Raw genomic sequence first — 72,089 nt, forward strand, 5'->3', positions numbered from 1 at the left:
GTATATGAGCCTTTGTAAGTAAAAGTATGAACAAAAAAAAGGGGATATGGGAGGCGCATGTCGGAGCATGGTTTGGAAATACGTGCATAATGAGTAATTTTAAAAGCAACTTGCATACGAACATCAACAAAACTATGCGAGTACATTTACTACTGCTGCTTTATGCACACAAATTCAAACTTTCATGCTGTTTTGCCACTTGGTTTTTGGCAGACTGGCTTCGCTAAATGAATGGACATGGCCACAGGCTATGGGGTGTGCCTCTGGGAAAACTGGCCCATACTGGGGGAGGGAGTTATTGGGACATATTGGGTTATACTGGGATGTACAAGGGAGCGCACCTAGGGCTCTAGTGAGGGGTGGGATTTCATGGTGGTAAAACCATAATCAAAATTGCTCTCATGAGCTTATGGATACATATATCACAATGGATGAGGAGGGAAAGAGAAAAGAGGATAAAGAGGAGGAGGTACCTCTTACAAAGAGTATACAAGACTAGAGCATAGTCTTTGGATCTCTTAGAAGAGCAAGTCATGCATAGGTTCAGCATCAACAAGGAAACCATACTGTACCTATGCCAGCAGTTAGAGCGGACCTGAACCCTTCCTCCCACAGGGGGGCCTTGCCTATACATGTCAAGGTCATTACTGCCCTGGCATTTTTTACTACCGGCACTTTCCAGACACCTCTAAGGGACGGGGTCACAGCTGGAAAAAGTGAAACTGCCACCTCCATGTGTATAAATTAGTTCATGACTGCCATTCTCAGAAAACCACACCAATATATATGTTTCCCTCACTGCAGAGAGCAACAAGAATAAACAATAACTGGGTTCTACCAATTTGCAAGAACAAATCATAACTAATTTCTATGAAATAGCATTTGTTATATTTTTTTGTATTTTGCTTCTGAGTTCCACTTTTCAGTGTCTGATTTTTCGGGCTTTCTCTTTCTGTTTTGTCTACATGCTTCTGTTTTTAATTTGTAGTCCTTTATTTCTGTATTAGGTAAGGTTCAGTTTGTATTCTGCCTGAATGTGACTGAGGTGCAGTTTTTCTGCTAGCGTGTAGTTTCTCTATCAGGATTTGTAGCAGTGCAGTTTGTTCTGTTACCTGAGTAGGTGGTGTATTAGTGTTCTAGGGCCTGGTGTAAGATTTGCAATGCTGCCTTTTCATAAATAAGGTTTTTGTAGTTTGAGTCCTAAGAATTAGTGCTGTGATTATATGCTATGGCAAGATTCTAGGTGTCTGTTTTTTTTGTTTTGTTTTTCACAGGATTTGTATTACTTCACGGAGATGGTAACTTTTAAATTGTTGCGCAGGTGCACATGTATGCATATATGTGGACATGCACCAATGGATCACATTTATTTTATTGATGTATTCTTAATTCTATTTTTTATCCTTAGTAGATACAACCCTTAACCATAGAGTTGCTTGGCTATGTATCCACGATTTACTCATAATCAAGGTAATTATTTAGAAGACTGGTTTTTATAATAGGATTCTTTCTCTGTTCTTGATCATTGCATGTACTTTGTCGCCTCCTTTGTCGCCTCCCCTTTACACATAACTCCAACTGTATCCCACTGTGTTTTATTTATTTTTTTTTTTTTGTTAAACCTGAAAATTATTTAATATTGCGTGTTTTTAACCATTATTTAAATTTAAAATTAAATTTTATGTTTTTCCAGAGCCCCTGACACAGCCATAAAAGGCAAAACTTTGGCCAGAGTCGGGCTGATCATATCCAATTGAATAAAATCTTTTCCAAGGCTATGGTCTTGTTTTGCCATTTTATAAAATACATGCATATATGCGCACATGGGATAAAAAAGGATGTGTGCACAATTTTGTATAGACGTGCGCATGTGCGCACAAATGCCACTTCTACTGCGTAAGTGGGAGAATTTGAGTAGATATGCATGTCAGCGCAATTACCAGTTTACCAAGTTCCTTCTCAGTTCACCCAGGAAAAGGATAGGACTTTCTAATTCCCCTATTTAAAGTCTTCCTTTTACCCTGTTAGCCCCAATCCTTAAAACCCCGCTGACTATTGCTTCATGACTTACACACCATCCAGATCAAAAGTAAAGTTACGTGGCTAGGGACCCATAAATACACAGCTCTGGTTTCATTAAAAAATCCAGGAACACCCATGGCCTGCCCAGACCACACCCACAACCCGCCCCTTTTTTGAAAAAATGCTTTGTGCACATACCGAGAGATAGCGCGTACTCTTGCCTTTTAAAATCCATGCAGAGTGTGCCAGCCCAACTTCTGCGCATACCTCTTGGCTTTGACACACGTAGGGCTTTTAAAATTCACCTTAAAGGGATTAACAGTGGAGTGATTTTGTTTTGGTGAGGTCACACCAGAGTTTCAATATTTTTTTTTGCATGTTGGATTACATTGTGAACTGTCCAAGTTCTGCTCTCCACCTCTTCTTATGATTATTGCTATTTTATAGTAGTTATGATAATCTCTGTCTTTCTGCAAAGAAGATTCATGAAAGAATACATTAATATTTGTTTTATTTCATGATTGATTGTTTGTGTTCTTTGTTTGCTTTTATAAATAATATTCTTCTTGTCTATAAATTGCAAAAAATATCAATAAATACAGAATAATAAGGAATTGTTAATGTTGGTAAGTGCTTGAAATAATTGAGTTAAAATATTATACTCATTATGCATAATGGCTGTTGCAGACTATTTATAAATCCATTTTAGGGTGCATGTTAAGGCATTATTTATCAATACAAGAAAAACTAGTAGGATTCAGACATGTGTACCTAAGGCCCTTCCATGTTCACCTTGATCCCAGCCAAAAAATCAATTCTGGTTATGCTACTGCTGCACCCCCTGCATCTCTTCTTTTACCACATTCCGCAGAACCTTCAAGTCATGCCTCAGGCCACTGATCTTCTCCACCCTTCGAGAATTCAGGTCCATTACACACCTCTCTGCTGGAGTGACCTGCATCTCCTCTTCCCTTTGAGAGACAAGGTCCTCCTCCAGGCCTGCTGCATGTTGCCAGAGCTTTAGCATGCAGGACAGAGTCTGGGTCTCTGCTTCCTCCTCCTCCTCCAGGCGTCCACACTCTGTCACTGGGTTCTCCTCTGCTGCTCCCTCCTCCTTCTCAGTGTCCTCAGTGGGCTAACAAGCAGCACCTGAGAGTACCCTCTTGCCCGTTGAAGGTCATTAGGTCCCAAGTTATCGGAGTAATCACCTGACTGCTCCCCTGAATAAAGGAAGGGTGTACTGGCTTATAATATACATGCTATGTGGCTTACTCTTCATACTCACTGCATCATTCTCTTTCTGCCTAATCCCACAGCTCCAAGGACCCATCACTACCACCTCCAACTACACCATTAATTTAATAGAAATCTTGTCCATGGATCCTAAATCTATCCTTGATACACTTGTAAAGCACCAGCAGACAACACAGAGATGACTCACTAATTGATGTTGCTGTTGATTAAGGTTGCCAACCGAATACATATTTTCATTACAGGTATATGTAGTCCTTCATATATTCTATAGCATTCTAGAAGTTGTAGTTTGGTCTTCCCTATTGCATTCCCATCAAAAAACAGGATTAATAGTCCTAGCATGTTATTTGGTAAAACCAAGAATGCATCCACCTGTCCAGAAACTATAGAGCCCCTTGGCTACTCTACTTTTCAGTGCTCACCTTATTTGGGTACCATTTCCTATTTGCTACCAGTAACATATTTCTATGTAAGCAGGAGAGGCATTTAGTACCCCTAGAAATATGTCCCATCTGACATATGGTCCCCCTAGAAATATGTCCCATCTGACATATGGTCAGAGTGCCCTCATACTGAGGGCACTCTGACCATGGTCAGAGTGCCCTCAGTATGATAAATGTATTATTAGACCATGCCCACATCTCCTCTTCCGTTTGAGAGTTAGTGTCCTCCTATGGGCCTGCTGCATGCTACAGAGCTATGAACACAGAGTCTATGTATACTGGGTCTCTGTCGCCTTGCCTTCTTCCTCCTCCTGGTGTCCACTCTCTGTCACTGAGTGCTTTCCTGTCAGATGTCAGCTTTGTGTAAGTATGCCATGGGGGTGAATCTTTCCCCCATTGGATGCTATATCTTTACAGAAAATGGCTGCCACCCGGACCCAGAGCCTAAGGGACACTCTAGACCCCATGGGCCTAAGGCGATTGCTGAAATTGGTGGTGCACCAGAAAATTTGCTGCTGCCAGGTGCCCTAGAACACAATCCATCTTCCTACATTACCTTGTAAGCACTACTTTTTTTGATTCAAAAAGCCTGTCCGTTTTTATGCTTAAAGCAACCTAAATCCATCCCTTAAGATAATTACCTAATCTACTAACAGCAATTACAATAAAATATGTAAATGAAAAATATATTTCCATAGGAACTTTCAAAACATTTTCTGCATGCAAGTAAATTAATAAAGAGCAAACTTCTGTTTAAAATAGAAAAGAGGGCCATAATGCCATACAAGCCAGAGATGATAAGTACCAAAATTTTCACTGCAAGAATTCAAGTTACACAGGAACTGGCCTTTAAATATTGACAAACTCTCACCAAATACAAAATAGAAACGTGCCAACAAAAACTACTGGAAACCAGAAGCCCAACTCACAAAACATCAAGCAATAAAATGAAGAGATATAAAACATCATTCATAATATTAAAACCATGCTAATAAAAAATAAATGTCAACACAGCCATGAACATCCAATAATTTTTTAAAAAGTGGCATAAATTTGTTCTAATATTTCACAAATATCAATAAAATATTTCAACACATCTGATGAATAAAACATCCAATAATTAAAAATGTTCCTTATATTTTCCTCCCAAAAAACCAATAAAATGTTTCAGAACAATAGAAACATCAAATTACACCCAATAATTCAAACTAATAAGGATTAAAAAAAATCTCCTGCTCTCCATACCTGGATTGGAGGAGGTACAAGATCTCTCTTATTCACACACACATACTAACACATTGATTCTTTCATACTTTTCTCTTATATCATGCCAATGCTCTCACACACACTCCCTCTCTCACACACACACACAGGGCCTAGAACACTAATACACCAACTACTGGGTGAACAAAACAAGTCAGACTGCTACAAATCCCTACAGAGAAATTTCATGCTAGTCAAAATACTGCACCTTTGTCACATATGCGCATCACAGACAGACCTTTACCTAATACAGAATAATGGACTGCAAAAATTAGAAACAGAAACATGCAGGCAAACTGATAGGGAAAGCCAGAGAAACCAGACTCTGTGAACTCTGGAATAGTGAAGAAAAAGCAAAATACAAATATATAAGAAATGCACATTCCCAAAGATGTCATATTCCAATTGCTGAAAAATATTTTTTTTTTTTTTACTTTTGTTGTCTGATCTTATTTTTCTAATTGGTTAGTCCCAGTATCTTTCTTCCCCTTGTTTGTCTTTTCCTTATTCCTTTTCAGGGTCTCTTTCATTCTTTCTGTTTCTTCTCTCTCATCCATTCACACATTCAAGCTCTATCTCACATGCGCGTTCTCACACACAAGCTTTCTCTCACACATGATCCCACTTTTGCATGATTTTTCTCACATACACACAGGCTCCCACTCTCATATGCTCTCACATGCAGGCTCTTACTCTGACATGCTATCTCTCACACACAAAGTCCCATTCCCACACACACGCAAGCTCTCACTTTTACATGCTCTCATTCACACACAGGAATAAAACAAGGAATAGCCGAAAGTCCTCAAAAAATATATTTATTGAAAATCAATGAGTGCCCGACTCTAGGCCTGAGTTTTGCCCATTGGAGGGCTGCTTCAGGGGCTGTAAACAACAGAATGTCACTTATAGGATGAACTTTTCAATCTCTCAAGCCTCATTCAGAATGGTATCCAAAACATAATAGCAGGTTTTGTTGGTGTGCTCATTCATAGGAGTTCATAAGCAGGCTCTTAGGCACACAGCGATTGAGCACTAAAGTTCTTACAATCAGAGTGGCTCCAAAAGCCGACAGGAGGTAATGTGCATTCAAACAGCAGTGGGAGTTCAATATCAGCTGAACTGTAGTAATGTTTTAATTATAATCTCAATTCATTCGAAGTACACAATGTGTTCCAAGCTATTTGTTGCACGCACAGGCTCCTACTCCCACACACATACATACACATGCTTTCACTCTCTTATACTGTGTCACACATAGCTCCCACTCCCCTTCAGATACACACAGGCTCTCACTCTTACATGGTCTTTCACACACAGACACACATACTCTCTCATGCAGGCTCCCACTCCCATACATATGTGCACACATGGGCTCTGATTCTCACATACAGGCTGCCAGCTTCTCTCACACACACACACAGGCTCTCACTCTCACATGCTATTTCTCACAGGCAGACTCCCAGACGCCCAGATATATACTTTCTCTCTCACACAGCTTCTTATTGCCACACAAACACACAGGCTCTCACATGCTCTCTCTCACATGCAGTCTCCCACTTCTACACACCCACACACAGGATCTCACTCTCACATGTTCTCTCTCTCTCTCACACATACACATATACACACACACACACACACTTAGGCAGGCTCCCATTCACACCTCCCCCAAGCAGGTCCCCATTCTCACACACATACACCCAACCAAGTAGAATACCATTCACACTGCACACTGTACACACATCAACACCCAGGCAGCTTACCATTCTCTCTCACACACACACAGGCAGGCTACCATTCACTCACATACCCAAAGCGAAAACAAAGGAAGTCTTCCCATTGGGTCCTGAAGGCCACTGGCACACCAATCCCACCTGCAGCCAAGAAGAGGAAGGAACCCTTTTTCCCACTTCTCCTAGTGTGCCTGCCCCTTGCTATTCAAAACTCTCAGGGCTAGCATTTCCTCTATGCTAATCTTGCAATGCACGAGATCAGCATACAGCACATACTGGCCACATATGGTTTGAAGGCCGACACACAGAGAAGCAAGAAAATGGGCTTCTTCCTCTTCTCAGCTGCCAGTGGCCTCCCGGGCCTCTTCTTTCTTCAGCCACCAACAAGATGGAATCTGCCAGGGATCTGCCAGGCCTCTTTTTCTTCTAAGCCACCGGCAAGATAGGGTTTGCCAGCCACCTCATGGGCCTTTTTGTCTTCTCAGACCTCTTTCTCTTCTCAGCCACTGGTGAGATAGGGTCTGCCAGCAGCCTCCCAGGCCTTTTCCTCTTCTTGGACACCAACAAGATAGAGTTCGCCGGTGGCCTCGCAGGCCTCTTCCTCTCGCAGTTAGTGGTGTATGGCATACCCCATTTTAAAACTGGTGATGCCTGTACACCACTGTGCCCTATGGATGCTATACCCATGCTGGGCCCTCAGTGCACCATCAATGACCTTTTTCCAGGTAAGAGGGGTATGGCGGTCTGGAACCACTAAACTACCAGGGAGGCTTTTATTCTGTAAGGGGGGGAGGGGGTCCTGGAGTGAGGGGTTAGGTAGTCCACTGGACCAGGGTGCTCAAACATGGAATAGACTTAGTTTTTGGGTACTTGCCAGGTTCTTATGGTCTGGATTGGCCACTGTTGGAAACCGGATGCTGGGCTTGATGGACCATTGGTCTGACCCAGTATGGCATGTTCTTATGTAAACTGGTTCTTGGACTCTCCCAGCCAGTCATGTTTTCAGGATATCCATAATAAAGATACATAAGAAATATTTGTATACATAGAAGGTAGTGCATGCAAATAATGTTCATGCATATTCATTATATCCTGAAAACTGAACTATCTGGGTTGGCCCTCAAGGACCGGTTTAAGCACCCCTGCACTAGACCATCAGGACCTTGCGTTTTCTACAAAGTGGGGTCCAGGATTGGGAGAGGGGGTCCTGGATCCCAGCCTCCAGGGACCAGATTTTTCTGTGAAGGGTGGGGATTCCACCTCCCATTAGAAATGTTTTATTTAACCTGTCCTTACCTATGCTCTGCCTGCAAGGGTGGTGGATGAGGGACAAGGGGACTAGATCCCTAAGCAGACCCCCCCAGGAGCTTTTCCAACTCACAGGAAGGTGTTCTTGGAGCCAAGCAGCCACATAAAGCAGTTCCACTGCCACCATTGCACAGTGTTTGGGGGGCTTTTGCTGCTGTGGTATTTTTTCCTGTGGAGAATAATATCCCTGGATTCACAAAGTGGCAGGGTGATTCAATACTATGCCTTATTGAATGAGGCTATAAGTGTCATAATTACCAGACCCACCATAAAATTGCTAAGTTCTCACATGAGCAAGAAATGATAATAGCCAAGCAAAATGTACTACAGCTTCAATGGGCTGCATCATTACATGTGAAAGCCAAAAAGAGGAACATAACAATTTAGACCTGCAGTAAAGCAGTACCATTATGAAATCTCAATAAATGATATGGATTTTACATCAATGGAAAGTGTTGCAAAAGCACATTTAATAGTTTTGAAAATATATTTATTCTTATAGTCTGATTTTCTAAAATTGTATTATTTATCAAAATCCATCAATTACAAATTAAAATGGTTTTCAGAATTTTTGCAGCACATTTAAATAATTATTGTGCTAAATATCAATTTACTATTTTAATCAGACCTACAGCACGATCATCACAGTTAGTCATATGGAAAACTTAATCCCTTGGACAACAAAGACTAACACAATGTTTCCAAACCTGTTGCAACAGCCGGCCATGGGCTGTCCTCCTGGGCCTGTCTTACGGCCGACGCGCCGCCGTCGAGTTCCCTGCTCTTCTGGCTTTCCCCTAGCGCGTGCATGCACGCGCGTGCACCCCTCCACGGGATTTAAAGGGGCCGCGGCACACTAGGGCTGCCGGGCCCGCCCAGATGATGTCACTCGATCAGCCCTACTTAAGGCAAGCTCTGACAGACAGAGCTTGCTTTTGCAATGGGAATATTCCTAGTTGCCTCAGGTCCTCTTCAAGTTCCGGTTCTGTTTCGTTTGCGCCTTTTGGAGCCTGACCTCTGCCTGACTACAGACCAGTCTTTGAATGCTGCCTGCCCTGATCTCTGCCTGGAACGCTGACTACTCTTGACTGCCACTTGGAACCTGACCATTTGTTTGACCTGACTACGCCCAGATTGACCTCTGGACTCCCCTGTCTGGACACCGACCGCGCACCCTTGTTCGTGGTGGGCACTTTCTTGAACTTTCTTTCTAGGATACCCTGCGAGGCCCACCTAAGACCAATGTGGCTCAGATAACCAAGGGCTCAACCTGAGGGAACCCCAGGTTGCTATTGGCGAAGCTCCTGCAAACCTCTGTTTCCTCCTGTGCTCCGCCTCCTGGTGGCAGGTGCTCTCCAGGTCCGACCGGAGGGCCGTACCAATCCTGCACCAAGCCAAGGGTCCACTCCCAGCACAACAGGTTGCAAAGGCCATGGACTTGGCGGAGTCCTTTGCTCTGCAGGCCATTCCTGGTCTGGTCTCCAAGGTACAGGAGCAGCAATGATGCTCAAGATTCTGTCCTTCTTCCCTGGAGCATCTGTACGCCCGACTGGATTCCTATCCTGGGATCATCCAGAAGCTCCAGTCAACGCTGGACCAAGTGGTAGCAGACGTGAACTGCCTTGCGGTCTGACAAGATTTCCTAAGCCGGTTAAACTTCCCATTACCTTCTTCGGCACCCCCCCTACACCAGTTCCCCGCACGAACCCCGATGTTGGACGGGTGGTCATTTCTATGCCAGCTCCACCACACTACTCAGGGATCCCAAATGATGTTGGGGTTTCCTGAAACAATGAAACATGCATTTTACTCTTCAAGCGGTACAGTTCCCGACCGATCTGGTGAAGATGACCTTTATTTTGTCTCTTTTGGATGGCAAGGCACTGGCATGGGCCTCCCCATTGTGGGAACTCTCTGATCCCATGCTGAACAATCTTCCACAATTCGAAGCTGCCTTCAAGCAAGGCTTTGAGGAACAGAGCAGACTTCCGTCTATGGGATCGGATCTTCTACAGCTGCGTCAGGGCTCCCGTTCCCTCTCCAACTTTGAGATAGAATTCTGTACCCTGGCTACAGAACTAAACTGGCAAGGGCACAGTCTGCACGCAATCTTCTTGGAGGGCCTAGCCCCCAGAAAAAAAGATGAACTGGTGGCATGAGAGCTTCCCACTTCCCTCGAAGGCCTTATTGACCTAACAGGGATAATCGATAGGCGCCTCCAGGAACGTTCTCGGGAGAACCGCGCTAACCTGAGGAACCATCTCATGGACTCACTCCCTTCCAACGATCACCCCCTGCCTTCCGGAGCTTTCTGTGAAGAACATATGCATCTGGGCTATACCTATCTCCCAGCTGAGGAAAGAGCTCGTCGCCATCAGCTCGGCCTCTATCTTTATTGTGGGAAATCAGGCCATCTGTTACCACAGTGTCTCACCACGACTTCACTATCACCATTGTTCCTGTTGCCTGCTTCAGTGGAGATGCCATCCATCAGTTTCTCTACTCAGTTCCTAGTGGTCTCCAGCGCAGGAGCAAACTTCAACCAGCAGGACCTCATGGATCAATACCAGATTCCCACATGGCCGTTAACCCTGCCTCTGGCTCTCTCTTCAGTCCACGGGGACGTCCTTCCTGGGGTAATATCTCGGTCCACCCAACCCCTTACTCTGAAGATCGGCCAAGATCACTCGGAGCTTATTTCCTTTTGTATTCTGCCTTCAGCGGTGAAACCGGTCATATTGGGTCTACCATGGTTGCGAAAGCATCAGCCTCAATTCGACTGGGCTATGACCAACCTGATCCAGTGGGGACCACAGAGTTCAGAGTCCTGTCTGGATCCGACAGAATCTTCCCACTCTCTTATCATGGCCTCCACCCTGCCTAACCTTTCGATCCAAGTAGGAAATCCCAAGAGTCTCAGACCAATTCCAAGTTCCTCCACAAAAATCTGTTAAAGACTATCTTTACACAGCAGAAGGCGCAACTGTCAAACAGGACAGCCAAATTCGGGATCCTAGAAAGGGATCCTAGAAAGGGAACACAAGCGAATTGTGAAAGGGTTTGTGTCTCTCCTGGCTTACAAAGAAGAGGAAGTCCAGAGGTTACAGACCCGGCTACACTTTAAGGAACAGAAGGGGGGCTTCTCCATAGCCTCTTTGATACCATTAAGGCCTTCAGCCGTTTCCTTTCAATTCCATCTGTTGCATCAGCTAAACTTACCTCAGTCAGAGAAGCTGTTTCATTAGCTGGGCCGAAATTATGGAATGTTTTACCTGTCGATTTAAGACTACAGAAAGACTTGAAATTATTCAAAAAGGCACTAAAAATGTGGCTTTTTGAACAAGCATATGGAACTGATGATAGCCAGTAATCTTTTTGCTTAGCTCGGATAATTTTATTTGAATCTTGTTTTTCTTTTGTTTCTATATTCTTAAGATATTAATTAACTTGTTTTAACTTTGATTCTTATTAAGAAATGTATGTATTGCTAGTTTTAATTTATTGCTGTATGTTTATTGTTAAATACGGTTTTTGATTTATTTTTTGATTTTGAAATGAATTTGTAAACCGTTGTGAAGGTAAACACCAAACATTGGTATATAAAACTGTTTAAATAAAAATAAATAAATAAAATAAATTCCTAGTTGCCTCAGGTCCTCTTCAAGTTCTGGTTCTGTTTCATTTGTGCCTTTTGGAGCCTGACCTCTGCCTGACCACAGATTACTCTTTGAACGCTGCCTGCTCTGATCTCTGCCTGGAAATCCAACTACTCTTGAATGTTGCCTGACCTGAACTCTGCCTGGAACTCTGACTACTCTTGACTGCCACTTGGAACTTGACCAAATGCTTGACCTGACTATGCCCGAATTGACTACTGGACTCCCCTGTCTGGACACCGACCACGCACCCTTGTTCATGGTGGGCACTCTCTTGAACTTTCTCTCTAGGAGACCCTGCGAGGCCCACCTAAGACCAGGTGGCTTAGGTAACCAAGGGCTCAACCTGAGGGAACCCCAGGTTGCTATTGGCGAAGCTCCTGCTAACCTCGGTCTCCTCCTGTGCTCCGCCTCCTGGTGGCAGGTGCTCTCCAGATCCAACCGGAGAACAGTACCAATCCTGCACCAGGCCAAGGGTCCACTCCCAGCGCAACAAAACAATCTCCTAGCTAATCAAGTTTTCAGGATTTCCAGAATGAATATGCATGAGAGAGATTTGAATATCCTGGGTCTCCAATGTTTAGGAAACCTTTGGTTTCCCAATTGAAAAGAGTGTACCAATTGATTGGGGAAGTTCCATGTAGAAATTAATGAGAGAGGTTTGTGGTTTGCTCCTTCGTGTCAGAACGGCAGATAGTGTGTCCTAGCTGTTCATCATCCCAAAGCACCATCTATCCTCATGGATTTTTAGTTGCATTTTCAAGCAGACAGGACCCTGAAGTCTCCTAAGTTATGGGAAAGGAGTAAGTAAGTCTTTCAGTTTAGGGATCAGCCTCTCTATCCAGCTTTTAAACTTGCTATGGACTCTTTTAAGCCAATTTTTGAAACTTCTCACTAAGAGCCAGTCCCCCTTGTTGCAGTGGATTGGGGCTTCCCTGTATTCGAGGCTGGATTTGGGGTAAGAAAGATCTGCAGTGTGCTATCTCTCCTTCAGAGTATGGACCTGACAGTGACCTGATGCAGAGGAGTTATATATTTTGAAGTAACAGTCTTTTTGCCCTCTCTCCTCTATTTGGAGGAAAGGAAAATGTATTCCACCTTTCTTACTTCTTTTTTCCCTTTTATGGATTCAAAAACTATTTTTGTTCCACTTGGAGTTGATGGCCCTTGGTAACTGGGTCTCAGTAACCAAATTATTGGGAGTGTGGAGTTTTTCATTCTGAAAGAAATAGAAAAGTGGAGAAGTTCATCTGAGGTAAGGAAACTAAAGGATACAGAAGTAAAGGTAACAAGAACTTTGTTGCTGCTATATGGAGTATTGACTAAAGGGAGATTAAGGAATCCACCAGGAGCTACCTAAGGAGTAACTAATTGAAGAGGACTTAGGAAGAGTATCAAATCTGGGACTAAAGTTTTCATAAACTATTGGGACTGTATTCTGATCATCTTCAGCGGGAAGAGCTGGGACAATAAATTGGGAGTTAAAGGAAGGTTCAACTAACTTCAATCTGATTAATCTGAGATCATTGGAGTAATTGGGAAGAAGGAATTACCGTATTTTTCGCTCCATAAAACGTACTTTTTTTCCCCAAAAGTGGGGGGAAAATGTCTGTGTGTGTTATGGAGTGAATAGAAAAAAAAAGAAACTAACTACAACCCCCCACCCTCCTGACCCCCCAAAGACCTGCCTAAAGTCCCTGGTGGTCCAGCGGGGGTCCGGGAGTGATCTCCTGCACGTGGGCCATCGGCTGCCAGTAATCAAAATGGCGCCGACGGCCCTTGCCTTAGTATGTCACAGGGGCCGACCACTGACAATGGTAGCCCCTGTGACATAGTAAGGGCAAAGGGCCGTCGGCGCCATTTTGATTACTGGCAGCCATTTTGCGCGCCATTTTGTGCAAAATGGTGCTGGCCGTAGACAACACGATTCGACTGCAGGAGGTCATTCCGGACCCCTGCTGGACTTTTGGCAAGTCTTGTGGGGGTCAGGAGGCCCCCCCAAGCTGGCCAAAAGTCCCTGGGGGTCCAGCGGGGGTCCGGGAGCGATCTCCTGCCGCGAATCGTTTTTCCGTACGGAAAAAAACCAAAGGTAGCGCCGGCGCCATTTCTACAAGCACCGGAGGTCCGAGAGTAAAAGGTCACACCGGGACCCTTCCTCTGGACCCCAGGTAATTTAAGGCATTTTGGGGGGGTTCGGGAGGGTGGGGGATTTATTTTAAAGGGTCGGGGGGGGTTTTAGGGTTGTTTTAGTGTGCCGGTTTTCCCGCCCTCCCCCTTCCCCTCCCCCTTCCCCGATTTACGATTTTTTTGACGATAAATCGGGGGAATTGTTATTGTATCGCGGCTCTAACGATTTTTGACGATTTAAAATATATCGGACGATATTTTAAATCGTCAAAAAACGATTCACATCCCTATTAAAAAGCACCAGTCCCAGGAGATTAGGTACTGTAATTCTTTTCTTCCTTTCCTAACATCCAAGATCTTGTCTACTTCATACTGTGTGTCATCTTCAATTATTGTAGGTGAAGGTTGACTCAGTTTTCTAGTAGGCCAAGACAGTATTGCAGGCTTAAGGAGGAATACATGAAATACAATGTGAATTTGAAGGGTGGAAGGTAGGCTGAGTTTATATGCAACATTTTCTATTTGTCTCTCAACTGGAAAAGGTCCCACAAACTGAGGAATGAACATTAATGATGGCATTCGTAATCAGAGATTGCGGGTACTTAACCATACCAATTTTCCAGGATAGAACTGTGGTACTGGTCATCACTGCTGAACCACTTGTTTTTTTAGCTTGAACCGTGGCCCATTCCAGAAGCTGATGGGTATTTTGCCCAGATTGTGTAGTTCTTGGGTAGCGAGGCTGATGGCTGGACATGTTGATGTTGTAGCAACAGGCCGTGGTACTCAAGGATATCGTCTGAAGAGCAGATAAAATGGTGAAATCCCTGTAGCTTGGTTAACATGATTATTATGACACATCTCAGCCCATAAAAGTAAGAAAGACCAATCATCCTGACTTTGGTTTATATAACATCGTAAAAAGGTGTTAAGTGATTGATTAGTTCACTCCGCTAATCCATTAGATTGAGAATGATAAGCTAAGGGGAAATCAGATTGAATTCTGAATTTTTTACAAAGACTCTTCCAATAATATGCAGTAAACTGAATTCCTCTATCAGATAGGATGTGATGAGGAAGTCCATGCAGTTGAAAAACATGCTGAGCAAACAATCACGCCAACTCTGGTGCTGACGGTAGTCCAGGGAGAGCAACAAATTTAGAGGGCCAGATTGACAAATTGAAGAGTAGCAAATCACCTGGACAAGATGGTATACACCCCAGGGCTCTAAAAGAGCTAAAAATGAAATTTCTTGACCTATTATAAGTAATTTGAAATCTAGCATTAAAATCATCCATTGTACCTGAAGACCGGAGGGTGGCCAATGTAACCCCATATTTTAAAAAGGCTTCAGGGGTGATGTGGGAAACTATAGACTAGTAAGCTTAATTTCAGTGCCAGGAAAAATCATGGAATCCATTCTAAAGAACAAAATCACAAAACATATAGATAGACATGGTATAATAGGACACAACCAATATGGATTTACCCAAGGGAAGTCATGCCTCACAAATCTGCTACAATTTTGGAAGAGGTTAATAAACATGTAGATTAAAGAGAAAATGTAGATGTAGTGTATTTGGACTTTCAGAAGCCGTTTGACAAAATTCCTCATGGAGGTTTCTAAGAAAACTAAAAACTCATAGTACATAGTAATGATGGCCAAAAAAGACCAAAATGGTCCATCTAGTCTGCCCAGCAAGCTTCCCAAGATAGTTACTGCTGCTCCATGCAGGTTACCCCCAAGTTTCTGTTAAGGGTTAGGAGGCGATGTCCTTTTGTGAATTGCAAACTGGTTAACAGTAAACAGAAATTAGGATTAAATGGTCTGTTATTTCAGTGGAAAGCTTCAGGGGTCTGTACTTGGGCTGGTGCTTTTTCATATATTTATAAATGATCTGGAAAGGAGTACGACAAGTGAGGTGATCAAATTTGCAGATGACACAAAATTATTCAGAGCAGTTAAATCACAAGTGGATTGTGATAAATTGCAGAAGAACCCTGTGAAATTGGAAAATTAGGCATCCAAATAGCAGGTGAAATTTAATGTGGACAAATGCAAGTTGATGCATATATGAAAAAATAACCCAAATTTAGTTACACAATATTAAGTTACACAATGTTAGGTTCTATATTAGGAGTTACCACCCAGTAAAAAGATATAGGCATCATAATGGATAATATATTGAAATCATTGGCTCAGTATGCAACAGCTGTCAAAAAAGCAAACAGAATGTTAGGAAATATTAGGAGCGGAATGGTGAATAAAGCCAAGAATGTCAAAGGGGTAGATTTTAATAGGTACACGCGTGTCCGTGTACGTGCGCTACCTGGCACGCGCACATGGACGTGCCGATTTTATAACATGCGCAAGCCAGCAGGCCATGCACACATGCGCACCAGATTTTGTAATCTGCGTGTCTACCTTTTTTGGTTTTTTTTTCTTTTTTTTCCCAACTTACTTCAAGGACCAACCTGAGGTAAGTTGTGCGCGCTGGCAGCTGGCCAGTGTGCAAGGTTCTGGGACAGCAATCAAATCTGGTTCATAATGTCTCTGTATCACTCCATGGTGAGACTGCACCTTGAATACAGTGTGCAAGTCTGCTTGCCACATCCTAAAAAAGATTTATCTGTACTAGAGAAGGTACAGAGAAGGGTGACCAAAATAACAAAAGGGATGGACGAGCTCCCCTATGAGGGAAGGTGAAATAGGTTGGGACTGATCAGCTTAGAGAAGAGACGGCTGATGGGGGATATGATAGAAGTCTATAAAATCATGAAAGGACTTGAATGGGTAAATGTGATTTGGTTACTCTTTCAGCTAATACAAGGATTATGGGGCGTTCCATGAAGTTAGCAAATAGTACAATTAAAACAAATCAGAAAAAAATCTTTTTCACTCAATGCAAAATGAAGTTTTGGAATTAATTGCCAGAGGATGTGGTTAAGGCAGTTAGTGTATCTGACTTTAAAAAAGGTTTGGATAGGTTTCTGGAACTCCATAAACTGCTATTAATCAAGTTGACTTAGGGAATAGCCATTGCTTATTATCAGCACTAGTAGCATGGGACCTATTCAATGTTTGGGTACTTGCCAGGTACTTGTGACTTAGATTGGCCACTGTTGGAAACAGGATGCTGGACTTGATGGAACCTTGGTCTGACCCAGTATGGCATATCTTATGTTCTAATGATGCATACTTGAGATAATGTAATTTAGTTCAAAAGCTGGGTTCTTAATGACTTTGTCCTTAAGGGTGTATGCTCTGTGTCCAGGTGATTTTAATTTAGGTTATAGGCATTTTGAAAGAATCATGTTTTCATAACACATTTTAAGAACATAAGAGCATAAGAAATTGCCATGCTGGGTCAGACCAAGGGTCCATCAAGCCCAGCATCCTGTTTCCAACAGAGGCCAAACCAGGCCACAAGAACCTGGCAATTATCCAAACACTAAGAAGATCCCATGCTACTGTTGCAATTAATAGCAGTGGCTATTCCTTAGTAAACTTGATTAATAGCCGTTAATGGACTTCTCCTCCAAGAACTTATCCAAACCTTTTTTGAACCCAGCTACACTAACTGCACTAACCACATCCTCTGGCAACAAATTCCAGAGCTTTATTGTGCATTGAGTGAAAAAGAATTTTCTCCGATTAGTCTTAAATGTGCTACTTGCTAACTTCATGGAATGCCCCCTAGTCCTTCTATTATTCGAAAGTGTAAATAACCGAGTCACATCTACTCGTTCAAGATCTCTCATGATTTTAAAGACCTCTATCATATCCCCCCTCAGGCGTCTCTTCTCCAAGCTGAACAGCCCTAACCTCTTCAGACTTTCCTCATAGGGGAGCTGTTCTATCCCCTTATCATTTTGGTTGCCCTTCTCTGTACCTTCTCCATTGCAACTATATCTTTTTTGAGATGCGGCGACCAGAATTGTACACAGTATTCAAGGTGTGGTCTCACCATGGAGTGATACAGAGGCATTATGACATTTTCCATTTTATTAACCATTCCCTTCCTAATAATTCCTAAAATTATGTTTGCTTTTTTGACTGCTGCAGCACACTGAGCTGACAATTTTAAAGTATTATCCACTATGATGCCTAGATCTTTTTCCTGGGTGGTAGCTCCTCTCACCAACTGGTAGATAATCATATTTGTAAGCACTCCATGCAAAAGGCTGGAAGGTCCCCATCTCACTGTTGGACTGCTGTCTGCATTTTAATATTGTTTAATATTGTTGATTTCTTAGTTAATTTAGGGGATTAAAGCTTTATTGCGTGCGTTAGGGCCCTAACGCACGAGATAAGGCCATATCGCATGCGAAAAAGGCCTTTTCGCATGCGATATAATGCAAATTAGGGTAAGGGAAGGAGTCGGGGTGGGGAGGGGGTGGAGTTGGCAGTGGCTTCGCTGCCGGTGATAATGTTACTAATATTATCGTCGGCAGTAGCGCACCGAATAGCACCACCTTTCACGGTGGTGCTATTCGGTGCGAAATCCGGCAGACCCCCCCGTTTTTGTAGGATAATCATTCTGCATAGAATGATGAATCCAGGCCTTAGGTTGCTAAGGGATGTATAAATTAAATTTAAATTATGTGGTGCATTTAATGCTGATTTGGCAGTGACTTGCAAGGGAACAAAAATTAATCTATTGATAAGGGCTGGGTCACTCTCTTGTTTTAGATAAATCCCTGATTGATTTTTGGTGTGAAAATGTCTATTTATGCAATTTTATTTATTTCAGGATTTATATTCAAAAAGATCTTCCAAAAGTACATATATAATATTATAAAAATGAAGTCAAATAATTAAAACTTGAATAAACAAAATAAAGTATTCGATAAAAATACATAAAACCATAAAATAACAATAAGAAACAAAATATAAACAAAAAAAGCCACTAAATATGCCATCACATTACTCAATCTGGATGCCACACAACAGAGAGCCATGTTAAAATAACCTATACCATCAAAGGCTGCTTTAAAAAGAACATTGTTCAGACTTTTCATGCCCTTTCATATGGGATAAGAGTCTATAAATCAAAGAATGTGCTTAGGGGTGGGTGGGAGGGAAAGAAAGACACAATCAAAATGATTTACCTTTCCTTTCTTTTTATCAGACACACACACTAATAAATTATCTATCTTTCCTTTGTTTTAATCAGGAACACATATTAAACATTTACTTAGCTTTCCTTTTTAATTAAGCACACAAACTAAAAATTAATGTACCCACAATCTCACCTCTCTCTTAAACTTTAAGTCCCAAAATTACTCCACAAAGCTATACTCACCAATCATTTTCAACCACCAGCAAAATCTTCTTCTGTTCTCAATACTCCCTGTAATATATGCTAAGGCTTTAAAAAATAATAATAATTTGCAAATAAACCCTCTCCTAAAATATTGTTTCATTTAGTTATAATAATAATCTAACCTTTTTCTATATTGCAAGTTGACGCTGGAAAGTTTTAATTCTTTTTTTCATTATTGCTATCCATCCATCCAGCATTGCAAAAGACTAGCAGGGTTACATAAAGTAATATGTGGGCAAAGTACTGCATATTTGCATATGTGCTTTTCTTTGAAAACTGGATTAAACATCATTTCCCATTATCTAGATGAAATGCAGATGATCAGATTAACCAGTATAAAAGACAATTAAAACTGTCCTTATGCAGCCAAGACATTTTTTTTTTTACTCTTAATACCAAAATAATTGCACCTTTTGCAAATACAATATCTATCCACCCTGTGGAAATTGCAAAGTTCTCACAGAGAGGCCCGATGTACTAAATTGCAAATTTGTGTGAAAGATTTTATAAACAACCACATGTGCAAAAACACAAAAGTGTGGGTGTTTGTAAAACATTTTTGCAAGAATCCTGTTTTGCAATGCAAAATGTCACCTTTTGGTTCACGGTAGTAAACTTTCACACATTGTCCACTATTTGGGAACGTTTACTCAAATTGCCAGGCAATGAACTGTTGTGATCAAAATCATGCAAAATAGCCCATTCCTGAGCAATTTTGCAAAAACAGACATGTGAAAAAAGCTTTACAAGAGGCATGAATGGGGTCTAGGTGAGAGGGACATTCACTGATGTTTGGGAGATAGCTGGGGACGAGGAGGGGGTACCTCACATGGGCTATGAGGCCTCTTTAAAACCCACAGTGGTTTATGCAAACTCCTGCTTCTCAGGCCAGGTTCACATTTTGCCATTGCCAGGAATGCACAAAGTTCCTGGCCACAGCAATGCACAAAAAAGGTCTTCCAAAATTTTGCTAGAAGCTAATGTGAGCAAAACAGCCACTAACCAGGAGTAAATACCCATGCCAGGAGTAAAGCCAGGCCCAGAGATATTGACCAATTTACTTTAGAGATATGGACCAATTTACTTTCTGACAACATTTGAATTTGAGCATACCAAAAACAAGGAAGATGCCGGAAGATTACATTCAGGTTACAAAGAGACTACTGTAGAAGATAAATGAACACAACTGACCAATGGGCATAGCATTGATGTATAATGAGAATACTTTCAGTTCCTCACAGGAAAAGGGAGTTATCTCAAATCTGCAAAGACAGCACACGAATGATGCTTAGTTCCTAAGCAACACATTTAATAATCTCAACAAGGCCTCCTTTTATTAAAGTTCACTTTAGGTAAATATTAAAATCTAAATCAACAATAAGTGTCCAAGTCACTTGGAAGTAAGCTAAATGTAGCCCCTGCCCCACCAGCTAGTCTGATGCAGTGGTTCACTTGGAAATGCTGGGGCCAGTTTGTGAAGCCATGCTCCTGGGTTCTTTACTAACATGAGGGAAAGATTAAGCTTTTCAAGGCCGTTTAGGACTTTTAGGAAGTCTTCTGACACCTTCCAATAAAAATAACACTGCCACAAAGTTTGGTGTTGTTCAAAAATAAATCCTTTGCAGACAAATAAAATCAGAAGAGGAGCACTATGGAAAATAGAGCAATCCATACAGAAAACAAAAGAGCACACAGTTCAAAGAGTTACAGTCAATGAAAATCTCTACACATTAGAGGTTTTCTTCACCAAATCATTTTCCTAGCACATAGGCACGCTTTGAAGAATGGGACTATCTCTGGCCTTTCTCCTTTATTGGTACCTGCTGTTTGGTGGGCAGGTCACTGTAGTCCAGTAATTGAACTGGAAAACTTTCTTCAATAGTTGAGCTCCTACTGATTTTTTTTCTAAGCAGAAACCCAGAAACAAGTTTCTAAACTTGGCAGTCCTTCCTCTGATTCAAGACTGAAATTCCACTCTTCACTTAAGGCAAATCTTTAGAGAAATGCAAAGAAAATGGGACTAACTTACCTTTCACTATTCATCTTCTTTGGTTGATCTCAGGATCCTCCTTAAAACCCAAGAAATCTCCCTTCTCCTGAAAGGCCTGGCAACTCCAGCCATAAGCATCAGTGATTTTACCAGGATGAATAACTGGACAAAGAAATATTAGCCAAAGTGGGCTCATGAGCTATGTTAAACACACTCCTGTACCAGACACCTCCCCACTGGAGCGAATCAGGGAACAGCATTCACTCCTCCTCACTCTGATATCACACATTTAGAATCTGTGAAGAATCTGATGTCTCTAGTAAGAGACATTTTGGTAACACACTTATATAAATAAGAACATAAGAACAATGCCATACTGGGTCAGACCAAGAGCCATCAAGCCCAGCATCCTGTTTCCAACAGTGGCCAATCCAGGCCATAAGAACCTGGCAAGTACAAAAACTAAGTCTATTCCATCCTACTGTTGCTAGTAATAGCAGTGGCTGATTTCTAAGTCAACTTAATTAATAGCAGGGTAATGGACTTCTCTTCCAAGAAACTTATCCAATCCTTTTTTAAAACACAGCTATAGTAACTGCACTAACCACATCATCTGCAACAAATTCCAGAGTTTAATTGTGCATTGAGTGAAAAAGATTTAAGATAGGAAAATGTATTTATTCCTACCACTAATTATGGAATAAATTTACTCTATACTTTTTGGGCTCCAGAGAATACATTTTGATAAAAAACCAAGGGTTTTGCTAATTACCAACTGCTATAAAAGGATGTATTTGGAAGATATGAAGGTATGAAAAAACTGTTCAGCATGACTCTAAAAAGAAAACCTAGGGATCTCAGGAGGCAGAACCAACAAAGATGTTCCATTAGTGGCTCTCCACTCTTCCCATATACTATACAGAGTCCCAGGGTATTATTCAACCAACTCTTATACAATTTTTATTCATATCTTGGGGCCCTCAACCCTAAATATATGTACTTTCTACCCATGGGGCCAAATCTGGCCTATCCTTACATTCTTCTGGCCTGTCAAGCCTTTTAAAAATAGCATTAGGTATGGCCTGCTGAGTCTTTCCATCCTGCCTCGAGTGCCTGACATGATCATCAATGGCCAAAATATTGCCTTTGATGCAATGGCATAGACCAACACCAGAAGAGGTTGAAGACTGGTGACCATGGATCCCATCCCTGCAGCATCCAAACATGAGGGCCTGCTGCAGCAAGGCTGCTGTGCATCCTATATTGTGGCAGCAATGGAGAGGGCCTGATGCAGCAAGGCTGCTGCAGATCCCCTCCCGCAGTGGTGAAAGAGAAAACCTACTCCAATGAGGCCGCATCGGATCCCATCTCATGGATTTGTAGAGATTTTAGACTTATTGATTAACTTTAACTTTTGACGTTAGAGAAGATTCTTTATTTTGGATCTCAAGTTGAAATTATATTCTTCCATCCTTCCTTTCGCTTTTTTGTTGGGAATTTATTTATTTCCATCTGATTCATCAGCCCAAGAGAGCAAGTTCTCACATGGCAAAAATCTTGAAGAAGGTGAGGATACTCATCCAGTATCTAGTGAAAGCAGAAGAAACAGAAAACAGCGCCATCCACAACCTATAACCATCCAGTGTATACTATTGAGTCAAGGAGGTACCTAACTGGAATAAAAGAGAAACTTAGGAGAGGAAGTAAAGAAAAAGTATCCAACCAAAGCTTCATTATTATTCCGGTACCATATATAGGTAACTCTAAATTGAAGGGAGTATCTTTTGTACAGAGTCCTGCTAGTCCCTAAATTCCAATCAGAATAGCTAGCAGAGTCCCTAAAATTTAGAATGGAACTCAGTGACAAAAGGAATGATCACACAATTGCTGATTCAATATTTATTTCTGGATTATGGATTTACCAAAAGAAAAGAGTATTTTGTGTCAGATCAATTGGGATGGTAACTTTTAAACAGCCGTGCGAGTGTACATATACGCACGTATGGCAGCTCATACGAATGCACGCAGCCATTTTATAGTATATGCGGGTATAATATAAAATCAGCTATATGCGCGTGCATGTGCATACTATTTTGTATAGATGCATACTTATGCACTCAAACGCCGGCTCTCCCACGTAAGGGGGGGGGGGGATTTTATTAGATACTCATGCTAAAGCAATTACCAGTTTCCTCAGTCCATTCCCAGTTCACCCAGGTAAGGCTCCCAAATTCCTAACCCCCCTAATTAACCTTCCTCCCCTTTTACCCTATTAGCCCCACTGACTAGCCCTGATGTTTTTTATTTTAAAATTTACACGACATCCGTAGCAGAAGTAAAGTTACATGGTAGGGGATCCTGGCACACACATTTACAGTGACCTTCCCGGAACACCCATGACCATGTCCAGACCACGCCCATGCCCTGCCCCTTTTTAAATTTTTTGATTCCTGCGCTTACCAGGAGATACCCGGGCGTTTCTTAAAATCCACACAGCGCGCCCTGGCCTGAGATGCACATATCTCCCGGCTTTGGTACGTGTAGGTCTTTTAAAATTAACATTTTATTGCATAAGTGCTTCAGTAAAGACTATATAGCAATACTAATCAAATGCCCCCCCCCCCCCTCTCCACACACACACACACACATGATTCTTTTAAATGCTTTTGGTGATTAGAACACTTAATGCCTTGAGCCCTGAAAGAAATCCTTCCCCGATGAATAATCTACTGACTGAGGCTTTAAGAGAGTGGATTGTGATTGTGTATGTGACCTAGCCCCTATGGGGTCCATATTCAAAAGCATTTCTGGATAACTTGTGAGTTATCTGGCTAAATGCTGACATTTGAATATTTGGGGCACATAGCTGGCTACATTTTTGCGGGATAATTTATCTGGCTAAAATTTAGCCAGCTAAAAAAAGAGGAGGCCAATCTTGAAACACCACTTAGCCAGATAAGTAGGACTTATCCGAGTAAGTGGCAGCAGCTGAATATCTGGCTATGTTCAGCAGCCCCCATTTAACTGGATATATCACTTATAAGACTAAGTAAGTAGATAACTGGATAGAAATGGGCAGGGAAGGGGCAGGGAAGGGGCAGATTAGGATGGTGCTGCTTATCCTATTAACCAAACTAGATAATTACCAATATTCGATCTTAAAGTTAATTGGATATGTTAAACCTGCCATAGAGTTGGTCTACCTAAGCCATATTTAACTTATCTGTGTAAGTAGAGACTTATACAAGGATGTTAAATTACAAAACAGATTGTTTTCTATGACAATCCCTAAGATATAAAACAATCCTCTTTTATTAATCAGGGAGGAGAAACTCTTATTTGGTTCTATCACCAAAGACTTGGTTGATGGTGTCTGAGGTATGACTCTTTTGCATTTGCGTCAGCAGTAGCAGACAAGCTAATCTTCTTTGGAAGGGTATCCATGGTTTATGCAAATTTCAGAGATGGTTCCTTAAGCAAATGTCAAGCTCTTTTCATTGTTTGGGAAGGGTATTTAAGTTTGGATTTTAAATGATTTTATGGTAATTTTTTTTAAGTTTTGTGTTATTACATCAATTTAGAAGATTTTATTATAAAAACTGAAAAGCGATTCATACATTTTATAAATAAATACATAAATATTCAGCAATATAGATGTGCTGCTAAATATCCCATTTAAGTTAAGTGGATGAGTCTTATCCGGTTATCTTGAATAAACATTTATTTTTAATATTTGGCCCTTTTGTATTTAAGGGGGCATTCTAGGGCAGAGAAAGTTATCCAGCTAACAGCTGATCTTCAGCTACATCCAGGTAAGCTAGCCAGATAACTTTAGGATTGCCTCAGAGCAGACCTAAAGTTATCCTGCCATGTGTGGCCCCATTACTTGAAGCTTAACCAGCTATATTCAAATTAAGTGGAGTATGGGCTCAATTTCCTGACCTCCTTCCAATATATGAGAAAGGGGCCCTGCCGGGTTAAACCCCCCCAACTCCTCAATCCCTCCTAGTAAATGTAAACAATTGCAAATCTCAAGGTCTTGTCATGGCTTTATCTCCTGCCACCTCCCCGGTCAGCAAAAATGACATTTCAAAGCCCCTTCCTTTCTCCTTCTCACCCCCCCCCCCCCCCCATGCTCCTACATTCCCTATACCCTAATCCTAACCTTCCCACCCACACAGTACCTTTAAAAATCCCTTGCTGCTACCTTGATTCATGGTGCGCCTCGACCACTCCCGATGGCATCCAGCATTATTCTGACAGCAACACTGAAAGCATAAGATACCATTCTTGCAGTCTAGCTTTCTCATTAAAATGTACTCTCTGTGACTGAATATTGTTAGCTGAAAATTTGAAGAAATTCTTGTACTACGAGGTTCACAGATACCCCTTTTAAGTCAACAGGATTTTATCTGTTCTGCATTTATATAGGGTCAATTTTCATTATTGAGCTATTTTGCTCTTTGATCGGAGTCGAAGTATTCCTACCCGGAATCGCAGGAACACTTCGACTCCGATCAAAGAGCAAAATAGCTCAATACAAAGCCCAATACCGACCTTTTACCTATTATTTATTCATGTTGTTTGACAATATTATTGTCATATATTGTATATATCTATCACATCTAAGTTTTAATATTTATTGATTTTCGTTCTTTTGTTCAATATGTGGATTGTTTAATGTAAAGCCGCACATTACCTGTTCAATACTATATCTATTGTTTAATGTAACGCCTTACGGCGAAAGTTTTGTTCTTTGGAAACCGTCTTGATTTGATTTGTAAATCGAGAAAGTCGGTATATAAAAACCCTAAATAAATTAAAAATGTACTCTCTGTGACTGAATATTGTTAGCTGAAAATTTGAAGAAATTCTTGTACTACGAGGTTCACAGATACCCCTTTTAAGTCAACAGGATTTTATCTGTTCTGCATTTATATAGGGTCAATTTTCAAAGCCATTTCCATGAGTAAAACAGTGCTGTGGAAATGGCTTGTTATTCAATCGCCTGCCTGATATGTGGGTAAACTAACGTGCATATGTCCTGTATGTGAGTAAGTGTACCCAGACTGAATGAAGACACTCTCGGGGACAGAGTTGGGGAGGGCTTTGCGCTAATATGCAGGTTGTTCCAATTTCAAAAGTAGGCATGTAAATTGTCCCGAAATGTTTCTACAAACAAATTAGCAGATGTAATTGGTAGGATAATTGTCTAAGCGAACATAGGCGAACAAGTTCACTTTGAAAATTGGTGCAACTTACAAAGTCAGTATTCAAAAGGATTTGTCTGGGTAACTTAAATGAGCTGGACAAATCCTGAGATTTCAAATTCGTGTTTCTCTCACCATCGAAATTTTAACCAAGTCAATCATTATCTGGCAAAAATTTACCTGAATGAAAAAGGCAGGGAGAGTATTGTTCTGGGCTGTTATCCAGGCAGCACGGATATTCAGCACTACCCAGGTCAGGCTAGCTGGGAAAATCTGGCTGGAGGTTATACGGGTAACTTTAGCCAGGAATATTCAGCGGAACACTTACCTGGGTTTTTTCCACTGAGTATTCAGGTAACATTATCTGGGTAACTTTCCCACTCAGCAGCCCATTGAACAGAGACCTCTATGTGTGTATTTGCCAACTTTCTTGTTTATTTATTTATTTAGGCATTTTCTATACCATCATTCCAAGCAAAGATCCCAGCGGTTATGCAAATGATTACATAGTTACTCCCATAATAATGTTTAATTGTACAGCTAATATTTTGCGTTTTTAGGGTAAATGCTTGCTTCACAAGGCGAGTCTGTCAAAAGATAAAACCGTGTAGAAGAAAAGGTATTATGGTACTCAAACCAGATTTGATTGCTAAACCTAAAAGAATGATGGCCAGGACCTTCATGGCATTAAAGATAGCTTGGTGCCATTGTTTGTCACCTCAAGTGCCTTATTTTGACACCTTATTATATTCAGGCCATCTGCTTCAAGGAAATTTTTCCCTTTCTGCTTTATACTATAAATGGCATTTGTTTGAAAGCCTGCAGTATTGATGAATTTCAAGCAATGTCATACCTGAATTTTATATTATGTTTACCCTTGATATTTTCTGTGTTCTTTACACCTATTGACTCATGCATTTCTTTTCTTTTTTTTTATCACTCCCTTTTAGCATAGGAACATATTTGTATATTTTCAATAAAGAGCTTAGAATAGAAGCTTGTGTATCAACAAAAAAAAAAGGAACTTGTTTTTGTTGGATTATCATATTTATTCCAATCTGGTTTATAAGCAGAGACTATGAAGAAACATAATGTTTAGTCACCTCTGGGATGGAAACAATAATACACTTAAACTGTGTGTGCCAACAAACTGCCATAGTGAAGTATTTAGAAAATTATGTAACCCCTCGTTGGGTAGGCAGGTTCAAATCCCTGCCTGGACTATTGGATTCTTAATTGGTCAAGGACAAGCAGATTGCTGTAGAGGACTTAAGGTGAATTTTTACTCAGGATAGGGTTCACCAGCCCTTCTGTGAATGAACAGTTCTTCATTCGCTATATAGATGTTGCGACGGCCGGTCACAGGACTCGCGACCGGCCAGTCGCAGGACTCGCGACCGGCCAGTCGCAGGACTTGCAACCGACCTCTCTCACCTGCCTTGCCGCACTGTTCCGGAGCTAGCCCTGCTCCGAGGCAGGGCGGGGGAGGCGTTCCGGAGATCTTCTGCCTTCTACCGGCCTGCCTCCCCACTGCAGGCCCTTTCCTCGCAGCAAAGACGCAGCCGATGACGTCCCTCATGCAAGCCCTAGCTGCGCACGCGCGTCCCTCCCCCTTTCTTAAAGGGCCCGCGGTGCGCCAAGACTGCCAGCTCCTCCAGATGACTTCAATCCCGGGGAACTATATAAGGTGGCTCCTGACACTCAGGGCTCACCTTAGCAACTCTTCCTTTCCTTCTTTGGGTTAGTTGCTCCTCGGCTCTCCTGACCGCTTCTCGTCCGCTGACCGGAATTGACCATTGTCTGCCTGACCAAGTTGACCTCTCCAAGACCGATCTTCGCCTGCCTGACTATGCTGATCTCTCCAAGCCTGACCTCCGCCTGCCTGACCACGCTGACCTCTCCAAGCCTGACCTCTGCCTGCCTGACTATGCTGACCTCTCCAAGCCCGACCTTCAACTGCCTGACTACCCGTCATCTCTCCGGGAGATCCTACGAGGTCCGCCTAAGTCCAGGTGGCCAGGTACCCAAGGGCTCAACCTGCAGAAACCCCGGACTGTTATTGGTGAAGCTCCAATTAGCCTCTGTCTCCTTGTGTGCTCCGCCTCTTGGTGGCAGGTGCTCTCTGGGTCCGACCAGAGGGCCGTATCAATCCTGCACCAGGCCAAAAGTCCACCTCCAGCGCAACAATAGAAACCCCAAACAGGAACATTAAGGAGATCAAAGTTTTTTTAAAATCTGCCTCTCAACTATTGTAAATCACTTTGAAGTGGTCGTTCAGCCACGAAGTGTGGAGTAGAAATTCAATCTAAATAAAAGAACATCCTTGTTTCAATAACAATCTCCCAGGCAATCAAGAGAAGTTGAGTTGAAAGGATTAGTGACTCCAATCCAAATGCCTTATTTCTCAGAGAAAGAAAGCAGATAATCCCAACCACAGGTTTCACAGGTAGTTATTGAACCAAAGGCAAAAATCAAACAGCAGCAACAGTCTAGTCCTATGATATTCTAAGTCTTTATTGAAAATATACAGGCTTGTTCTTGTAATATAAGGAAGTGATACAGACATAAAGACCCCAGATTCAAAACTCAAATCCATATCACAGTTCATTGGATTCATTAAATCCAAAGACTGAATTTTCCCACTCCTTGTATTTCCACTTCACCTGAAGCTTCAGAACACATACCCCAGAAAAACTCTGACTTACTCAGATATTAAAGTTGGAATGGTGGTTGGCATATTATTCCTAAGGACTTCCTCTGTAGACCCAAACCCTAGGAGCCTGGTCAGAAGCTGAACATACCATAATTAAGTCAGAGCTCAGCACCAGCATACACTTTATTCTCAGTGACCAGCTGCAGGCTGCACAGAGAGCAAGATCAAAGACCTTTAGGCCTCCTACCACTCACATATCCCACAGGGTTGTCACAGCCAGATTTGCACAGGTTAAAGCCACAGCCACACTTTTACAATGAGGTTCTAATTAGGCTAGAAGCACCTAGCAACATTGCCATCTGGCTACACTTACATTATGGTAAAAACAGTAAAAAGCATTCAATTAATTGCTCAAGGTCAGAGTGATATGCTGCAATAATATTGAAACTTGATTATTTGCTGAATGCAGTAAGCACAAACCAGTGTTTTTAAAATCTGATCCTCAAGGTGCCTCAACAGATCTTATCCTCAGAATATTCACAATAAATGTTCAAAAGGATATATATGTAGAATCTGTTTAATATATTTATTGGGTTAACCTAAAAGCTAGACTTGTTAGGGCTTCTCAAAAAACAGATTTGAAGATCACTGCACTAGACAATACTAAGGCCTATGAACTAAAGTTTAGTATGCACAAAAAATAGCATGCAATATACTAACAGCTTATCATGCATGATATATTAGTGTGTACCCCTATTTAAATGAGGCACATCATATACAAATTATGTTCTTATGTTCTTAAGCATTAGCTGGCACATGCAAAATAGCATGCTCCATGGAATATTTCATATGTGCCTACTAAGGGCTAAATTTTAACACCTTCCTTGGACAAGGATAACCTTTGCAGGATCAATGATATGTCAGGGAGCCTCTGGTACATCTTCAGTTAAGAAGGAACAGGATAAAAAAGGTTTGGACAAGTTCCTGGAGGAAAAGTCCATTAACTATTATTAAGGTAGAGTTGTAGAAATCAGCTGCTTATTCTTGGGATAAGTAGCTTGGAATGAATCTACCCCTTGGAATTCTGACAAGTACTTGTGACCTGGCTTGGCCAATGTTGAAAGCAGGATACTGGGCTTGATGGACCCTCGGTCTGACTCAGTATGGCAAGCCTTATGTTCTTATGATTGTGTGTTTGCTCTTAGACTTTTTGCAGTCAGTCGATAGCAGACTTTGAAATCAAATCGAGATAAGAAAAGGGACCAGCAAGCTGTCAGGGATTTAGCTGTTGGGATTGCTGAAAGTACTCTTTATTTTTATGATCTGTGTAGACCATACAAAGGAATTTAAAAGGTCCTGAAAGAGATCATTCACCATTTTTTGGAAGACTGCTGGAGCATTTCAAAATTCAAAGGGCATTACCAAGTATTCATAGTGCCCATCGCTGGTATTAAAGGCAGTCTTCCACTCGTCTTCTTGTTCAAACCAGATGAGATTGTAAGCCCCTCTGAGGTCGAGATTTGTGAAGACCTTGGCACCTTGGAGAAGGTTGAACAGTTTGGATATAAGAGGTAGAGGGTAGTGATCCCTTTAGGTAATGATGCTAAGGCCCATGTAGTCAATACAGGGTTGAAGCGTTCTGTCCTTTTTTGCCACAAAGATCCAGTAGGGGAAGAGGAAGGGCAGATTAAGTCTCTTTCTATATTTTCCTGAATATAGTCACTCATGGCCTTAGTCTCTGGCTCTGAGAGGAGGTATACCCTTCCTCAAGGAGGTTCATTTCCAAGAAGGAGCTTGATACCACAATCATAGGAATGATGTGGAGGTAGCATCTCTGCCCTCTGTTTGGAGAAGACACCCTGTTATTCAGCATATTGAGGAGGAAGTCCTGTATGGTTGGCTGCAAGAGTCAGATGGGCCAAAGGAGTGATTGAGGCAAGACAAGTAGAACAGGATGGGCTCCACTGGGTCAACTCTAGCGAAGACCAGTTGATACTTGATGTTCCTGAATCCAAGGAGGTCCCAGAATTATAGAGTTGACTGCTTGTGGAATGACGTGGAAGGTAATGGTCTCAGAATGCAGAAACCCATGTGGAAATTCAGTGGAATTGTCCTTTCTGTGAGCTTCCCCAGGAGAGGATCTCCATAGACCGAGGAGATTGTGAGGGAACAGTGGGTATATTATAACATAGAACCAGAGCCTAGTCACTGAAATTTCCCACTGCGCTGGAGTCCAAAAAGTCTTCTGAGGATAAATGGGTTTTACCTATGGTGATGGAGATAGGAATGATGATTTGGGGAGCAGAGGATGGGCAATTGCCTAAAGGTGCTCACAACAAGGCGCAATAGATGCACAAGCCCATCTGCCTTCTGTGAATTTTATCCTTAGGGCGTAAACAGCTGCAGTCTAGTTGCATGGATTCCTCTGGTGCTTAACCTCAGGAACCTGAGATGCAGGTGATGAAGGTGGATGCTGAAATTGGGGTGCAAGTACTACAGGCCTCCAAGCTTTATTCTCTCAAGACCTCTTCTGGAACCTACAGTAAATATGCCCGTTTAAGGTGATAAGATTATCCAAGGACGTAGGAATCTCCCATGCTGCAAACTCATCTAAAATTCGGCCTGCACATCCCTGAAGGAAGATGGCTGAGAGGCTGATAGCTGAGAGGCCAGTTTAACTCAGAGCCAAGTGTTTGGAACTCTATAGCATATTCAGTGAGAGTTTGAGAGCTCTGGAGTATTTGTAGCATCTTCGCTACTAGTGAAGTGTCTTGTCTGGGTTCATCAAATCAAAGACAAATTTCTCTTATAAAGCTGGTGAGATTCTAGAGTATGGGGTTGTCTCATTCCCAAAGGGGAGAGGCCCATGAGAATGCAGTACCACTCTATGGCAAATTGAGCCAATGATCTGTTGCCTTGCTTCAAATCCACTAAAGCAGAACCGGCTACAGAAGTTCGAGCAGGGTCATCAAAAACGGATTTAAACAAGTCCATAAATCCTTCTATGTCCTGCAAAATAGAGTCCTTGCGTTCCTACAAGGTGGATGCCCAAGACAGGCCCTACCATCCAGGTATGAAAGGATGTAGGTAGTCTTGGAGAGAGCTGTAGGAAATAGAGATGGCTGTAAGGCAAAGTGCATGCAGCACTGGTTCAAAAAGCCCCGGGTCTTCTGGATTTCTCCAGAAAAGCAGATTGGAGCCGCCAGTGGTACAGCAGTCTTCAAAGTTACCTCCGGTATCTGACCTTCTTGGTAGGAGGCTGTGCCTTGAACCTTCTGAGGGTGTAGCTGATGAAATGCTGCAGTAAGTTTCTCCAAGGCGCTTGCTGCTCAACAATGCGCTGGGCCAGGCCCGGTATGGCCTGCAAGACATTGAGTTGTGCCGGATCCATGGAGTTAGCAATCTGTTATTATTCATGAGAGTTGTGGATGGATCCTTGGGCCAGTGGCAGATGACCACGCCCCTGGGGAAAGATCCTGAGAGGGACCACCGGTCAGGCTCAAAGTTAGGAGACAGACACACACTAGTTCTTTTATTAGACAGCATACTGAACCACCAGAGGTGGCAGTAGTGAGCTGGAATGCCCGGCTGGGCTGTAGTCCCTCAGATACTGGAGCAGCAATCCCTGGAGGCTGAGCTGTAGAGAAACTGAAATATAGTGAATAGGCAGGGTATGCAGAGTTCATGGACAGAACCTGATGGTAACACTCACAAAATGTCTCATAGAAGCCAAGGAGCTGGAATGAAGTAGGCCCTCGAGGAGCGAGTACCTGGTTCCAGGGAAAGCTCTGAGAGTGCGATGGTAACTCACAGATGTAGTAGGCAGCAATGACTTCCAGGCAGAAGTGAATTCCAAAGAAGTCCGGGAACGAGGGCCCTCGAGGAGCGAGTACCGGTTCCAGACTACAACCTACAAAGGAAGAGAGAATGAGGCCCCCGAGGAGCAGGTACCCCTGGTTAGTCCGAGGAGGCAGAGTAGCATAGATAGAATGAATCCTTATCCTTGCTAACTCAAGTTGTTAGCAATTCAGAGACCTTTAAATATCTGAAGTGGATGACGTCATCTCAGGGGAACACCCCTGAGGTTCGCGCCACTTCTGGTACTTGAGGCGGGGCCGCACCATGTGTGCGCCCCTAAGCATCAGGTCAACATGGCGGATTGCAGCGTCGGGCCGGTCCGGGGATGCCAGACGAGGACGGCCGAAAGACGCCGCGGCAGCCAGTCTTCCATCAACCCCGGAGGCAGCCGCCAATGTGGTAAGATGGGCGGAGTGGAGACGTCAGGCAGCGATGGTCACAACAGGGACTTAGAGTAATCATCTGGGAACAGGCTGGCTGGCAATTGTAAGTACATTCGGCATAGGTTAATGAAACCCTGAAACAGCTTGGGGGTCGCCCATGTAACACAGGGATGCCGGGAGCTGTGGCACAGGTCTGGCAGGTGTATGCAGCACCGGTGGAGAGGAGACAACTGGTAGTGGGCTGAGACAGGGCTTCACAGAGTCCATCCTGATGGCCAATCTTTTCAGGGCATACATAACCTGGTTTAACACCTCCTGTTGTTTCTGCAGTCTTTGAGCCAGGCCACGTATCGCTTGCAGTGAAGATAGAGCTGTTGAGTCCATGAGCTCAGCAACCTGTTAGAATTGTGGACTCTTGTGTTGGGGTAAGGTTGGTGCTACCTATGGGTGGGGCCCTCTAGATCCTCACCACCAACTGGCGGAGTATATGGTGCAGAGAGTGAACTGGAGCTTCACCTGTATCAACCCCTTTCCCTTTTGTGTCCAGGGGCCAGCAGATCCTAGGCGGCAGTCTCTGGGGCGTAGGCAGATGAGTATATCAGGGGTCAGGCTGAGATCAGAGGTGAGTGGCAAGGCTGGTATCAGTGGTAGGCGGAAGATAAAGGTAACAAGAGTCCAGGATGGGAGTCAATGGCAAGAGTTAAACAAGGGAAACAAGAGTACAGGCTGACCTCGATACAAGTAATCCATCCCAGGGTAGGAATGTTGGAGAGATGAAGGCAGGCTGGCCAAGGCTGAAGAGGCAAAGGTAGGCTGAAGAGACAAAGGCAGGTTGGGCAAGGCTGAAAAGATTAAGGCAGGCTGGGCAAGGCTGGAGAGACGCAGCAACTCACAATACCAAGCTAGATAGTTGACCCATTGCTGAAGCGATGCAGTGTTGCATGGCTGGGGTTTAAATACCCAGTCATGTGATGTCATCAAAGTGTGCTTGGGAGAGCTGTTCCTGCCATGGGTCCTTCATAGGCTGGCACGTGCCTAGAGGAAGTCCTCGACAGCAATGGAAGTGGCATCCTGAGCAGGTGGGAGCACTGATATTGGTGGGGTGGCAGCACCGGGTGAGTGAGCTGGCTCACAAGGCAGCCCACGAGCCAGCAAACATAACATCCTCTCTATCTACTATGATTGTTGAATAAAATTTTTAAGAGGAAGTATCAGTGGTATAGTCTAGCTTTCAAATCTATATGTGGTGCTGGATTTGTCTGGATAAGTGGATGTACAGAGATTTATCCTAGTATTTTATGAACTGCATTTTAGAAACTCTTCAGATTCCATTGCACAGTGTAGTTGTGCTCTGAATGTATGCACAAATATTTGCAATACCATGAAAGCGCTTATTTTCTCTACCTATTTTATAAAAATATGACATATTTAGGTGTGAAAAAATATAGCATATACGCATAATAACCATGTATGAATCGTGGAAGTAGGTATTTTATAAAGCATGATTGTATAAAATTTTGAAAATACTGACTTGCACACATAATTGAAATCACTGGTTCACCGATACCTCTGCCAGTTCACCCAGTCCATCTAGTCCATCTAACACTTCACCCTGAATCTCTACCAATTCACCCAAAAATTGCAGACAACAAAGTCCAATTTCATTTGCACTAGTCAATGAGAATGAGTAAAATTGTATGAATAAATTTGATAATTATATGCATATATCTTTTATAAAATAGCAACTTTGACCCCCACCCCAGAATGCACCAAGATCATCCCCTTTTGTGCTGGTAAAATATATGCATGAAATAAAAAATATATACCGTATATACTTTTGATATTTATAAAATAGCATATATACGAATACATACTATTTATGCACATATATCCAGTTTTTCCACATGAAACCCCTTTGAAAATTTGCTCAATTGTATTTCTTATAGTATTGGTAATGTCCCAGTTTTGATCATCTGGAAGATCCTCCCATATTGTTTACTAGTTTTCTGCCTAGTTCAATTAGCTCTGTTGAATAAAAGGATTACAATGATCAGTGCCATTTCAATCCTTTCATACAAGGATGCATTTGAATTTTGGCTGGCACTATATCTTGCTGTCAGATAAAACTGGAATTATGCAACATTGCAGACTGAACTATAGCCATTTCCTCCATTGGAAAAGCTTAGTACATCAATACCCATGAGGGCAATTGTTTTTAGTAACTATTTGTAAGTTCTAATTCCAGATCTTAAGACTGATAAAACTCAAATTTATTTGAAGACAAACATGTCAGGATTACTTTTTGTACTTTTTCATAGCCATAGAACTTTGGAAATTCAAATGTAAAGTGACAAGAGTCTGACTTGTTTAGCAAAGCTTTATATGTTCCTTATGTATATCCATATAACATATGGAGCACTAATCATACTGTTACCTACTGGTGTTCCATTAGGTTTTGTTTCTTTAATGACCTATATTTTGTTGGCGTTTATATGTGTAGGATGGTCTTATTCTAAATATTAATTTGGGTGTGGATATTTTAAACCTTAGCCTATTATTGATAGAACCCCTGCCATTTCATTTAGAATGCCCCTACTATTGGCCTAGGAAATCTAAATAGGTCTGATATCATAACCTATAAGTCAGATCCTGCCAGCACCTGCCAGATCCAGCAAGAACTGACCCTCTGAGATAATCTATTAGCAGCATGGAGATAGCAGTTGCTTACCTGTAACAGGTGTTCTCCGAGGACAGTATACCAGTCCTCACACATGGTGACATCATCCAATGGAGCACGGCATGGAAAACAAGAAAACGTTTCTAGAACTTTGACTGAGCCTCACTGAGCATGCTTAGTATGCCATTGTATCTCACATCCATGTGGGGGCCATTCAGTCTCATATAGAATTCAGGAATAATCCATAAAGTAGAAACTGAGCTCCATGGGGAACTGGGTGGGTTTCATTTATTTATTTATTTTTAGATTTTTATATACCGGTGTTCCTGTATGAAATACAAATCACATCGGTTTACATTGAAACTAAACATAAATTTTGCCAATAGGCATTACATAGAACAAGGTTATGGAACTTGGAAAAGGGTAAACTAGATCAAAATAAACATTGTAATGTAAACAAATTAGCTAACAAAACTCATAGAGCAGTATAAATAAAAATAAAACAGTAGATGTCATGTAAGACCTGCAGCAAGAGAATGGATATAGAGTCAGGTAGATCCTGGAGAATGATATGATGAGGAACTCTTGCTGGTTGTAGGGAAAAAAAGTGCTTATGGCCCTGTAAAGGCTTGTTTAAAGAGCCAGGTTTTCAGTTTCTTTTTGAATGTGGAGTGGCAAATCTCTAGACGGATATCTGGCGGGAGCGCGTTCCATTGAATGGGGCCAGCAGTAGATATGGTACGTTTCTGGAGCGAGGATTTTGATGAGGGAACATGTAGAGTGCCTTTGTAAGCTCCTCTGATGGGTCTAGCTGAAGAGTGATGACGTAGTTGGGTGCTTAACTGAAGTGGGGATATATTATGAATTGTTTCATGAGGACTGGCATCCTGCTACCCTCAGAGATCACCTGTTACAGGTAAACAAATCTGCTTTCTCTGAGGACAAGCAAGATGGCAGTCCTCACACATGGGTAAATCCCTAGCTACATGTTGCCCCCCAACATAAAAAGGGATCAACAAAACACCAAAACTAGTGCCAATGGGCACAATAATAACCAGTTTTGTTGGTAACAAAGGGGGGTGGGGGTGTAGCCTGACAAAACAATGGGCTCTAGACAGAAACAGAGTTGGGTTCTAAACCTCAAACATGTTCCGAAAGACAAACTGGCCAATCCTGCTGTCATGTTGGTCATCCCTATCCAGGCAATGTGACGTGAATGTGTGGAGAGAACTTCACGTCACATCCCTGCAGATCTCCTCTATAGGAACTGCTTGCAAATGGATCACCAACATTGCCATGGTTCAAAAGTAGTGAGCCTTGGCATGATCCCCAAGATGCAATCCCAACTTTGGCACAACAGAAGGAGATGCAGACTGCTAGCCAATTGGAAAGCAATTTCTTGGCAACAGCAATACCCAGACCTTAAGGGAATGGACAACTGAAGTAGACCTCACATGAACTGTACAACTATAGGCTGTACAGAGAAGGACTTACCTTCTACACTGTGATGATACGCACCAATCGCATTCAGGTGAACCCTCACAGAATTGATTTTAAGACCCACTTCTGAGAGATGTAGAAGGCAATCAAGCAGTTTGTGTGTCAGGCAGGAGAAAGGATCTAAATCATTTTGCTCACACCACATGGAGAACCTCCTCCACTTCAGTTCAATGGAGTTTCTGTTGGAAGGCTTTCTGGAAGCCACAAGGACATGAGACATTTCCTCTGTGAGATCGAGGGATTAGAAAGTCATCCTCTCAACATCCAGGCTGTAAGCAACAGGGCCTGAAGGTTGAGATGATGCAACCTGTCCTGATCCTGTATGATGAGATCTAAGGAAGCTCTCAGTCTGATCAGCTTCTGGATGGACATCTCCTGTAGGAGTGGAAACCAGACCTGTTTTGGCCAGTGTAGCACTATGAGACTCATAGTCCCCTGTTCTTGCAAAATAAAAGGGATGCAACATCAAAATCGATGGCAGCGACCATCAATGGCCAGTGGGCACAGACCGAACCGCCGCCTGGGGAGAATGACCATGAAAAGAAACTTACCCAAATCACAGAAAAACCTGTCTAAGATGATAAGGGGAAGACACCAAAGGGACTGTTGATGAACAAACCTTAGAAAAAGAAGAGAGGCTACTTCAACTGCAAAAATTTGCAGTGAGATGCAAGGGTCCACATAAAAGAAGAGACTGAACAGACCCCGTGTGGATGCATGGTATAATGGCATGCCGAGCATGTTCAGAGAGTCCCAGTCAAAGTTCTAGAAATTTTGACATATGTTTTCCATGCCGGGTTCTATCGGATGTTGTCACCCATTTGTAAGGACTGCCATCCTGCTTGTCCTTGGAGAATTGCTGAAATTCATCTGCCCCTAATTTGGGTCCCTAGGGAAGAGCATACAGCACAATTCACCTTAAATATCTTTCTACCCAGTAGTAGCCTTTAAGTCCAACATTAAATCTGTCTGTGGATCTTGGAGCTAGGAAGTGGATACTCCTCAACAACAAGAGCTGTTCTGGGTCCTGAGCACCTAAATTCTAACCTGAATGATTCTAAGCTTATGGGGGCAGAACTCAACCTAATATTTATATTGAGGATCCAGGGTTCAACTCAGATCCCACATCTGTTTTTAAAAAGGTGAATGTCTGCTGCTACTCCATGTCTTCTAGTAGGTGAGGAAGCATGTAATGCCTGTGGTACCTTTGAATATAGACCTGTAAATACCTTTTTATATCTGACCATACTATGGAACTCCCTCCCTGAGTTTCTAAGGATTCAATCCAGCTCCAAAGAATTTAAGAAAAAACTAAAGACCTATTTGTGCAATTTACTGTTCAATCCATTAGTCCCTGTTTGAGCCCTTTTCCATCCTCTGCTTTGATGCAAGTTCATGCATTTTGTTAAGTTTGAACTGGGTTTGTGGGCCCTTGAGTCGTGGAGAGAGCTGACTCCACACACAGGAAGGAGCCCCGTGGGGACTCTCCACGACAGGTGGGGTCTCACCAGTGATGGACACAGGAGTCAGATAATATTTATTATACAGCAAAGAGAAACCCGAGGAGCGGCTTTGTAAACTCAGTCCTGGAGTAGGAAGACCTGGGATGGATTCTCTGGTAGTGGTCCGCAGCACGCGGTAGGCCGGAGATAGATGTTGCCAACAGGCACAAGACAGCATGGATCTGGAAATGGTCCGCAGAGTGGGGTAACCCGAGGATCCACACAGCAAGATGGAAGCAGTAATGTAGAGCAGGCCTCATACTCACTCCGTGGTGTTGCAGTCGAGAATTCATAGTAGCAGCAGCGGGGACCCGAAGTAGGAACAGTGAATTGTCATCTGAGGAAGCTGCGAGAGGAACTCACCAGCTGGTGAAGGTGAGACAGGCAGATAAGGCTCGCCAAGGAGTGGATAGCCCTGAGTGCAGCAAGGCCCCCGAGGAGTGGGTACCTGAGTCACTCAGTCTTGAATGCAGGAACAGTGAGGCCAAGCATCTCAGAGGAAAGGAATTGAGCAAGATTTAATCCTTGCTAACTCATAGGTAGGAAAGTCCGGTAGACTCAAATACACTTAGGCAGTGATGTCATGCGGAGGGGACACTCCCGAGGTTCCCGCCATGATATGCATAAGAAGGAGGCAGGAGCACGCACCCTAGGCCACACCAGATTCAAGATGGCGACCTGGATCGCTCATGCCGTCCCAGGAACACCAGGGAGGTCGGACGTGCAGAGGCAGAGGTGGCCATCTTAGCCAGAATCGGAGCTACTGGGCAAAATGAGATGAGCAGCAAAGGTTGCAGCCATCTGCGACCGACAGGCGCAACACATTTTCTACTTTTATTCATATGTATTATCTTTGTTTTATGCTGTATTAATTTTATAATGTTTTTTATTTTATTTTATTATGCAAGTTTTACTAGAAACTGCTTTGATATTCTTTTAAGAAATGTTTTGGAACCTCAGTTTAAGCATCAGTATATATTTTGTGAATGAACTCTGCACTGTATGAAAGTTGTGTGTTGTTAAATAAAAAAATTATTTTAATAATCAAATAAATAGTAAGTCAACTCATAAATAAATAAATGTAAAGAATAAGTGAGAAATATTTTGTGTTTCTCTGTTATGCAGACTTTAGTAATAATAAGGTATGCTGGGAGTGTGTAAGTGAATACCTTGCTCCTACCTGGGGATTTTGGGGTCCAGGAGTGGGGATCGGGGGGGGGGGGGGGGGGGGAGGTCTAGAACATAGGGATTACAGGTATTTGTGGGAACAGGAAATATCCCAATTTTGATTTAAAAAGATAACTGGGAAAGGGAGTCAGAGCGAGTTTGACCTGTGGACCCCACAACAATTTTTTTTTTTTTACATTTAAGATGGATTTGGGAGGGTGGTAGTGCCTAGCCCAGCAAGAACATTTATGAAATTTGGGAAGGGGGGAATCAGGCCGCAAGCCTGCTCTACATCTTCTTTATTTTTATTTTCTTTTAACAGTGCTATTTAGCCAGACATCTTTGAAAGTATTCAGTTAAGTAGCAAGTTAACTGGCCACATAAGGCTAAAATAACTTTGAAACCTAACCAATTATATTTCAACATAGATGATTAAGTTTCAGATTTATTCAGCTATATGTGGCCAACTAACTTTAGGAAAGTATAATCAGTGGAACGTTTATCCTGCAGAATACCCAGGACAAATTATCTGGCTAATTTTATCTGAATAACTTGTCTGCTCACCATATGTACTTTGAAAAGTTTAATGTAAATATCTCTAGGACTGAAAAATTAAATAGTTTTGGTAGGCCAAATTTTTATTCCACTGCAAGCTTTTAGCTTGACTGATGGCTATTTCTTCTGCAGTTGTAATTACAAGGTTTTAATTTTTACTTTATGTATTCATGGATTTTGGAGAAATACAGCAATTTCTTTTTGTTAATTTGAACCAACCGAAAATCTACCTGTTTAAATTGAACTTTTTCATGATTGTTTTCAAACTCATTGCTACAATAAACCGAAGGCCCACTAATAATAAGTGGAGACCCCCAGAAGTGGAAGGAGAAAAAGGGAGCACCAGGAGTGCATGAAAGCACGCAGTACATCCTACTCCAAGCATTCCCTGAGACACAGATAAATAAACCTCATTATTGGTATAGCAAACAGGAATTCAATCGAGAAAAGAAACCACACTGCAAGTGTTTACTTTATTTCTTACATTTGTTAAATTGCTCCCCTTCAAGGATTTGGGGTGTTGTGCAACCAACAAAAAACAAAACAAAGCAAACAAAGAATTTTGTTGGCATAGTCTCCTTTTCTGTGCTGAATCACCAAGCCTGTTATACTGATAGCTCTTAAGTAGCTACTGATATTTTGTTGAAAAATGAGCTGATAGGTAAAAAAATATACTTTTTTAAATGAAAAATGAAATGTAGCAAATGGTACAGATGTAAAAATGAAGCTTTCATACTAGGTACTTTGAAGTACAACTTGCAGAATATGTTCTGTCCTTTACCTTCAAGTTTCTAATCAATTGGATGGCTGTGACTTACATGGACTGTAGATATCTGCTTTCCTACTGTTGGATCCTGGTACATCTCTCCGCTCTAGAATTAACTTTTCCCAGGACTGACTGACTGGCTGAAGGCTTAATTATGAGCTCTGCTATATTTAAGCCATATACCTGATTAAGCTCTCTTACTGTCAGTTTCTTCAGAAATAAAAAGGTAAATAGTAGTATTACAAATTCTAATTAATCTTTCTTTCCTATTGCCTGGGTTTAACCCAATATTATCCTTGATGTTCAGAGGCAAAAAGAGTAATTATGCAGCAGATGAATTTGAGTTTAGGGAGCATATAGTGAATTGAGGCCTTGTTGAGGGGGGGGGGGGGGGGCGGGGGATCTCTGTCATGGCCGAGGGTTATGATGTTATCTTATAACCGTAGATGTGGTAGTTGCTTCAGTGGTGGCAGGTCCTTTGATGGTGTCCCACAAGGCTCACAGTACCATGCCTTCCTCCCAACTGGGTCTCCCATAGGGGAACAAGTCCACACCCAACCCAGCTATGTCTCCACGGACTGAAGAAAAGACAAGGATGAATTAAAGGAGTAACAAATTAAAAGTTTTATTCAGAATAACAATATTAGATATATCATTTATCAATTGAAACAACTTTAGCTTCTCATGTGTTTGCTCAGATATACTAAACAATGAACATTTTTTTCTTTCTCCTAGCAATTTTAACCCATGGATGTTAGGACCCCAGCCGTGGGTGGCTGTGATTGGGTCCCCTTACCTCTGCCAGCAAGCAACCAGGTCCAGGCTTCCTCCGTCGCCACTCGCTGCGGCCGAAGCAGACCATCGCTAAAGCGGCCTGCCCTCGCAGCCCTGCATGCTGCCACCCCGACCTCTGAGTCTGGCTCCCTAAGCGCATGTGCCGTCGCTGCAGATTTAAAGGGCCCGCGGCCGGATAGTTCCCCGTGGCCCGTGATAACGACGTCAGGCAGGGTGGGTATATATACCCTGCCCTGCCTCTAGCACTTTGTCTCAGCAACGGTTCCTGCTCTGTACTGAGTGCGAGTTCTGTATTCCAGCTCCTGATTCCTGTTCCACCTTCCTGCCTTGCTCCTTGACTCCTGATCCAGCGTTCCTGCCTTGCTCCTTGATTCGTGATCCTAGCGTTCCTGCTCCTCATCCCTCCGGATTGATTTCCTGGTTTTGACTCTGCCTGCCTGACTCAGCTTGACCTCCGCCTGCCTGACCCCTGCCTGGTAACCTGACTCTGCTTGACCTCCGCCTGCCCTGACCTCCAGCCTGTTTCTCCATCTATGCCTGTTCACTGCCCGTCCTGACCCCTGGCCTGGTTCCGTCTGTCTGCTGCCTGCCTTGACTTCTCCCTGCCCGACGCTGCTTCATCCTCTTCCTCTGGTTCCACACCTTGAGAGACCCCCACCTAAGTCCTACTGGCCCCGGTACCCAAGGGCTCAACCTGCAGGGACGAGGACTGGTATAGGTGAAGCTCCAGTAGGGTCTTCTCTACCTGTTCTGCCTCCTGATAACAAGGACCAACAGGGGCCCTCCCCTGGTGGTAGCGCCAACCTCGTCTCGACTCAATGGTCCACATTCCCAACAATGGAAACTGGTTCCTTCTTATAAAGAGTTGATTCTAGACAAGTGTTACTCTTTTTATATATATCATTCTTATCAAACTTTCAGGATCATTAATCAAATCTCGTTATGGCATTTTTGCATGTGTTAACGTGTTTTCGCATGCGAAAATCAGCTTAAGGCATTTTTGCTTGTGTTAACACATGCGCTAAGCATCATAACACATGGCCCGATGCAAATGTTTTATGAGTAAATGATTTTTTATTGAGCATAATAAAAAGGAACATACAACTCGGGAGGTAGACACTGTTGTACTTCCCTGAGACATTTAAACTCACATAGTGAATAACAAGCTCATTTACATTTTCCACTAACTCCCTCCCATATTCTCCCTCCCTCCTCCCCCTGGTACCTCTCCCTTCTTGTGCCCATGATTCCCCCCCACCCCTGCCCCTACCCCATCCTCCCTCTCGTCTCAGGTACCTATAAACAACCCACAAATGCGTTGCTATGCTGTCCCACAAACCAAGGACAACTGTACTTTGAGGCAGAGCCTAACTAGACATGAGATCGCCAGAATTGAATTGTCAAAATAGATGTGCATCAATCATTGAATATCAGACTTCGGGTCTGAGGAGATAGAGATTGTATGAATATGTTCCAGATCTTCAAAAATTTGCGACGGTGTAGTAGTGTCATCCTGGAAGCTAAATTTTCCATCTGCAATGGCTTGTGTAGAGTTTTCCTCCACATCCAGTATGGAGGGATCACCGATGTTCGCCAGTGCAATAAAATCAGCTTTTTCCCCACACAACAGGCTTTCTGAATAAACAAGCGAGTTTCCAAACCACAAACCTCAGAGGGAGATAGACAACCAAATTGAAACACTGTATAAGAGAGGGGAACAGAGATGCCCAACAAATCTTATAAATAGGCTGCTATGCGGGCCCAATATCGTCGGATTTTGGGGCATCTCCAAAAGGAATGAGATAAGGAGCAGGAAGCCGCATAGCATTTCTCACATTGATCCGTTTCCCTTAGAGCTGCCTGAAATAGGAGCTGTGGGGACAAATAAGCCCACCACAGGAATTTGTATTGCATCTCTCGATAATAGGAGTTGCTAGACACCCTGGAAATCTGTTTAAAACAGGTCCGAATCACCCCAGGAGTTACCAGGAATACCCCTTCACTGTTCCACCTCTCTGTTAGCTTGTCACCCCAATCAATAGAGACAGTTCTCTTTAAACATTTGTGTATCTCTGCCATGGAAAATTTTGCTGCTCTTTCTAAGCGCAGTGTCTTATTGACCGCTTCAAAGATCCGCGGTGCACGGCAGTTGGATGGTAGTGAACCCACATAATGTTGCAGCTGCAGGTACGTGAATATATGTACAGGGCTGAGGTGGTATAAATCACACAGCTGAGAGAAGGGGAGTAGGGCCCCTCCCCATCTAGCAAATGCCCCAATTGGGTAATGCCCTGCTGTGCCCATATCCGAAAAACTGCCGTATGGGAACCTGGTGAGAATTGCATATTAGAGATGTGAATCGGAACTGGAATCGTGAATTTTTTTTCGTGCGGCCCGAACGGGTTTTTTTTTTTTATCGGCTGCGCCCAAGCCGATAAACAAAAAATCCACCCCAACACTTCAAAACAGCTCCCTTAGCTTCCCCCACCCTCCCGACCCCCTCCCAAAATGTTTTAAATTACCTGGTGGTCCAGTGGTGGTCCCGGGAGCGATCTCCCGCTCTCGGGCCGTCGGCTGCCACTAATAAAAATGGCGCCAATGGCCCTTTGCCCTTACCATGTGACAGGATATCCGTGCCATTGGCCGGCCCCTGTCATATGGTAGGAGCACTGGATGGCCTGCACCATTTTTAAAGATGGCGCCAGCCATCCATTACTCCTACCATGTAACAGGGGCCGGCCAATGGCACAGATACCCTGTCACATGGTAAGGGCAAAGGGCCAACGGTGCCATTTTTATTAGTGGCAGCCGATGGCCCGAGAGCGGGAGATCGCTCCCGGGACCACCACTGGACCACCAGGTAATTTAAAACATTTTTGGGGGGGGGGGGGGTCGGGAGGGGGGGGGAAGCTAAGGGAGATGTTTTAAAGGGTCGGGGTGGGTTTAGGGATTGTTTTTGTGTGCCGTTTTTCCCGCCCTCCCCCAAAACGATAAGAGAACCCACGAACAATTCTGTGGGGTTTTCCTATCAGTTTCAGGGAGCCCTCGATTTCTGACAACTTTGAAAATATCGTACGATATTTTCAGTCATCAGAAATACGATTCACATCCCTATTGCATATTGCCCCTCAGAGGGATTAGATAGGCACATTGTGAGGATATATGTAAGAGCTGGCACATCCGTTTCCATGCTAGATGGATTGGTTCCAGCAAGACATGACTTTTCAATGCTTCAGGTAAATGATCTGTCGAGGCCTGGAGGACAAACAGTAAGTCTAGTGGAGCGACAAGGGCCTGCTCTGCTTGTATAAAGGTGTAGTGAGAAGATCCCAATAACCATTCTTGCACAATGCAGAGATTACTTGCTAAATTGTAAAGCGCCAAATCCGGAACCCCCATCGCTCCCCAACTGCAGCAGCCTTGAAGTTTAGCCAAGGAAATTCTCGATCTCCATCCGCACCAGAGAAATTTACACAGAACAGAGTCTAATACCTTAAGATCTTTCCTGCGGAGCAGAAGTGGTAAATTTTGGAGGACATATAACCATTGCGAAAGTATAGTCATCTTAAAAAGGTTAATGCGTCCCCCTAGAGAGTGGCAGGTCCCGCCAGGCATATAATTTGTCATGAGTGTGGGTCAATAACGGTGGAATGTTAAGAGAGTATAACACCCTTAGATCAGTGGACAACTGAATTCCCAAATATTTAAAATTATCATTAACCCATCGTAAGGGAAAAGCACCCCCCCCCCCCCCCCCCCAGTGTTTTCTAACCAGTGGAGGGTAGCAGAGAGCCACGGACTTATCCAAGTTAATTTTGAATCCCGAAAAATCCCCAAACTCCTGAAAAACTTGTAACAGTGAAGTAAGTGTCTGTTTAGGGCAAGTGAGAAACATTAAGACATCATCAGCAAATGCTGCGTACTTAAAAATGTGGCCCTGGAGTTTAATCCCCCTAATCTCTGGATGCATCTGTATCATGTGTAACAAGGGCTCCAAAGTCAGGAGGAACAGTAGGGGCGAAAGGGGACAGCCCTGCCATGCCCCCCGCAGCACCGGGAAGGGGGGGGACCGAGCACCATTCGCAATTATGGCAGCAGTAGGATCGGAGTAGAGCAGATGAATGCTTTGTAAGAAAGATCCTTCAATTCCCAAGTGACTTAAAATGGAGAACATATAGTTCCGGTTCACAAGATCGAAAGCCTTTTCCGCGTCTAGACTAATGACCAGGAAAGGGTCCTCTACCCGCCTACACAGTGCAAAGGCAGTCATTACCAAGTGGATATTTGTGAGGGCATAATGTTCATGTAAAAAGCCCACCTGTCCCAGTAGAATCAGGTTAGGTAGAACGGCAACCAAGCCTCTGCTAAAATTTTAGCAAGCAATTTTTGATCGAAATGGGGTGATAGGACACGGGAAGCAAAAGGATCCCTTCCCGGCTTCGGAATCAAGGTAATATGCACCATATTGGTGAAAGCCGGATAGGCCCCCCGTTGTATCAGGGCATTGAACGTCAAGGCCAACAAGTCCCCCAGTGCCACAAATAAGGTTTTGTAAAATTCGGCCGTATAACCATCCGGACTGGGGGCTTTTAAACGCGGCACCAATTGGATAACTCAGGTAACTTCCTGAGTCGTCACCGGCCCGTTTAGGCGATCGGACTGCTCCTGTGTCAGCCTAGGAAGGGCCACTGATGCCAGAAAACGATCAACAGCATCGGAATGCTCCCCCACTGCTGTGTAAAGATCTGAATAAAATCGACAAAAAGTATTCAGTATAGCTGTGGTATTGTGAAGAACGTGTCCCGTCCCATTGTGCAATGCTAGAATTTGTTTTGGGCGTCGTGCCGATCGAATCAGATTAGACATGAGCTTCCCAGCTTTATCACCGTACTGGTGGAGCAGGTATTGATAATAAAGTAAACTTTTTTTCCCCCTTTGGTGGAGTAGCGTGTTTAGGGCAGTTTGAGTGGCTATTAAATGCTCCCTATTGTCTCACGTGTGTGCTTGTATGTAATTTCTTTTGGCTTTGTGGAATGCTGCCGTCAGTTTGAGCAGACGATGGTCCAGCATTTTCTTGCGGTGGGCTAGATATGAAATTATCTCTCCCCAGAGGACCGCCTTGCCCGTGTACCAGAAAAGAATTGGGTCACTCAAATGGGTCTGATTTAATTCAGAGTAGTCCGACCATTTGGTGTGCAGGAATTCCTGAAAACCGGCATCCTCTGCTAAGTAATATGGGTAGCGCCACATCTGGGCTTGTAGGAGGGAGGCCTCCCACAGGAACTCAATCCATATGGGGGTGAGATCCGATATGCTAACTTCTTCTATATTGGCCTCCCCCACCTTAGAAAAGGCATGAACACTGAGGAGTATATAATCCAATCGTGAGTAGGAAGCGTGCGCTCAGGACAAATGTGTAAAGTCAATCTCGGTAAGGTGTAATGTGCGCCAGACATCCACCAGATGCAAAGACCTCTCCAACATGGCGATGCCCTTGCTAGGTAATCGGGATGTGCCATCTCCCCGTGATGAGTCCACACCAGGATCCTGTACTGCATTGAAGTCTCCCCCCACAATAAGCGTGTGGTCAATGTAAGGTAGAAGTCGACTGTTTATTTCCTCAAAAAACCCTGGTTTAATGGTATTAGGAGCGTATATATTACACAAAACCACTGCCATGTGATATAGTTCTGCAACTAAAATAAGGTATCTCCCCTGAGGACCTTCAGTTCCTGTTGTATGGAGATAGGTACTGTTTGTGAATTAAGATGGAGACCCCTGCCGACCTTTTGGTAGCAGTGGCATTATTTACCATACCCACCCAGCCCTGCCTCAATTTCCTATGCTCTTGGTCTGTGAGGTGTGTCTCTTGAAGGAAAGCTATATCGGTTGCCTTCCGCCGCAAGGTGGTGAAAATCTTACTGCATTTGACGAGAGAGTGAATCCCCCCCCCCCCCCCCCCCCCATTCCAGGAGACCACCTTAGTTGTTAAGGTCATCTACAGATAAATCGCCATCTAAGTTGAAAAGTAGTATAATGCCTTATAGTCAGAGGCGGTGCCCTCCCAGCATGGACCCGCCTTCCTTCACCTTATACCATTTTATCTTGTCATACAACAGCCGCCAATAATAATTGCCCAGCATAGCAAGCCACACCCAGACGAGTCTCCCCCTTCACTGCCCTTCCCTGCCTTCCCCTTCTCCCCCCCAATCTACCCCCCATGCCCCCTGTTCTACCATTTCTTTACCCTTTACCCACTACCCAAGCCCGCTATTCTAAGTGATAGCAGGTGGAGATCACTTCAACGCATACCTGGCCTCCGCCCCCCCCCCCCCCCCACATCCCCATCCCACTCCCTAGAAATAAATGCAGATAAGTAAAAAGAAAAATCTTTAAAGTCCAAGCACTAGTAAATGTCACAAAAAAAAACCATGACTGCGTGTAATCCAGCACTGCTACTTCATGCGACCTTACCCAGTGGAAAAACATTCAGGCTCGCTTCTCATGCCTCTGGGGTTATCTCTGGGTTCATTTCAACCCTACCAGTACCTTGTGCAAAACAATCCCTCTCAAAAAGCTGGGAACAATATGGGTGCGAGCTCGGCGCTGGGCTGATACAGAAGCAGAAAAGTCTTGGAATATCTGTACCGGGAGGTTGGCATATTTCAATTTGACTCCCTGCCTTATAGCCCTGAGAATCTCAGCTTTATGCGCAAAGTTTAATAACTTTGCAATCACCACCCGGGGATTGTCACTATCAGCACGCTTTGGGCCTAGACGGTGTGCCCTCCCCACCCAGAGAGGGCCATGGATAGCAGACACTTTTAATTGCACTTTCAGCCAACCCTCCAAGAACCGGGTCAGATCGTTTTCCTCCAGGCTCTCAGGCAAGCCCACTAACCTTAAATTAGACCGTCGAGAGCGGTTTTCCAAATCATCCAGCTTAAGAAACTGTTTATCTAATGCTGCCTTTAGCACCACAATGTCAGCCTGGGCCATGAGGAGGCCATCTTGGTTGGCAGAGACCTGCATCTCCACCTCCAGGAAGCGTCGCTCAAAATTTGTCATACCGGCATTGATTTCCTGCAACTGTATGGAGATTTTCTTTAGCTCCGGGATGATCGCTGCAATTACCGCCGCTGTCAGATCAGCCAGGGAAGCTGGCAGCGCAGCTCCACCGTCCATTATCCCAGTTTCATCTTCAGCCTGCAGATCAGGTGCATGGGCCTTGTCCCGTTCCTTATCTTTTTTATTAGCTCTGGACGCCATCAGACTGGGAAACATTATTGGGATACCATTACCAGTTTATCCTTGGTTTCCGCTGTAAAAGAAATGCATTGAAACGGCGAGTTGGGGACATATATCGAGGGGTTAAGCCCAGCGACGGGAGATCACATCCTCTCCCGTCAGTGCATCATGTGGTCTCCTCAAATTTTTTAAAGGGGAGGGATTGGGGAGGAGACCAGGGCAAGGTTTCTAAAAACCTGTGTTGGCTTCACAAAGCCTTAACACATGATATCACCAAAAATAATTACATCTTTTTCAATTAAGCTGGCAATATTGTGCATTATGCCCATTTTGAGAGAGACAGAGAGAGAAAGAGCCTCGAGTTACTAGGTGGGCCTCCTATAGTAGCATAAATAGCTGCTTATTATGATGGCCTTGTAGATCGTCAGTCTCTCTCTCTCTCAGAAAAATCAATTATGTAGGTATTACCACAAAGTGCAGTAATACCTGTGTACATTGCAATAATTAGGAAATTACCATAAACCATGCCCCTTTTTCTACTGCATGCAATATTTACAGCAATTTGATAAATCTAGGTCTTTGCTCTATAATTTCCTTTTCTCTGTTTAAGAGCCGAGTCCTTTATATACTTTATCATCCAGAGTCACCCTAGAACATGGGGATGCAATTGATGATCTCTTTCTCTGGTACATATTACTGAAACTTTATTTCTCTATCTGTTTCTCTGTTTTGGCTTTTTTTGTGTGCTCTTTGTTGAATTTCTTTTTATGTTCTTTATATTTTCCTATACTATTTCCTTTCTCTGTCTTTTATGCTGTACCTTTGTCTGTTCCCTCCTCCATTTTTGTACTCTACTGTGCAAAAGGAGATTTTTAATGTTTCTCGCTTCTGTAAGGCCTGATAATTGTAATGTGGGTGTATGTACACACTTCACTGGACTACTTAGTGAAGCTAGCTGAGATTCACCATTGGCGTTTGCCAGCTGGAGCTCTTGCCATGAGGGTCTGTCTTCCTCCTACTCCCTAACTTTAAACAACTCAGAAAGAAAATCTAACTGCCTGACACCATAAATCTTCTGAGGAGCTAAAAATGTACACATTGTATTGTAATGATGATTTGTTGAACTTTCATTTCTAGCTAGCGAGAAATAAAAGAATAATTAATGCACTCTAGACTAAGTTTGGAAGAGATAGTAGTCTGTTCTAGATAGGATCTCAGTCACTCTGCATCTCATCCCTCATCAACTCTGAAGACTGAATCTTAAGCAAGGTCTTATGATGATGGCTCTTGTGTCTTTGATGTCTGTTCTCTACTAACACAATTTTGGTAGTCAAATGTGAAACTCAATGAATATGCCAGTCTCTGCTTATTGATGGAATAGGACTTGGATTTCTTTTGAAATTACCTGAGAAGTTTTCCAGGTGAGTTTTCTCAAACTGTGTTAGGCGACTGTGCCAGTGCCTATAGTAATAGAGTAATGATGGTGCAAAAGGACCAAATGGTCCATCCAGTCTGCCCAACAAGCTTCTTATGGTAGTAACTGCTGCTCAGTATAGGTTATCCCCACATTTATCTAACTGGTAGTAACTGCCGCTCTGTGCAGATTTTCCCTGTGTTACTGTTAAGGAAAGTAACTGCTACTCTGCTCAGATTAATTTCATGTTTATCCTAAGCCTTCTGATAACCCATAAAAAAATTACTGCTAGCAATATTTGTACTGAGTGATGAGCCTTCTTGAAAATTCAGACAGTGCTGCTTTATGTGCTTTGCTTATGGACCTGGCCATAGAAGCAGTCCTGTGCTTTTTCCCTTATGTCTACGTATCAGTACCCCAGACTAAAAAGTCAGAAACTGTGATGGTTGTTCTGAATGCAATTCCCTTCCCCCACACACTTTCGAAGCAGAGAATGACTTACAATTATGTCAAAGCACAAGGCTTATTGGTTAAGGGTTGTAAACCCCATGCCTTCTATAAAGAGTAGTACTTTTATGCAGGTTACCCTCATGCATATCAGTACACCAGACCATAAAAGTCAGGACCCTCATTGGTTGTTGTCTGAATTTAGTTCCCTTTTTCCCCCCTGCCATCAAAGCAGGAAGCAATGTTGCAGTTGCATTAATCATCAAGGCATATTGGTTAAGGGTAGTAATCTCCTTTCCTTCTGCTAAAGGTAGTAACTAGGGATGTGAATCGTGTGATCAATCGTCTTAACGATCGATTTTGGCTGAGGGGGGGGAGAAATCTGATCGTCATGGTTTTTTTGGTTAAAAAATCGTTTTATCGGGGGAGGGGGGAGGGCGGGAAAACCGGCACACCAAAACAACCCTAAAACCCACCCCGAACCTTTAAAACAAATCCCCCACCCTCCCGAACCCCCCCCAAAATGTTTTAAATTACCTGGGGTCCAGTGGGGGGGTCCCGGCGCGATCTCCCGCTCTCGGGCCACGGCTGCGTTAATAGAAATGGCACCGGTGGCCCTTTGCCCTTACCATATGACAGGGCAAAGGTAGCGCCGGCGCCATTTTGGTTCCTGTGACCCGACGTCACGAGTGCAGGAAATTGCTCCCGGACCTCTGCTGGACCCCCAAGGACTTTTGGCCAGCTTGGGGGGGCCTCCTGACCCCCACAAGACTTGCCAAAAGTCCAGCGGGGGTCCGGGAGCGACCTCCTGCACGCGGGCCATATTGCCAATATTCAAAATGGTGCCGGCGCTACCTTTGCCCTCACTATGTCATATGGGTCGCTATCAAACTTCTCCAATCCCGCGACACTACTCACATTTCCAGAGATCTATTGAACAGATTCTTCAGCGGACCACCAGCACATCTCCAAGCTCCCTCAATATTCTAGGATGTACCTCATCTGGCTCCACTTTCAGTTTGCTTAGCTCTTCCAATACATTCAGTTTTATTTATTTTATTTATTTTGGAAAGTTTTGGAAATTGAATTTCATCTACCCCATCCCTATCTATGGTCTTGTCAACCAGCAACTGTCCTTCCCCAAGGTTTTCGTTAGTGAACACCAACCTGAAGTATTTAATATTTTCGCCATTTTTTCATCTTTCTCCACACATTGATCCTCATCACCTTTCAATTTTACTATCCACTTCGGGCCTCCTGTCTTTCTCTGATGTATCTGAAAATATTTTCTCACCTCGCTTTACCTCTTTGGCAATTCTTTCTTTGGCTTGACCTTTTGCTTTCCTTATTTCTTTCTTTTTCTTCCTCAGATATTCTTTCCTGTGTTCCCTTTTTTGGGATCCTTTATACTTCTTGAACACTGTTCTTTTTGCCTTTATTTTTTCAGCCACCTCCTTAGAGAGCCAGATCAGTTTCTTTTTCCCATTTACTTTTCTAATATATAGATTTGTTGCCTTTTTAATAGCTCCTTTTAAGTTGGCTCACTGTATTTCCACCTTACCCATTCTCTCCCAGTCTTCCAGTTCTTCCTCCAGGTATGTACCCATTTCGACAAAGTCTGTAGTTATGAAATTCAAAACTTGGGTCTTCATGTGATTTTTCTGTATCGTGTTTGCGATATCAAACCATACATTCTGATGATCACTGGTGCTCAGGTGAGCCCCTATACGAACAAGATGATATTATCATTAGCAAGCACTAGATCAAGTATCACACCCTTCCTCATGGGTTCCATTACCATTTGTTTGAGCAGATCCGCTTGAAGGGCATCCACTATCTCTCTATTTCTTGTAGATACTGCAGAAGCTATATTCCATTCCACATCTGGCAGATTAAAATCTCCAGCAAGAAACACTTCTCCCTTCTTTCCCACCTTTTGGATGTCTTCATTCAGATCTCTGTCCAATTCTGTTTGAATCAATGGCCTTTAGATTACACCATCTTTTTTTTTTTTTTTTAGGATGGTCCATTATGCTTCTTTTTTTACCTCACATCCCTTGCATTTCAGTTGCTTGGATATTGTTTTTGACATAAAGAGCTACTTTTTCTCCTTTTCTGAGAATCAGTGAACCATGTATCCCTAACAGAAACAATGTCCAAGTCTGCCTTCTCCATTAGGGATGCAGGTCTGGGATTTTATTGCCCAGACTACAAGCATTTGTGGTTATAGCTTTACAGCTGTTCTTCCTAGTCACCTTTTCTGCTTTTTTGAATTGATTGATTTTGTTACTATCTCATCCCTCTTCCTGTTTTGCTTGGGGGTGACATGCCAATTTCACTGGCTACCTCCTGCAATCCCTAGTTTAAATGCCTGATAGTGTATGATTAGAATTTTTCACTTAGCATCCTCTTTCCTGCCATAGATAAATGTAGGTCATCCTTATCTTATAACCTTGTATTGTCCATATTTGGCCCCAGCTTCCAATATATCCAAAACCACTTTTCTTACACCAGGTTTTGAACAAGACATTGGAAATCTCTATATGGCATAGCCTTTCCTTTCCCTTTACATCAACAGGTAATACTTCCAAAAAGGCAATTGTCTTTGCCATATGTCTAATCTTCTTTCCTAGATTTTGGAAATCTTCCCTTACTTTATGGACACCATTTCTAGCAAGGTCTTTGGTCCCCAGGTGGATGATAACATTAACATCAGAGTTCTTACTGTCTTATATAATTGCTTTGAACACCTGGTTTTCATTTCTATTAGTTAAGGATCCTGGAAGGCATTTAATTGTTGTGTTGCCAACAAAATTAGTTCCCAAATTGGTTCCTCTGATGACGGAGTCTCCCAGCAGAAGAAGCTTTCTTTTATGACATTTGACCATGTTGAAGGGGTTTTGGGTGCATTGGGTGACTACTTCCCTTTCAGACATCACTTCATATTCTATTGCTCGGGCTTTTTATTTTTCCAATGTAAAAAATGCATTATCTAAGGGTAACAGTGGAGAGAGTGGGTGTCTCTTCATCACAGACCTTATTCTGCTAGAGTCCACTGTAATCCAATTATTCCTGGCTTTCCAAATCATGGATGTCTGAATTCTCTTTGGGAGTGGGGGCAGATACACAGGATACTTCAGAGTTGGGGAAATTGAGTGTCTCAGAGTCACAGGTCTTGGTCTACCAGAGCCTACCATAAAACCATTTATGCCAGGGTTTCTTAATCCTCTGTGGGAGTTGGGAGACATATTCTGGATGCTGCAAGAAAAGGGAGGTTATTTGAAACTTGGAAAATTTCTTTTCAGGTGCATTAGCTCCTTATTCATGGCAAATTGGCCAATCTTTAATTCTCTAAATGATAGGCCTTCTTGGGACATAAGCACCACAATTGTTGCACTGAATAAAGGACTTTTTGCTAAAAGTGACTAATAAATAAGTTGTGAGATAGTTACCTCGGTCCTATCTAATTTATTTAACCTAAGTCCTTGGAAGAACTATTTAAGAAGGAAACAATCTAGGAGTGAGATGGAGAGGGGAGGGTGGTAAGGAATTAACAGCAAAGATAAGGGAAAATATTTTGGGAAAAATAAAGAATAAAAGTTATATTAAATTAGACTTTTAAACTTAGACAAGCAAGAACCAGGTAAGCTGTTCAACCCTCAACCAGGCCATATGTGCTGGAATTCTATGTGTATCTAGAATTTAATAGTGCTTGGTTGGATATCCCTTGATATAGAAACATAGAAACATAGAAATGACGGCAGAAGAAGACCAAACGGCCCATCCAGTCTGCCCAGCAAGCTTCACACATTTTTTCTCTCATACTTATCTGTTTCTTTTAGCTCTTGGTTCTATTTCCCTTCCTCCCCCACCATTAATGTAGAGAGCAGTGATGGAGCTGCATCCAAGTGAAATACCTAGCTTGATTAGTTAGGGGGTAGTAGGGGTAGTAACCGCCGCAATAAGCAAGCTACACCCATGCTTATTTGTTTTAACCCAGACTATGTTATACAGCCCTTATTGGTTGTTTTTCTTCTCCCCTGCCGTTGAAGCAGAGAGCTATGCTGGATATGCGTGAAGTATCAGTTTTTTCTTCTCCCCTGCCGTTGAAGCAGAGAGCTATGCTGGATATGCATCGAAAGTGAAGTATCAGGCACATTTGGTTTGGGGTAGTAACCGCCGTAACAAGCCAGCTACTCCCCGCTTTGTGAGTGTGAATCCTTTTTTCTTCTCCCCTGCCGTTGAAGCTATGCTGGATATGCGTGAAGTATCAGTTTTTCTTTTCCCCTGCCGTTGAAGCAGAGAGCTATGCTGGATATGTGTGAAGTATCAGTTTTTCTTCTCCCCTGCCGTTGGAGCAGAGAGCTATGCTGGATGTGCATCGAAAGTGAAGTATCAGGCACATTTGGTTTGGGGTAGTAACCGCCGTAACAAGCCAGCTACTCCCGGCTTTGTGAGTGCAAATCCTTTTTTCCACATTTCCTCTTGCTGTTGAAGCTTAGAGTGATGTTGGAGTCACAGTAACCATGTGTATGTTTATTGAATAAGGGTATTGTGTCCGGGCAGTAGCCATCATTCTGGCGAGTCACCCACTCTTCATTGGCGGCCTCTTGACTTTATGGATCCACAGTGTTTATCCCACGCCCCTTTGAAGTCCTTCACAGTTCTGGTCTTCATCACTTCCTCCGGAAGGGCATTCCAGGCATCCACCACCCTCTCCGTGAAGAAATACTTCCTGACATTGGTTCTGAATCTTCCTCCCTGGAGCTTCAAATCGTGACCCCTGGTTCTGCTGATTTTTTTCTTATGGTAAAGGTTTGTCGTTGCCTTTGGATCATTAAAACCTTTCAAGTATCTGAAAGTCTGTATCATATCTCCTCTGCTCCTCCTTTCAACCAGGGTGTACATATTTAGATTCTTCAATCTCTCCTCGTACGTCATCCGATGAAGATCCTCCACCTTCCTGGTCGCCCTTCTCTGTACCGCTTCCACCACACCCAGAAGGTAGAGCCCTGTATTTCTCTCTATGCAGGGAATTTAAAATAACTAGCAAGATAATACCACAGCACATAAGACAGAGTAAGAACCATCAGTTTGGTTCTTTAATGCTGAACTCTGCTCTCATTCCATCTTTTGTAGGCCATGGAACATTTCTCCCCAGCAGGAGGGTCACTCCTCTAAATTGGAGTTCTAATTAACTGGCTAGTCTGTGAATATCTTGTCTCAGAATTCAGATATTGTACACTTACTTCACTTTTCCCAGCCTTCAGTCAGACAGCTATGTATTTAAGCTGATTGTTACAATGCCATGAGTCAGCTATTATTAAATTAACCCTAACTATACCATGTCCTACCTGTATTCTAGATTTCCTTAATTAAAATACCTCACACTCATATTCACAGTCACTCTACAGTGTTTTACTACTGCTCTCTTCCCAAACCTGTGATTTTTACTTTTTAAAGGTCTTACACGCCGACCTAATAAGCTGCCGCGGGTTTGTGAGTGAGTTTTTCCATGCAAAGCTTTATATGTATGTATGTAATAAGGGTTTTTGCATGGAAATACATGCATACAAACCCACTTACAGACTCGCAGCTTTTTTCTGTGCAAATACCTACTAATGGCATGCAAAGAACGCTTCGCAGGGAGCTGTGCTAGCAGGAAGAAATGCTAGTGTTGGTTTTCTAATGCGGTTTTTTAGTGCCACGGTCAGGGCATGTTATGAATCTGATGCTGATGACTCCTGATGGGGGAGGAGTTAGCAATCTGTTATGGATCTGTTGCTGAAGACTTCCGATGGGTAGGAGGAGTTAGCAATCTTGTTATGAACTGCTCCTGTAGAGGGAGGAGTTAGCAATCTTGTTATGCCTCGACTCCTGTAGAAGGGAGGAGTTAGCAATCTGTTAGAGACTCCGTGAGGAGTTAGCAATCTGTTACCAGTGGAGTGCTTGAAGAGGGCACTTGGCTGTAAAGGAAAGTAGATAGGTGGGTCCTTGGGCCGATGGCAGCGCCCCCAGGAGGATATCTTGAGAGGGACCACTGGCTAGGCTTGAGTATGGAGACAGACACAGATAGTTCTTTTATTAGACAGGTTAGTAGAACCACCAGAGGTGGCAGTAGTGAGCTGATATGCCCGGCAGGGCTGAAGTCCCTCAGGAACTGGAACAGCGATCCCAGGGTTGCTGAGCTGTAGAGAAACTATAGATAATGAGTAGACAAGGTATGCTGTGTTCATAGCCAGAACTAGATGACAAAACTCACATAAGGTCTTAAAGAAGCTGGAAAGGGTTAGACCCTTGAGGAGCGAGTATCTGGTTCTAGGGAAAGCTCTGAGAGAACGATGGTAACTCACAATTGTCTGTATCTGCGATAGCTTCCAGGCAGTAGAGAATCTTCAGAGTGTTCAGGAACATGGGCCCTCGAGGAGCGAGTACCGGTTCCTATCTGCAATCTGAAATAAAGAAAAAGAGCGAGGCCCCCAAGGAGCGGGCACCCCTGGTAAGTCCGAGAAGGCAGAGTAGCTTGGACGAATCCAAAGAGAGTCCGAATCCTTGTCCTTGTTAACTCGATTCGTTAGCAAATACTGAGACCTTTTATATTGGAAGTGGATGACGTCATCTCAGGGAACGCCCCCGAGGTTCGCACCCTTGCTGGTACATTAATCGGAGCGCGCACGCCCTACGTCATCAGGAACATGGTGGAGCCGCAGCATCGTGCCAGTCCAGGGATGCCGGAGAGAGATGGCATGAAGACGCCGCGGCAGCTAACCGTCCATCAGACCCGGAGGGAGTCGCCACAGAGGTAAAAAGGGTGGAGTGAGGGCGTCAAACAGCGACAGATGCAACAGGGCATGAGTTAAGTGACAGCAACAACTCAGGGGCTATTTCATTCCATTGCTTGCATTGGTGTGATGTGCGTTAGATTTACTGCTCATGGGAGAATCCCGCGAGTGGCTTCACTCACCACTGCCGGCCAGATGTTGGCTCCACTCTTCAATGTGGCTTGCAGCACTGACAACCTCGCTGATGCTGCCTTTGCCTGGTTGCTGTGTCCCAAGGCTGGAGAAACAGCACAGATGATCCCCGTCATGGCGCGCACCTCTGCTTTAGTTTTAAAGGGCCCTTGGTGGGAGAGGCCTCAGCGCCTTCTGATGATTTCATCTTCTAGCTGGCCTATATAAGATCTCTCAGTTCTATATCAGGGCCTTTGCAAGGTCTCTTGTTCCTGGTCTGCTGTGGTCATCTGTTCCTGGTCCCCTGTTCAGTGTCTTCAATCTGGTTCTCGTACTTGTGGTCTTCAGTGGTCCTTGTTCTGTTCCAGATCCTTGGTGGGCAGTAGTATAATGGGTACACGATCAATCAAACTGATTGACAGGCGAGATAAGGATGACAGCAGCCAATCAGCGTTCACTTCCAGTCTAAGCCCCGCCCACTCCCCATAGAAGTGAATGGGGTGTAGCCACGCCCCCTCCTGCCTCATCCCGCCCTCAACCATGCCCCCCAGGCCACACCCCTTCCACCCCTGGCCCTGCCCCAGACCCCATCGATGCTCCTCCCCCCTATAGAAGTGACTGGGAAGCCCACCCCCAAACCGCCCCCCATGATGTCACGGATGGCCCCACCCACATACCAGCCACAAAGCCACACCCCCTGTGACGTCGTAGGTATGACATCACTGGAAGTCCACTCCTCACCACCCCCCAAAAACATACCCCCTAAAACGTCATCAGAAAGGGTCCTGTCGCTTTTTTAATGATGCCAGAATTAATGGACTCTGGCTGTTTTTGATGAATTCACTGGAAGTACAATACAAAACCCCCAAAATATGCACTCCTAGAACATCCTGACACCTTTTATTGATGGTGGAGCCGGAAGTATGCTTTTAAAATGCGCCCCTAGAACATCCTTACGTCTTTTAATGATGACAGAGCAGGAAATATGCTTTTTCTAGCCCCTCTGTTTTTTTTTAAAAAGTACAAGCTGTGGCTCATTCTGTGACAAGGATTTGGTTTTTAAAACAAGTGATTGCTTGGAACTACATGGCATGAACTGCAGACAATGTATTTTTTCACACAGGCACGATCAAACCTGCAAGACAGGTTGTTGTTTTTATTTGCAAAGACCGTGACCGGAGTAGTCTATGGGTACGCTGTCACTCAAACCCCCAAGCCAAACCCCCCAGTGATGTCACCAGAAGTCCACCCCTCCCCTCCAACCCCTCACTGTAGATAGGCATGCCCCAATAAAAGTTACCAGTCAGCTGGTAGGAAGCAGTGACTCATTCTGTACACAGAGACAGGGAGATTCTTCCCCACACCCCTTCACCCTCCCCTCTATGTAGATAAGCATGCCTCAAACCTCCCTGCCCAGCTCTAAACCTGAGCAGAGGATAATTGACAACAGTGGGGGGGTGTTGTGTTTTACCTTTGCAAACCTACACACAAGGCTTTAGTTTTGTTTTTTAAAAAAAACAGACCTCTGTATTTACAGCCATATAAAAAACAAGAATGCACCAGCGGATCTTAAAGAAAATGTATTATGATCCAGGATCTATAGGTAGCTTTGCCGGTATAACACCTCTTTTTCAAACGGCTAAGACATGTATGCCGACTGTGACCAAGAAACAGGTGATTGATTGGCTTATAGAGCAAGATGCTTATTCTTTACACAAGCCTGCTAGGGTACGATTTAAAAGAAATAAAACCATAGTGTCTGATGTGGATGCGCAATGGCAAGCAGATCTGGTTGACATGACCGCCTTGTCTGGTTATAACAGAGGCTACAAATACATTTTGACGGTTATAGATGTTTTGTCAAAATACGCATGGGCTGTGACCCTAAAAACAAAAACAGGTCGTGAAGTGGTCGAGGCCTTTGAAAATATATTTAAAGGTGGTCGTGTTCCCAACAAAATACAAACAGACAGAAGTAAAGAGTTTTTAAACAGCTCTGTGAAGAGTTTGTTAAAATACAGAGGCATTCATCATTTTGTGACCAACAATGATGTTAAGGCAGCAGTTGTGGAGAGATTTAACAGGACTTTAAAATCCAAAATGTGGTGATACTTTACAGCGCGCAACACTTTTCAATATGAAGATGTGCTTCAGGCTTTTATGAACAGTTACAATCACAGTTTTCACAGAACAATACAGGCCCGCCTCATCGATGTAACAGCCTCAAACTCTCTGCGTTTCTGGAAAGTAATCTATGGCAATAACAACAAACATGAAACTGCTAAGCCTTTTTAAAAAAGGGGGATCATGTTAGACTGTCAAAAACTAAAGGGAAATTTGAAAAAGGTTATGAACAAACATGGACAGATGAGATATTTATAACTGATGTCTTAAACAGGGGTCAGAAAACAGTGTACAAGATACAAGATTATGGTGAGGAAACCATTCAAGGTTCTTTTTATCCCGAAGAATTACAGAAAGTCAGCCCTCAACAGGACAGAATATACCGCGCTGATAAGGTTCTAAAGGTAAAAGGGAGAGGTAAGAACAAGCAGTGCTTTGTGAAATGGCGAGGATGGCCCGAAAAATTTAACAGCTGGATAAAAGCATCAGAGATTCAAGACATTTGATTTGAAAAGGCCTTGTATCATAAAAAGAAAAAATGAAGGGGGATTTTACATAACGCTGCCTAGTAACGCCTCTGTGAGAATATTTCCACAAAACAACAGCTCTAATTTCACCACACAATTAGCTAGACCTTTGGTCCTACAGGGGCCATGGGAAGTGGGTCTGGTGGAAATACAGTACCCGAACACATGGGATAATATTAAAGAAGACCATAAGTATGTTGTCACCATGGGTGAAGGAAGCACGGAGCATCACTTTGTTGTACGAAGAGGGTATTATGCAACCATTCAAAACCTGACGGACCAAAGGAACCACGACATGAGCAGTCTCCTCAAACCCATGGCACCACGAATCATCTATGACCCCAATATCCAAAGAATCAAATTAAAATCAGAGGACAATGCCGTAATTTCCACAGGGGGTGACTTAGCAACCATTTTGGGGCTAGAAGCTAAAGCAAATACGAAGCGCTCACTATTTCCAATGGATATCACAGGAGGGTTTAATACCCTATAACTGTATATGGATATCGTAGAGCACCAGCTGGTGGGAGACCATTTTGTGCAGCTACTTCGCTGTGTTCCTGCTAAAGTGGGTAAGGACGAGTTTACCACCTTCACTTATGATAAACCGCATTATGTTCCTGTGAACAAGCAGCACATAGACACCATAACATTTGAAATAAAGACTGACCAGAACCAACACGTCTCATTTCACTATGGGAAAGTGATCCTTAAGCTACATCTGCGACCCCAGAAAACTATTTTTTAAAAATGGTTGTGGTTAAAGACTACAGGGAATCTGGCGCATACAGAAATTACTATGCAGCACAGGTCGGTGAAGGCCTTTTGGGGTATTACGGCGCTCCGGTCATGTACGGGGCTGGGATAGGCGGTATTTTTCGTAGTCTCTTTAGAAAAGCAATACCTCTTTTGAGAAGGGATTTTGAGATTGTTAAACCTCATGTGAAAAGTGCAGCAAAAAACATTGCCAAAGATGCTATGGGCCATGTCACAACGGCCGTTCTGCATAAAATGAACAATAACACAGAGCAGGAGGGGTCAGGATAGTGGTTATTAGAAGAGCTGTTAAAAGAAAGAGAACCAATCAACAGGGGCCTCCTGAACCTTTTAAAACAAAGAAGACCAAACGTGTCAAGACATAAAAGACTAACCGCAAGGCTAAGAAGAGAAACCTCTCCGTCAAGAAGCAAGATATATTCTAAAAACTGGCTTTTGTACATCATGGGTCTGAAGAAGGCTTAAAATCAGAACTGGATCTGTTTCAACTGGCCCCCACACAAACCAGCATAGAAAAAAGTATTTATGTGGGGATTCCGCCATTATCTGCCTTGTCAGAAACAGCCCCTTTAGATTTTTATATAGCCGGACATGGCGAGGATTACCTGGATTTGAAGAACACGTTGCTGTACCTGACCTGTAAAATCGTGAACGAAGATGGGTCCGATCTTGATGTAGGGGCCAAAGTAGCTCTCGTGAACTATCCAATAGCCTCTATTTGTCCCAGAAGCTCTACTTTATGGCTAGCGGCTGTAAAAACAACTCTTTTAGTAAAACCTTTATTACGGGATCCCATGTCTCTCGCTTCATGGTTTCCGGCTGTGTCTTTATAAAACAGACCGCTTGTAAACTGTGTTTTGAGAGGACCCTCACCATAATTGAGAAGCAGTTCTATGAGGGCTCTGTAAGGGTAACAGTTGCTGCTCTGACTAATGAGTCTGTCTCCGAGAGTGAAATCCAGCTGGCTAAAAATAGAGGCTATTCTCACAAAACTAAAATTCTGACAAATAAAACTCAGTCTTTAAAATGGAAAGTAAATAAAATATAAAATCAACAAAAAATATCATAATTAAAAGTAACATAATTTAAACAAATATGTTTTAATTAGCTTTCTAAACTCTTTCAGAGAGGTGGATTGTCTCAATTCTAAAGGGAGAGAGTTCCAAAATATAGGCCTAGCAACTGAAAACACGCACTCTCGAGTGATATGAAGCTTCGCTACCTTTGAGGAGGGAATATCCTAGAGATCTCGATGCATAGATCTTAAAGCTCTCGTTGGTTGGTAAAACTTGAGCATCGAGTTGGCCCAATGGGAGGTATCGTCATTTAGAAGTTTGAATATTAACATGGCAATTTTATACTTGGCTCTTTCCAGGAATAGATAGCCAATGTAACTCAATTAAACCTGGAGTGATATGTTCTGATCTTTTAAATCCAGAGAGCAAACAGGCAGCAAAGTTGTGTAACAACTGTAAGGAACGTAAAGTGGTGTATGGCAAACCAAGATAGAGACTGTTACAGTAATCAAGGATGGGGAAGATGGAAGCCTGAAGAACTGTGCAAAAATCCTAGGCCTGGGGGGGGGGGGGGGCATAGTGGGGTTGGTGGAGATCTAAGAGGGGGAGGGGTGATGGGAATGGAAATAAGAAGGGGGGAGAGGGGTTGGTGGAGTTACTAGTGGGAAGTAGGGTTGGTAGTGGGGGGGGGGGGAGGAGAAAGATGTTAGGGTAAATGTCACATCAGGACATGCTAGGGAGGTAAAGTTCATAGATGAAATAAATGACTATTTCATGGAGCATCTGGTCTAGAAACCAATAGGAGTGGAAGCCATTTTAGACCTAATTTTTTGTGTAATACAGGTTTTGGTATGAGAAGTAATGATAGTGGGACCACTCCAAAACAGTGATCTTATCGCAATCAAATATGGCTTAATGACTGGAAGGGAGGATATTCAGTAAATCTAAAGCATTTAACTTTTAAAAGGGAGAATGTATTTATGTATTTATTTTAAAAAAATAAGACCACTTTAGCCTAGTACAAAGCAGTTTACAAACATAAAATATTATAACCAATACTAAGCAAACTAAAACTAATAAAAACAAAGATAAGATCAGATCTTATATCAATAAACTCAACGAGGCTATATCTATTAGCAAATACACTTCAGCCAACTCAGAAGCCTGTTGAAACAAAAATGTGTTTAAAAGTTTTTTAAAACTTTTAGTGCAACCTCTTAATCTCAAACTGTCAGATAAGCTGTTCCAAAAAATCGGGCCAGCTAAACAAAAGGTCCGCTCCCTGGTCTCATCTAAGCAAGCATATTTCACAAGAGGAACAGTTAATCTAGATTGCACAAAACATAAAAGACAAGGTGAATTATAGATTTTAAGCAGGACACTGATCCATGGTGATTAGTTCAGCTCCAATAATTTGTGAATCAGAAAGGCCATTTTATATTTGATACATGCTGCTACTGAGATCCAGTGTAAATTAACCAACACTAGTGTAATATCTTGTGTGCTGTGAATGCCAGTCAGAATTCTTGCTGCAGAGTTTTGTGCAAGCTACAAAGCCCTCAACATAAAAGTAGGGGACTCCAAGATATAAGGAATTATAGTAATCAATGCCTGAAAACACAAGCACTATGGTGTTCTAAGTTTAAAGAAGGTGATCTTTTTCATGGAATTGATCTGTTGCCGGCATTGAAAGTCTGGATTCTTAAAATGTCACTAAGGCTTTTTACTTGTGAAACTACTGGAAAAATTGATCTTCAAAAATAAAGGTGGTTGGTTTGTCAGAAGCTAGAAATGATTCAGGTATCATATCAGTCTTTGATGAATTTCATAAAAGCTTATTAAGGGTTAGCCATGCCTTTACTATAGAAAGATATAAAGACACCCATTGAAATGTGAACGCCCATGAAGATTACATAGGAATAAAACACTGAATGTTCTCTGTGTATAATCGATAAGTGGCCCCAAAACATGACAAGAGTGTATTTACAGTGCCACATATATACTGGATGATGTGTAAGTTTATGATGACTCTTAAGGGACTCCAATATCAATTGTGTGCCAGATTGAACATCAGGAATCAATGTATAGTGATCATTGCCAATTAGAACGATATCAGGTAAACCAAGCAAGAACCTTCACTGAGATTCCATATTCATGCAATGAATTAATCAGAATATTATGATTTACAACATCAAAGACTGTGGAGATATCTAATGGGACCAAAACAAAGCTTTGACCATATTGAATCCCCACCATATAGTGTCAATGATGGAAATGAACAAAATCTGTGTTAAAGGATTACCTGAAACTGAACTGAAAAGGATCTCAAATGGGAAAGTAATTCGTAAATTCATTTAACTGCTTTAGAACCACAAAATGTTTATAGTTCTCTCTAAAATAATGTCCATATTATTGCTTGTTCTCTTTTAAGTCAGTTTTCCTTTTAATGATTGTTCATTGTTCTCTGTAAAGCTCGTTTGCTGCATTTCGTTTACTGTGAACCGATGAGATGGTCCCAACGTTCGTCGGTATATAAAAATAAATAAATAAATAAATAAATAAAATCAATAACTTTAACAAGAAATGAGAGAGAGAATATTGGTCGGTAATTTGAGAAGCACTAAGAGGTGAATTTTAAAAGCATTGCTCATGTTAAAAGGCCCATATACGTGAGTAGCTGGGCGGCACGGGAGCAACAAATATTTTAAAAGCCACAAATTATGCACAAATATATAGGGCACAAGTAAAAGAAGAAGGGGAGGAGTTAGGGCATGTCAGGGGTGTAATGGGGTGATCTGAGGTGGGCCCAAAAGTTATGCATGTAAATCCAGATTTTAATTCTGGTGGCCCCAGTGCACAGCAGCTCATTAGCCATATATATTTACTGCTTCTTCTGATGAGGCGTAACTGCAGAAAGCTATTTTGAGGCCTAAGCAAGGAGTTTGGTTGAACTGGGGGGAGTGCAGGCTGAAGAACTAGAGGGTCTGGATGACATAGAGACAGACTAGGCAAACTGGGAGACTAATTGGTAAAACTGGGAATGGCCTTCACACAAGCATGTTTTAAAATCTGCTTACCTGCATGAGTTAAAACCAACAAAGTCCTAAGGAAGATATGTGAAGTATGATAGTAACATAGTAACACAGTAATGACGGTAGAAAAAGATCTAAATGGTCCATCCAGTCTACCCAGCAAGCTTCCCAAGGAAGTAACCGCTGCTCAGTGCAGGTTACCCCCATGTTTCTCTTAAGGGTAGTAACTGCCGCTCCATGCAGGTTATCCCCATGTTTCTCTTAAGGGTAGTAACTGCTGCTCTGTGCCGATTAAGCTTTTTTATTTACTCCCATCCTCTAGCCTTTTAGGGATCCATAGTGTTTATCCCATGCCCCTTTGAAATCCTTCACAATTTTAGTCTTCACTACTTCCTCCAGAAGGACATTCCAGGGATCTACCAACCTCTCAGTGAAGAAATATTTCCTGACATTGGTTCTAAGTCTTCTTCCCTGGAGTTTCAAATCGTGACCCCTAGTTCTACTAAATTGTTTCCAATGGAAAAGGTTTGTTGATGACCATGGATCATAAGAACATAAGAACATGCCATGCTGGGTCAGACCAAGGATCCATCAAGCCCAGCATCCTGTTTCCAACAGTGGCCAATCCAGGCCATAAGAACCTGGCAAGTACCCATTAAAACCTTTCAAGTATCTGAAGGTCTGCATCATATCAAGCTCAAGTAATCATTTAAAATTAGGAGCACACATACATGTGTTGGGCAAATTTTATGTTTAAACATGTTTATTAGTCTTAATGAACTGCATAACAAAGATCACAGCGTTGAACACATCTGCTGACACATGCATGCAACTGCACGCATGATTTACAATTCCAGCGAATATCTGCTCGCATGCACATACATGCATGTATGTGTACCCATACACTCATTTTAAAGATACCATCATAGGGTCTAATGATGATTTTTTCAGGAATGGAAGAACAGCAAAGCTTTTTAATGCTTCTGGCATAAACCTTCATTTAAATATAACTTCACAATTCGTGTAATAACTGGAGCACTTTACACTTAGGGCCTCATTTTCTAAAGTATCGCAGGCCTGCGGTACTTTAGAAAAATGCGGTAATGAGGGGTGGGGGCCCGAAACGGGGGTGGTGCGATCGCTGCTGGCATCGCGCCCAATAACTACACCATAGAAGGTGTAGTTATTGGGCACGAAATAGGCAGTGAAAAGGCTCCTTACCTTTTCGCTGCCTGCGCCGTCCTCGCAGAGTCAGCCCCAGTGATGCCCCGACTCCTCCTCTTCCAGGGCCGACTTCGAACCGATGTAGGTAGCACAGGTGTGCGCTACCTTCGCTAGCTATCGCAGGCTTGCGCTGTTAGCGCAAGCTTGCGATAGCCTTAGAAAATAAGGCCCTTAATGCCTTAAGTTTTACAGTTGAACAGGAATTTAACGGACATAACAATGTATTCATGTTCGTAGATATCTGAGTAATCAAATAAGTAGAAACAGATTTACGCGCATCCAATTTTGATTCCATATAAGATTGTGTGGAAATAATGGTGAAAGAATGGAAACTATTTGAAATGCATTAATTTTGTTTTCAAAAAACTGAGAAAGTTACTCACATTTAAATGGAATAAGTAGAGTAATGGAGCTTAGCAAGTTATGTACATGTGATTGAGTCAAAGCATTTACAGTACAAAATAATTTGCATGGGTTATAACCTAATTGATTGATTCTTTTGTTATAGTACACCTTTTTTGCATTATCAACAGTAGATGTAAGCTGTTCAAGCCATTGCTTACATAAATTGCAATTACTGATGGAATGTGGTTTTTTTCTGCCAGTGTTCCAGTATTCATAACAGATGTTTCTGTTCACGTAACATAGTATACCATGAAATAGAATTTGTATGGCATCTATATACTAACTTCATTGGCATCAGTTTATCGACCATTGTTTCAAGCAAAGTATGCCATGCATTTACTGCTGAACTGAAGTCAGAAAAATTCAAGGTATTTAATCCAAGAGTTAAATCATCCCGAAAAGACTCCCTAGTATCTTTTCTTGATGACATAAGTTTTTCCAGCTTGTTGGGAGCCAATATACTTGTAAACACAATTTAAGGTTAGCAGAAAATGATCTGACAGGGAACTTTTAAAATATCATCCACATATTTATTTATCCCACATTTTGTTAAAGAGAAAGTATTTAGATTCAGAAAAATGAATTCCAATTAATGTCCTGCTTTATGAGTCAGGCCATAAACTATCTGACCCAAGCCCGACAATGTCATATTGTCAAAAAACAGAGGAAAATAGAAAGAAAAAAAAAAAGGTGCAGCTACAAAGGTTAAGAATTTATCTTTGTGAAAATGTATGAATCACCTGATACATAAGGCTCTAGGCGATTTACAACTGAACATGCACAATAAAATGAATACAATAATGAACAATGCAGTAAACACAACAAACAAAAAGGCCTGCAATTGACAAAAATAATAAATGTACCATCTACCTAAGTACATATAACCAGCTGATTCTCAAAGCAAAACAGCAATTTACCCATATGCCAGTCTAAATAAATATGTCTTCAAAGAATATATGAACAGTTTTGGGCAATTCAGAAGTCATAAATACCCATAAATTATTCCAAAGTTCTGGAGCAGCAACAAAGAATGCTCTCTTGTGCGTTTCATCTAGTCAAGTCATCTTATGAGAGAGGTCATCCAATAAGACAAAGGAGCACGAGTTGGGATGTAAATGGAAAGGATTAAAATTTCAAAAGGTTGTGTAAATAATTGCAACTTTGTACTGAACCCACCACAGAATGGGTAGACCAATACGGTTCACATAAAATAAGAGTGAGTGCTCTTGCATGCTTATACCAGTGATAAGATGAGCTGCCAAATTTTGCATTAACTGTGACTCCTTTAGATAGTAGGCAGGAAGACTCATCTATACCACATTGCAGTAATCAAACAATGACAATATCAGTTCTTGAACAACCATACAAAAGTCTGAGTAGTTAAACAGGGGTTTCAGACCGTGAAGAGCTCTCAGCTTAAAAAAAAAAATAACTTAAATAATGCTTTGATTTGATACTGAAAGGTTAATTTGGAATCAATCCAGACACCAAGACTTTCACATAAAGCGAGATTGTCAGATTGACATTATCAATTCCAAGTGAGGTAGGAACTGAGTAGCAAGAAAGACACTGTATCACAAGAAGCTCAGATTTCAAGTTCAGTGAGAGCTTGTTATGTGAAAGCAAAGACCTGACGGTGGATAGAAAGAGAGCCAAAAAGGCAGACTTGTCAGACCAAGATGACTATAAATAGAAAGAAAAACTGGATGTCATTAGTGTAAATGTGATAGCCCACACAGAACCCTGCAAGAATATTGCCAATAGGTGCCAAATAAAGATTAAACAACAACAAAGATAGAGCAGAGCCCTAGGGGACACCTTGACCAAGTCACTTCACCCTCCATTGCCTTACATACAAACTTAGTACCTGATTCAATAAGGGTTTCTCCCATAGACACAAAATGGGGGAACAGCCTTAATAAGAACATAAGAACATGCCATACTGGGTCAGACCAAGGGTCCATCAAGCCCAGCATCCTGTATCCAACAGTGGCCAATCCAGGCCATAAGAACCTGGCAAGTACCCAAAAGCTAAGTCTATTCCATGTTACCGTTGTTAGTAATAGCGGTGGTTATTATCTAAGTCAACTTAATTAATAGCAGGTAATGGACTTCTCCTCCAAGAACTTATCCAATCCTTTTTTAAACACAGCTATACTAACTGCACTAACCACATCCTCTGGCAACAAATTCCAGAGTTTAATTGTGCGTTGAGTGAAAAAGAACTTTCTCCGATTAGTTTTAAATGTGCCACATGCTAACTTCATGGAGTGCCCCCAGGTCTTTCTATTATCTGAAAGAGTAAAAAACCGATTCACATCTACCCGTTGTAGACCTCTCATGATTGTAAACACCTCTATCATATACCCCCTCAGCCGTCTCTTCAAGTTGAAAAGTCCTAACCTCTTTAGTCTTTCCTCATAGGGGAGCTATTCCATTCCCTTTATCATTTTGGTCGCCCTTCTCCATCGCAATTATATCTTTTTTGAGATGCGGCGACCAGAATTGTACACAGTATTCAAGGTACACAGTATTCAAGGCCTCTCTATCACTCACCATGGAGCGATAGAGAGGCCTTATGACATTTTCCGTTTTATTCACCATTCCCTTTCTAATAATTCCCAACATTCTATTTGCTTTTTTGACTGCCACAGCACACTGAACCGACGATTTCAATGTGTTATCCACTATGACGCCTAGATCTCTTTCTTGGGTAGTAGCACTTAATATGGAACCTAACATTGTGTAACTAAAGCATAGGTTATTTTTCCCTATATGCATCACCTTGCACTTGTCCACATTAAATTTCATCTGCCATTTTGATGCCCAATTTTCCAGCCTCACAAGGTCTTCCTGCAATTTATCACAATCTGCTTGTGATTTAACTACTCTGAACAATTTTGTATCATCTGCAAATTTGATTACCTCACTTGTCGTATTTCTTTCCAGATCATTTATAAATATATTGAAAAGTAAGGGTCCCAATACAGATCCCTGAGGCACTCAATTGCCCACACCCTTCCACTGAGAAAATTGTCCATTTAATCCTACTCTCTGTTTCCTGTCTTTTAGCCAGTTTGTAATCCACGAAAGGACATCGCCACCTATACCATGACTTTTTATTTTTCTTAGAAGTCTCTCATGAGGAACTTTGTCAAATGCCTTCTGAAAATCCAAGTACACTACATCTACAGGTTTATCCACATGTTTATTAACTCCTTCAAAAAAGTGAAGCAGATTTGTGAGGCAAGACTTGCCTTGGGTAAAGCCATGATGACTTTGTTCCATTAAACCATGTCTTTCTATATGTTCTGTGATTTTGATGTTTAGAATACTTTCCACTATTAATGAATCTGGCCGTTAGATCGTGAGCCCTCTGGGGACATAGAAATAACTACAGTACCTGAATATAATCTGCTTTGAAGTGCCGAAAAGGGAATATAAATTAAATAAATAAATATATTATGCCAGTGAGAAGATATATTACCCATTCTGACTTGATGTGAACAACTAGACAAATATGATTCAAGCCATCTGAGGATGTAGCCAGAGATGCAGTTTTCCTTAAGATGGTATAATAGAATCTGATGATCCAAGGTATCGAAAGGTGATGAAACATCTAAAAGGACCAGCAGATATTCTTGGCCATTGTCAAATCCTCTGTCTGAGTTTACATCAGGTATAGACTTGTTTAAAAATAATCAATAAACTATACTACAACAGAAAAGTGAAAACAAAAGACAATTCAAAATAAAATCGCTCAACAAGTGTTACCATTAAACACAAAAAGTAACTAATAAAAATAGAATAAAACATAGACTCACTTATCAATAGCTAACTCAATTATTGAGTGTTATTTCATGTATCAGCTGTTTTGAAATATTTTATTTGCATTTGGAAATGTTTTATATGAGATTTTAATTACTGGATATTCTATTTGTCAGCCTTTTGAAATATGTATGCTTTTTATAAGTATGGTTTTACTATTATGATTTATACTTCTTGATTTTATTGTTTGATGTATTATGAGGAGTAGTGATGTTTCTGTTTTCCAATGTTGCATTGCATATAGAGTCTGGCTTGTTTCCAGTTCAATTTCTGTCTGCAAGTTTCTATGTACACTTTATGGTCTCTTTATTCAGTATTTGGTGAGGGTCTGTTTATGTTCTGAATATGTGACTGAGGTGACATATTCTGCTAACTTGTAATTTCTATGTAGGTATCCATAGAAGCCTGACTTGTTTTATTTCCCTAATAGGAGCTATATTAGTGTTTTAGGATCTGGTGTGCTGTCTTTTCATAGGTAAGTTGTTACTTTTTGAGTCCTGGCAGAAACTGTTTTATTTATTATTATTGTAATTCAGTTTATGCATGGCTTTCTGAGGCCAAGCCTATGCCCCACATGCATTACCATTGGCCTAATATCATATGGGTTTCAAGTGTCTTTTCTTCTACATTTTTTGCTGATTTTCTGGTTTGCACCACAGCAGAGCATGTAATACAATATATATTATATTATATGTTGTAAGTGATATTTTTCCCACAGAATTCCTTTTCATGTAAAATCTGATATTACCAATGCATAATTTGTAATTGTGTGTGGCAAGGGCATGACCAGGAGAGGAGAACACAAGTTTGTAAGGTTCACCTAGGGCACCTAATAGGGATGTGAATCGTTTTTTAACGATTAAAATTATCGTCCGATAATTTTAATATCGTCTTAAATCGT

The sequence above is a fragment of the Rhinatrema bivittatum genome, chromosome 3 (assembly GCF_901001135.1).
Source record: "Rhinatrema bivittatum chromosome 3, aRhiBiv1.1, whole genome shotgun sequence".
In the NCBI taxonomy this organism is placed as follows: domain Eukaryota; kingdom Metazoa; phylum Chordata; class Amphibia; order Gymnophiona; family Rhinatrematidae; genus Rhinatrema; species Rhinatrema bivittatum.